At 43.9% G+C, this 72089-nt stretch overlaps 2 protein-coding genes across 5 annotated transcripts; one reads left to right on the forward strand and one right to left on the reverse strand.

The window, feature by feature from the left end:
• Positions 1 to 23937: 23937 nt before the first annotated feature.
• Positions 23938 to 25187, forward strand: LOC124679090 (uncharacterized protein At2g34160-like). The gene is made up of 5 exons (XM_047214915.1): positions 23938 to 24204; positions 24371 to 24419; positions 24523 to 24585; positions 24682 to 24746; positions 25095 to 25187. Exons 1-5 carry the CDS (start codon positions 23938 to 23940, stop codon positions 25185 to 25187), a joined length of 537 nt encoding a protein of 178 aa, XP_047070871.1.
• A 928-nt stretch (positions 25188 to 26115) lies between these two features.
• Positions 26116 to 38805, reverse strand: LOC124675594 (ubiquitin C-terminal hydrolase 12-like). Of its 4 annotated transcripts, none has more exons than XM_047211668.1 (32): positions 38761 to 38805; positions 38552 to 38621; positions 38264 to 38414; positions 37992 to 38149; positions 37348 to 37613; positions 37047 to 37265; positions 36872 to 36980; positions 36670 to 36785; positions 36254 to 36352; positions 34823 to 34932; positions 34470 to 34544; positions 33785 to 33863; positions 33146 to 33292; positions 32979 to 33059; positions 32759 to 32878; positions 32472 to 32594; positions 31672 to 31749; positions 31471 to 31559; positions 31283 to 31391; positions 30859 to 30927; positions 30664 to 30774; positions 30145 to 30200; positions 29881 to 30058; positions 29666 to 29767; positions 29517 to 29588; positions 29341 to 29406; positions 29092 to 29157; positions 28926 to 29009; positions 28700 to 28816; positions 27662 to 27736; positions 27499 to 27585; positions 26116 to 26729 (listed from the first exon to the last, which is right to left on the reverse strand). In XM_047211668.1, the coding sequence occupies exons 1-32, from the start codon at positions 38788 to 38790 to the stop codon at positions 26688 to 26690; spliced, it is 3354 nt and encodes a 1117-aa protein (XP_047067624.1). In that variant the 5' UTR covers positions 38791 to 38805; the 3' UTR covers positions 26116 to 26687. The 4 variants fall into 4 exon arrangements, with proteins under 4 accessions (XP_047067624.1, XP_047067622.1, XP_047067623.1 ...); XM_047211666.1 differs by having other exon boundaries at positions 38552 to 38624; XM_047211667.1 differs by having other exon boundaries at positions 28700 to 28813; positions 38552 to 38627.
• Positions 38806 to 72089: the final 33284 nt, after the last annotated feature.

The raw sequence follows: 72089 nt of genomic DNA on the forward strand, positions 1-72089 counted from the left end.
AACTAACCTATTATCGAGATGCCGAAGGGCCAGCTTGCTGTTTTCTCGTTGTTTTTGGTTCCGTAAAGGCTGTTCGGGCAATATTCTCGAAGTCGACGAAACGAAGACCCAACATCTTATTTTTCCCGGAACCTTCCAGTAAAGTCGAGGGGGACCAGAGGGGTGCCCTGGGGGCCCCACACATGTGGGCCACGCGGGCTCCACCCTGGCCGTGCCGGCCTAGTGTGAGGAGCCCCCGTGGCCCCTCCGACTCCGCCTCTTCGCCTATTTAAGCCGTCCCAACCTAAAAACGCGATACCAATTGACGAAACTCCAGAAAGACTCCAGGGGCGCCGCCACCATCGCGAAACTCCAATTCGGGGGACAGAATTCTCTGTTCCGGCACCCTGCCGGGACGGGGAAGTGCCCCCGGAAGCCATCTCCATCAACGCCACCGCCTCCATCATGCTCCGTGAGTAGTTCCCCCATGGACTACGGGTTCTAGCTGTAGCTAGTTGGTATTCTCTCCCCCATGTACTTCAATACAATGATCTCATGAGCTGCCTTACATGATTGAGATTCATCTCGATGTAATCGGTGTTGTGTTTGTCGGGATCCGATGGATTGTTACATTATGATTGTCTATCTACAAAGTTTATAAAGTTATTGTTGCTGCAATCTTGTTGTGTTTAATGCTTGTCACTAGGGCCCGAGTGGCATGATCTTAGATTTAAGCTCTATACTTATTGCTTAGATTGTATCTACAAGTTGTATGCACATGTCTATGTCCGGAACCAAAGGCCCCAAAGTGACAGAAATTGGGACAACTGGAGGGGAAGGCTTAGATATGAGGATCACATGTTTTCACGGAGTGTTAATGCTTTGCTCCGGTGCTCTATTAAAAGGAGTGCCTTAATTTCCAGTAGATTCCCTAGAGGCCCGGCTGCCACCGGCCGGTAGGACAAAAGATGTTGTACAAGTTTCTCATTGCGAGCACGTATGACTATATATGGAAAACATGCCTACATGATTAATGATCTTGATGTTCTGTCTTAATGCTATTTCAATCCTATCAATTGCCCAACTGTAATTTGTTCACCCAACACTTGTTATTGGAGAGTTACCACTAGTGTAGATAGCTGGGAACCCCGGTCCATCTTTCATCATCATATACTCGTTCTACATGTCATTGGAAGTAGTATCAACTATTTTCTGGTGCCATTGCTCTCATATTACTATTACTCCTGCTGTGTTACTGTTACTACTGCTCTCATATCACTGCTACTTTCACATCACCCCTGTTACTTGTGCTTTTCCAGGTGCAGCTGAATTGACAACTCAGTTGTTAAGGCTTATAAGTATTCTTTACCTCCCCTTGTGTCGAATCAATAAATTTGGGTTTTACTTCCCTCGAAGACTATTGCGATCCCCTATACTTGTGGGTTATCAATGGCACTTTCATTGTCACATAATAGAGGCACTTTGTCACAAATGACACCGTATTCCTTTAAAGTTTGCCTCATCCATAACAATTGAGTGCATCCACTTGCGGCGACAACATATTCGGCTTCGGCGGTGGAGAGAGATATACAATTTTTCTTCTTAGAAGACCAACACACCAAGGACCTACCAAGGAATTGGCAAGCCCCGGAAGTTGATTTCCTATCATCCTTGTCTCCCGCCCAATCCGCATCGGTGTATCCATTGAGAATAAAACTTGAGCCTTTGGGGTACCAAATACCATATCTTGGGGTATCAACCAAATACCGAAAGATTCTTTTGAGATCCATCATGTGGCTCTCCTTAGGAGAAGCTTGATACCTTGCACACACACCAACACTCAACACTATGTCCGGTCTAGATGCACAAAGGTAAAGCAAGGATCCAATCATGGAGCGATATACCTTTTGATCCACCTCTTTACCATTGGGATCAAGTGCAAGATGACATTTAGTAACCATAGGAGTGGCTACACCCTTCAACTCGGTCATCTTGAACCTCTTGAGCATGTCTTGGACATATTTTGCTTGGTTGATGAAGGTTCCTTCCCTCAATTGCTTGATCTCAAAACCAAGGAAGAACTTCATCTCTCCCATCATAGACATCTCGAACCTATCGGTCATAAGCTTTGAGAATTCATCATTGAAAGCTTTGTTAGTAGAGCCAAAGATAATATCATCAACATATAATTGGCAAACGAAAAGCTCCCCATTGACCCTCTTAGTAAAAAGAGTGGGATCGATTAGCCCAACATCAAACCCACGGTCTACCAATAATTCTTTAAGGTGCTCGTACCAAGCTCTAGGAGGTTATTTGAGACCATAAAGTGCTTTATCAAGCTTATAGACATGGTTAGGGAAGTTGAGATCCTCAAACCCCGGGGGTTGCTTAACATAAACCTCTTCATTCAAAGGACCATTAAGAAATGCACTTTTCACATCCATTTGTTGTAACTTAAAGTTATGATGCGATGCATAAGCAAGAAGGATACGGATGGACTCAAGGCGAGCCACGGGAGCATAGGTTTCTCCAAAGTCAATTCCCTCAACTTGAGAGAACCCTTGAGACACCAATCTTGCCTTGTTCCTCACAACATTTCCAAACTCATCTTGCTTGTTCTTGAAAATCCTTTTAGTGCATATAACATTGCGGCACCCCTTTGGCTTCTCTACTAAGGTCCATACTTTGTTGCGCTTGAAGTTGTTGAGTTCTTCGTGCATAGCTTCCAACCAATCCGAATCTTCAAGGGCTTCATATACTTTCTTGGGTTCCACTAAGGAGATATAAGCATGATGATTGCTAAAGTTAGCCAATTGCCTTCTTGTGGAAACTTTCGCCCTTACATCACCAAGGACCTTGTCATGAGTGTGTCCACGAAGTTCAAGGTTCCTATCTCTTCTTGCTAGACAACGGGCCTCGATCTCCTCCTTGGTTTTTCTTGGCCTTGGAGGTATCACTTGATCAACTTGATCATTTGGGTCCCCGTCTTGACCTTCAACTTGAGCTTCCTCAATTTCTTGAGAGTGCTCAACATCATGTACTTGATCTTGGAAATTATGAGGTGAATGACATGAATTGAATGGATCCTCATTGGAGCCATCATGAATGCTTGGTTGATCTTGTCCTTGATCTTGCACACAAGAGGGAGGGTCTTGTTCTTGTTCTTGGGTTGGTGCATCATTTGCTTCACTAGAAGGGGTTTGTTGATGTTGAGAAGATGAGGGCTCCACCGTGGTAGAGCATAGTTCTTCCCGAGACGCCACACCGTGTCCCTCAATGGGGCGGAAAAATCTCACACTCATTCTTACTATGGCATCTTGAGGCATTTCATCACCTGCACATACATCAACTTGCCCCACTTGGGAGCCATCATTTTCTTCGAACTTCACACTACAAGATTCGATGATAATCCCGGAGGATACATCAAAGATTCTATAAGTGTGAGATTCGGCACCGTAACCAACAAATATACCCTCCAAAGCTTTAGGAGAAAATTTAGATAAACGAACTCCTTTGATTTTGTAGAAACACTTACACCCGAACACCTTGAAGTGTGAGATATTAGGCTTGTTCCCGGTGAGTATTTCATATGGAGTCTTGTTCAAGCCCTTGCGGAGATAGAGCCGGTTAGAGGAGTGGCAAGCGGTGGAGATGGCTTTGGCCCAAAAGTTATAGCGGGATTTATACTCCGCCATCATAGATCTTGCCATATCCATAAGAGTCCGGTTCTTCCTCTCTGCAACACCATTTTGTTGAGGGGTGTAAGCAGCGGAATATTGATGTCGAATCCCCTCATCACTAAGAAAATCATTGAGTGTATAGTTCTTGAACTCGGAGCCGTTGTCACTTCTTATTGCCATAATGAGGAGGTTGTGTTGGCGTTGCACCTCGGTAGCAAAGTCAATGAATATTTGTTGAGTCTCATCTTTCGTCTTGAGAAAGTAGACCCAAGTGTATCTTGAGTAGTCATCAACAATCACCAAGCAATGTTTCTTCGCACCAAGACTTGCATGAGCGACGGGACCAAAGAGATCCACGTGAAGGAGCTCCAAGATCCTCTTGGAAGAGATGATAGTCTTGCTTGGATGCGGAGAGTCATGCATTTTGCCTTCAACACAAGCCCTACAAACACGATCTTTGGCAAAAGACACATTTTCCATTAGTGCCACAATATGGTTCCCCTTGTGAAGACTTTGCAAAGTTCTCATGTTGACATGGGCCAAGCGGCGATGCCACAACCAACCCACATCCGCCTTTTCGAATAGGCACATCGCACTTGCCGTGGTGTTCCCCGAAAAGTCCACCACATACAAGTTGTGTTCGCGATACCCAACGAAAGCGACTTTTAGATTCTTGCTCCACAAGAGGGCCACAATATCATTATCAATAAAGACGGCGAAACCCATCTTGCCAAGGGAGGAAATGGAAAGTAAATTGTAACCAAGGGTTTTGACAAGCATGACATCCACAAGAGTAATGTTGTGTGCAACCACAACCTTGCCAAAACCCAATACCTCGGATGTAGAATTATCGCCAAAGGAGACGGTGATATTGTTTATGTTAGGCCTCAACTCCTTGACGAGGTTCTTGCCGCCGGTCATATGACTTGTACATCCACTATCAAGTACCCATTTTGAACATCCGGCGGCATAGTCCTACATGAGATCAATTCTTGGATTTAGGTACCCATTTCTCAATGGGTCCTCTTTTGTTAGCAACAAGGGTCTTTGGGACCCAAATATACCAAGCAACATAACCATCATATGGGCCAACATATTTAGCATAAACATCACCATAATAATCTTTAAATAAAACATAGTGAGGGTTAGCAATTCCCGCATCATCATCATTTATGGTTTTTCCCTTGGAGGCTTCACCATTAGTGATGGCTTTCTTCTTCTCTTGTGCGGGCTTGGCCTTTTTCTTGTTTGCCTTCTTTGCCTTGGCATTATAACCAAGGCCCTCCTTCCCATTGTTTGATCTTTGCTTACTCAAAAGATCATCCAAGGAAAGTTTACTTTGGGGAGAGGAGGCCTTATGTCAACACCCGGATTTTTAAGTCCAGATGCCTGTTATGCCATACATCGCAATCCCAGGAATATTGTTGTTGCGAGACATAACAGTTGAATATCATAAGTCATCATTCATTACATACCATAAGTCTTACAATCTTGGATTCACATGATCCATATTACACGAATAGTTGATCTATCGATCAACGAACAAACACAAGTTCATAGTTCAACATAGCGGAAGCGTAAGATACAAGGACTCTCTAGTCCACAGGCCAACGCTTGACGTCGGAAGGCGCTTAGTTGTCGTAGGCGTCCTGCTGGTCATCTCCTTGTTCATCTTCATACTCTGGCCATTTGAATAGCCAGGGACAAAGCCGTGAGTACTTTAAGTACTCGCAAACTAATACTCAAGTAAGTGCTAGACATTCTAGTATGGTTTGCTAAGCTCTAGTTTATTTGCGTAAAGCTAGTTTTAGTTCACAAAGTTTGAGAAAAAGCTTATTCAAATGCTAACTAACTCAAGTGGGAACATTAGTGTCATTCCCACCATTCAAGTGGTGATTTCAATTCAATTCACCACAAGTCATTTCACCATCACCTTTCAACATCATTTTCAAAAATATGACATCGGAAACTGTATGGCCTTTCCAACCGTCCGTAACCGTGGACGCGGCTATTCGAATAGGTTTACACTCGCAGAGGTTGCACACTTGTGCCACAACATTTGATTTCATCCGTCGGGATTTCCCCGAATCATCGTAACACAAGTACGCGGATCATCAACCATAACCTTTCACTTACAAATCCTAGTATGAGCACCTCTCCCCATGAGCTTGGCCTCCCAATGAAGACCAACTGTCAACTCGGGAACCGCACAGTGGCTTGGGCCGGACATTCACCTCATTTCGCATCATATCATATCGTTTCTTTTGTGGTAGAGGCAGCTTTCGGCATAACCCCGATGACGCTTGTTTAGAGGGAACCCATACTAAGACACATAAACTTCCAGCTAAGCCCTACCCATAATCAGGTATTGTGGGGGTACTTGATAATTGGAAAGGTATCGCATTCAAACCAACATCATTGTTTTATCAAAAATCACCATCTTCTCTTGTTCATATTCACCTTCAAAAATCCTTCAATGGAATGCATCATCATTCCAAGGTTTCAAATTCGTTTCAAATTCACATTGTTCCCATCTAGAGTAGTCAAGTTTTTAATTCATTAGCACTAGCTCTAATCCATGAGGGGTGCTATCTTGCTTTGCTTGGAAGAGACTAACTCACTACTCTAGTAACCAACTTGTACTTTGACCAAAGTTAACTATAAAAGTAACTCATTTAGAAATCAAGTAAAAACTTGTAAAGTAAAAACTTGGGATGGGTTCATGTAAGAAAAGATAAGAAACATGGTGCCTTGCCCCAAGGGGGCTTTGCACTTTGCAAGAATATTAGCTTGCCTTGATAGTTCTCAAACTGTTCCTCCTCCTCCTCTTGGTAGTATCCTTCTTCTTCGGCGTACTCTCCGGTGCTACCGTCTAAATTTGAATACGAGTATAATTACTCACTAATTCAATGGCTACTCCATACATCACATATAATCACACAAACTACTCTATGCACACAAGTAAATTAACTAGAGTGCATGGGTTGTGGGGTTTAAAAGGAATTCACTTCTTTGTATTTTATATGTAAATGATAGTTTCCTTAGGGTTCTTGAGAAATAAATTCCTCTCATTGAAATCTTCTTAAGATTTAATTTCTCAAACAATTATACATGAAATGGGTATTGACCTAGGTCAACCATTCATCATCAGTATTTGAGAAAATGATTTAAATGAGGTAGGTCACCTCATACCATTTAAATACTACTACACATGATTTAAATCTCAAGCCATTCATATAAGAGAGTTTGGACCAGAGGTACAAACATCCCATGAATGCATGTGATACAAGTTTAAATGAAGTATAAGACTTCACACAATTTACTTTAATAGTTTTGGACAATATCAACTAGTTAAACTAGTCAAATTATCCATTCCATTAACTATGGCATGATCATGCAAAGTGACCACACCATTTTCTTGCAGAAACAATTAGTGTAAGTCAAAAGTGAGCTATTAGAGTTGGAATTAACTTAATATCTATTTTGGTTGATTTTTAAGAATTATTTGAATAGGGAAAAGTCCCTGTCTTGTTATTTTTATCATAATTATTCTACAAAGAATCTGACCATGGGGCCAGTGGCATGTTGTAGAGAATTTCAGTGGCTTTCTAACAACATAAAATTCACTGAATTTGGTTTAGCCAATTTGAATCTATTGAATTTCAAAGTTTGGGCAGTATTGGAAATTCATTTGAAATTAATTAAACCTAGGTTTGAATTAAAAGGGCCGGCGGGAAACGAAACGGGCCGAAAGGTTTAAAAACGGCCCGAGCCAGCCCAGCTACGGTCCAGTACCGCGCGGGCTGCCTGACAGGGTGGGGTCCACTCGTCAGCCTCTTTTAAAACCCGAAACGGTATGGGGCGACGTGGAGCGTAGGATTAGAGTCTAATCTAACGGCTCTAGTTCATCGTCCCGCCGGCGAGAGAGGGGTTCACCGGCGGCTCAGGTAGGGGGTCAGAGGGCTTACGGCGGCTCCAGCAAGGGTTGGCAGTGTGCTCGGGGTAGATGTGGACGACGGCGGTTCTCCTGGTACCGGCGGCGGAGCTCGAGGTGGTCGGGTTCGCCGTCGACTTCGGCAGGGCGTCCGCGGCGGCGAGCTCCCGATTGGCGCTTGCTCCGGTGTGCAATCGGGTGAACGGTGGGGTGGTTGAGTTGCAGTGAGAGGTGGGGAGTGAGCTGGTGTGGTTGGATTGCTCGAGGGAGGTCTCCTTTTATAGGCGAGGGAGGGTGCCGCGGGGCGGAGACGAAGTCGACATGCGCGCGGCGTCTCCGGCGGCCGGTCGAGCTAGGCGAGGGCGTGGTGGTGTTCCCCGGCGTCACGGTGGTCCTCGGGATGGCGACAGGTAGGGTAGGGGGCGGCTGGTTTGGTCGCCTCGCTTCCGCGTCTGTCGTGCCCGCGGCGGAGCAGGGTTGGCTTCTCCGGCGACGGCGGGTGCGGGTCGTGGTCGAGGGCGTGTCTGGCGACGTCCTGGTGGCGCGTGCGTGCTCAACGGCTAGTCAGGGGGGCCAGGGCGTGCTCGGGGTGGTGGCGCGGCACGTGTACTGTGCGTGTCCGCGTCGTGCACACGCGCGACGCGAGCGGCGTCCAGGGCGTGTGTGGGCGCGCGTCGTCCGGCCAATGTCGAGCTCCTCCTCGACCAGGGCTGTGCTAGGCGAGGCTAGGCAATGTGGTGGCGTGCTGTGGCGAGGGGGCCAGGGTTGGTAAGCAAGGGAGAGAGGGGGAGGCTCGGCATGGTGATGCCATGGCCGGCATGGCCATGCCATGCACTCTAGCTCCTCCTCCTTAGCTCCACTATGTGGCCTTGATGGTTTAAGGGGACCAGGGAACAAGGTAGTATAGCTTTGGTTTCAATTAGGTGAGGTAGATCACTATTTGCAATAGTTGCAAATAGTGCCCAATTTTGGAATTCACAAAAATGTCCAAATTTGAAATAATTCAAATGGTGAACCTTTTTGAAAAGTGAGGGTTGGGATAAGTTGTAATTGACCAGAGGTGATTTGAGGTGGTGGTGGAAAAGTTTGAATTCAAGAATTGCAAAAATTGACAAGTGTGAGATTGTTCCACTTGTTAAAATGTTGCAACTTTGGATGAGCATAGCTATTGATCAAGGATGAATTTGGCAGGGTGATCTTCACCAAAGTTGTTCACCTTGATGTTGACTTTGAAATGGTGCAAAGAGTTAGCAAGAATTGGTTTGGGAAAATTGAATGGCAAGGGCTCAAAGTGGTGATCAGACTATAAATTTCAGTTTTGACCACTATCATATGTGAGTGGGAATTGTCTTTGAATTTCATTTAAATTGTGAAACCTTGATTCCAAAAGTTGTAATAAGTGTTTAAAGACATTATTCAACTAATGGGGAAGACCAAATAGGTCTAGGGTCAAAGTTTATAAAAATGGCATAAGCCTTATGTGAGGGTTTTGTGACTTTCTAATTTTTATTTATTTTATTTTTCTTTGCTTCACTTTGACAAGGGTGAGGTTTATTTGGTGCTAGATTGAGTTGGATGAAAGGTTCAAACCATTTTGAGGCAATAGAAGTGGCTAGGTCAAGATTGGATAATTTGGCTAAGTGCCACATATGCCTCTATGCATATGTTGGATTTTCTTTTGTTTCTTACTTGAAAAGGGTTGGTAAGTGCTTTGTTAAGTGTGTGGAGGTATTTCAATTCATCTATTCAAAGTAGACAAAGCAAAGCTCATCATTTCTAAAAAGTAGCCATAGGCTTGCATATGCCTTTTTCTTAAATAAGATCTTTTCTTTTTATTTTATTTTTCAAAGATTGATGACAAGAGGGATGAGGTTTAGGGTTTAGTAAGTTTTGCAATGGTTCACCACCATTTATCAAAGTAAGAAAGGTAGAGTTTAAAATTTTACTCATTAGGGCCACATGCCCACATATGTCTTTTTCTTCTATTTTGGGTTTCTCAAAATAGATCCAAAAGATTTTGAGAAGGTTAGGGTTTAGGGTTTTTCTTATTTGATTTCTTTCTCTTCTATTTTATTGGGTTTGTGATCTTCACTTGATCACTTTAAGGTTTTTAGGGTTTATCACATAAGCATAACTACACTCATCATGGCAAAAACACAAGTAAAAGGTATGAGCACTAAACATAGCACTCTATGTAAGAAAAGTTTTTGTTGGTTCACATTTTTGGAAAAAGGAAATTCATTTTCTCTTTGTTTTGAAATTTGGGGTGTTACAAACCCTTCCCTTAAACAAATCTCGTCCCGAGATTTTAAGAAAAGTTAGGTTCCTAAGAGAGATTGGGTGATATGATTTAACAGGAAGACATACTTGGCATAGCCTCGAGGTGCTTCTTGGGCTTCAGTGGCGGTCATGTGGTAGTAGCGGCCGTTGTTGTTCTGGTTCTTTCTTGCGGCAAAGCGGCGTTGGTTCTGAGCAGGTGCAGCGGTGTTGCCGGCAATCTTGGCGAGTCTCTTGGGGCACTCATTGGAGTAATGCCCAACCACTCCACACTCATAACAAGTGATGGTTGACTTGTCCTTGGGGTTGAGGGGCACAAGTGTTGCTTCCGGCCTTTGGGCCGTTGTTGTTGTTGTTGTTGTTGTTGTTGTTCCCGTTGGTGTGGTTGTCGTTGGGGTTGATGGTGTTGTTGTGATTGTTGTTGTTGTTGTTTCCGGGCTTCGGGGGTCCTCCTTGGTTGTTGGTGTAGTTTGGGCGGTAATTCTGGGCAGGGGGCTTGTTGTATTTGGGAGTAAATCCTCCAGATGAGTTGTTGCGGTACTTCTGGGTATTGCCGGACCCATGCTGGTTCATCATCCGGCGTTTGCGGTTCTCGTTGGCTTGGTGAAGCTTCCCTTCCATCTGGATGGCGGAGTCCACCAGGGATTCTAAGTCAGCAAAGGGAATGTTGACCAGTACAGTCTGCATCTCGTCGTGGAGTCCGTTCAGGAATCTTTCCTTCCTCTTCTCATTGGTGTCGGTTTCGTCCGGGGCGTACCTTGACAGAGTAAGGAATCTGTCGCGGTATTCCACCACGTACATTCTCGCCTTGCTTGAGTTCGCGGAACTCGTCTCTCATCATCTTGATCAGTCCTTGGGGCACATGGTACTTGCTAAACTTCAGCTTGAAGTCTTCCCGAGTCATCATCTCGTCCAAAGCATTCATTGCGCGGACGCCGGTCCACCAGTGCTCGTGCAGGTCCTGACAGATAGTGGGTGGCGAACAGTACTTTCTCTGTGGCTTCAACTTGCGCAACTTCGAGGTTGTTCTCCATTGTCTGGAGCCACTCATCAGCATCGAGGGGCTCTTCGGTCTTGCTGAAAATAGGTGGGTTGGTGTTTTGAAAGTTCTTCGCTTTGACCCGGGGTGGTCGTGGTTTCCATGGCCATTGTTGTTCTGAGCAATCAGCCGCAGCGTGCAGCAATGTTGGCCTGGCGTTCAGCTCTCTCGGCTTCTCGGTCGGCCATCATCATCTCTAGCATCTGCATCATGGCGTCTTGGGTGGCGCTGCGGGTTGGTGGGGCCATCTGAGTATCGGAGGTGGATGATAAGGTAAGAGGGAAATTTCTATGGTTTGTTTGAGTTAAAGTTCAAGAAGTTTCAAAAGTTTAAAACTTGAAAATTTGAGTAGTGTTGAAGGGGTAAAACCAACAACACTTTTTCATTCATACCAAACATCACACATTACAAAGCTAACACACCGTTGGTTTTAAGAACCATTCATCGCTCTATGATACAAGGGGATCTTGATACAAACTCACACCTACACATGTGCTCAAGTGAAACTACTCGCTCACTATCCACCTCTATCGGGGTGTGGTTATCTTCCCCGGCTTCCGTAAACTCGTAGTCTTCCGCATCCGTGTCCTCAAAGTCCTCGCCATCACTCATGAAGGCTTCTTCTCCCCGAGGGTCTTCATCTTCCTCTTCCATCTCATTCAGCCGATCCTTTTGGGCCCCGACAGTGGCCTCCAAGGAGACTATCTTTGTGCGGAGGTGCGCAATGATAGCGTCCTTTTTGACACGCTGCCGGCGAAGTATCTTGCGCTCGTAGGCAAGGGTCCCGACGGTATCGGCCTTCCGCGCTAGGTGGGCGCGAATCTGATTGGCGTAGACGCGATAGTTGTCCAGCTCCTTCCGGGTGTCGTGTAGCATAGTATCCAGGTGCTCCACGTGATATTTCAGCTCCGGGTGGGGTGACAGTGCCTCGGGTCCTCCAATGGAGTCATGCCTTGCAAAATGAGCAAAGCGAGTCCCATAAAGCGCAGTCACATGCTGCCCACACAGACGGGCAAGTGCTTCCTCGCATGGCTCTAGCTAGTCCATCTAGCCGCTTGCTTTCCATGACAGAGAACTCGGATCCTCATAGAAATAGGAGACTCCTTCTTGCCTCTGAGATCCGCAGTGATAACCCACTTCAGTTTCCTTCCGGGCTGGTGGTCCATTTGAGTTCCAAGGAACTCCGGGTGCGGGCGTCCGAGATACTCAGACAAAGCGTCTAAGTCCTGCTCGAAGCGCATGTTGCCACCATTCCCCAACCGGTAAAACTTGGTGTTGTGGGGCAACGCCATCTGAAAGAGAATTGGATGAGTAAGTTAGAGGGTGCAAAGTGTGGCAAAATTTTAAGTTGATTCAAATAAGATAGAACATGATTCATCACATTTTGGCAAAGTCTTAAGACAAGAGTATAGTAAGTTTTTCACAAATATTTTCTTTCATTTGATTTCAAAATTAAATTTTTCAGAACGTCCATTCTAACTAAGGTCTTCTAAGGTCAAACAATGGCTCTGATACCAACTTGTCAACACCCGGATTTTTAAGTCCAGATGCCTGTTATGCCATACATCGCAATCCCAGGAATATTGTTGTTGCGAGACATAATAGTTGAATATCATAAGTCATCATTCATTACATACCATAAGTCTTACAATCTTGGATTCACATGATCCATATTACACGAATAGTTGATCTATCGATCAACGAACAAACACAAGTTCATAGTTCAACATAGCGGAAGCGTAAGATACAAGGACTCTCTAGTCCACAGGCCAACGCTTGACGTCGGAAGGCGCTTAGTTGTCGTAGGCGTCCCGCTGGTCATCTCCTTGTTCATCTTCATACTCTGGCCATTTGAATAGCCAGGGACAAAGCCGTGAGTACTTTAAGTACTCGCAAACTAATACTCAAGTAAGTGCTAGACATTCTAGTATGGTTTGCTAAGCTCTAGTTTATTTGCGTAAAGCTAGTTTTAGTTCACAAAGTTTGAGAAAAAGCTTATTCAAGTGCTAACTAACTCAAGTGGGAACATTAGTGTCATTCCCACCATTCAAGTGGTGATTTCAATTCAATTCACCACAAGTCATTTCACCATCACCTTTCAACATCATTTTCAAAAATATGACATCGGAAACTCGTATGGCCTTTCCAACCGTCCGTAACCGTGGACGCGGCTATTCGAATAGGTTTACACTCGCAGAGGTTGCACACTTGTGCCACAACATTTGATTTCATCCGTCGGGATTTCCCCGAATCATCGTAACACAAGTACGCGGATCATCAACCATAACCTTTCACTTACAAATCCTAGTATGAGCACCTCTCCCCATGAGCTTGGCCTCCCAAGTGAAGACCAACTGTCAACCGGGAACCGCACAGTGGCTTGGGCCGGACATTCACCTCATTTCGCATCATATCATATCGTTTCTTTTGTGGTAGAGGCAGCTTTCGGCATAACCCCGATGACGCTTGTTTAGAGGGAACCCATACTAAGACACATAAACTTCCAGCTAAGCCCTACCCATAATCAGGTATTGTGGGGGTACTTGATAATTGGAAAGGTATCGCATTCAAACCAACATCATTGTTTTATCAAAAATCACCATCTTCTCTTGTTCATATTCACCTTCAAAAATCCTTCAATGGAATGCATCATCATTCCAAGGTTTCAAATTCGTTTCAAATTCACATTGTTCCCATCTAGAGTAGTCAAGTTTTTAATTCATTAGCACTAGCTCTAATCCATGAGGGGTGCTATCTTGCTTTGCTTGGAAGAGACTAACTCACTACTCTAGTAACCAACTTGTACTTTGACCAAAGTTAACTATAAAAGTAACTCATTTAGAAATCAAGTAAAAACTTGTAAAGTAAAAACTTGGGATGGGTTCATGTAAGAAAAGATAAGAAACACGGTGCCTTGCCCCAAGGGGGCTTTGCACTTTGCAAGAATATTAGCTTGCCTTGATAGTTCTCAAACTGTTCCTCCTCCTCCTCTTGGTAGTATCCTTCTTCTTCGGCGTACTCTCCGGTGCTACCGTCTAAATTTGAATACGAGTATAATTACTCACTAATTCAATGGCTACTCCATACATCACATATAATCACACAAACTACTCTATGCACACAAGTAAATTAACTAGAGTGCATGGGTTGTGGGGTTTAAAAGGAATTCACTTCTTTGTATTTTATATGTAAATGATAGTTTCCTTAGGGTTCTTGAGAAATAAATTCCTCTCATTGAAATCTTCTTAAGATTTAATTTCTCAAACAATTATACATGAAATGGGTATTGACCTAGGTCAACCATTCATCATCAGTATTTGAGAAAATGATTTAAATGAGGTAGGTCACCTCATACCATTTAAATACTACTACACATGATTTAAATCTCAAGCCATTCATATAAGAGAGTTTGGACCAGAGGTACAAACATCCCATGAATGCATGTGATACAAGTTTAAATGAAGTATAAGACTTCACACAATTTACTTTAATAGTTTTGGACAATATCAACTAGTTAAACTAGTCAAATTATCCATTCCATTAACTATGGCATGATCATGCAAAGTGACCACACCATTTTCTTGCAGAAACAATTAGTGTAAGTCAAAAGTGAGCTATTAGAGTTGGAATTAACTTAATATCTATTTTGGTTGATTTTTAAGAATTATTTGAATAGGGAAAAGTCCCTGTCTTGTTATTTTTATCATAATTATTCTACAAAGAATCTGACCATGGGGCCAGTGGCATGTTGTAGAGAATTTCAGTGGCTTTCTAACAACATAAAATTCACTAAATTTGGTTTAGCCAATTTGAATCTATTGAATTTCAAAGTTTGTGCAGTATTCAAATTCATTTGAATTAATTAAACTAGGTTTGAATTAAAGGGGCCGGCGGGAAACGAAACTGGGCTGAAAGGTTTAAAAACGGCCCGAGCCAGCCCAGCTACGGTCCAGTACCGCGCGGGCTGCCTGACAGGGTGGGGTCCACTCGTCAGCCTCTTTTAAAACCCGAAACGGTATGGGGCGACGTGGAGCGTAGGATTAGAGTGCTAATCTAACGGCTCGTAGTTCATCGTCCCGCCGGCGAGAGAGGGTTCACCGGCGGCTCGGTAGGGGGTCGGAGGGCTTACGGCGGCTCCGGCAAGGGTTGGCAGTGTGCTCGGGGTAGATGTGGACGACGGCGGTTCTCCCGGTACCGGCGGCGGAGCTCGAGGTGGTCGGGTTCGCCGTCGAGTTCGCGGGGCTTCCGCGGCGGCGAGCTCCCGATTGGCCTTGCTCCGGTGTGAATCGGTGAACGGTGGGGTGGTTGAGTTGCGAGTGAGAGGTGGGGAGTGAGCTGGTGTGGTTGGATTGCTCGGGGGAGGTCTCCTTTTATAGGCGAGGGAGGGTGCCGCGGGGCGTGAGACGAAGTCGACATGCGCGCGGCGTCTCCGGCGAGCTGGTCGAGCTAGGCGAGGGTGTGGTGGTGTTCCTGGCGTCACGGTGGTCCTCTGGATGGCGACAGGTAGGGTAGGGGGCGGCTGGTTTGGTCGCCATCGCTTCCGCGTCCGTCGTGCCCGCGGCGGAGCGGGGTCTGGCTTCTCCGGCGGCGGCGGGCACGGGTCGTGGTCGAGGGCGTGTCCGGCGGCGTCCGTGGTGGCGCGTGCGTGCTCAACGGCTAGTCGAGCGGGGCCGTGGCGAGCTCGGGGTGGTGGCGCGGCGCGTGTGCCGTGCGTGTCCGCGTCGGGCACACGCGCGACGCGAGCGGCGTCCGGGCGTGTGTCGGGCGCGCGTCGTCCGGCCAATGTCGAGCTCCTCCTCGACCGGGGCTGTGCTAGGCGAGGCTAGGCAATGTGGTGGCGTGCTCGTGGCGAGGGGGCCGGGGTTGGTAAGCAAGGGAGAGAGGGGAGGCTCGGCATGGTGATGCCATGGCCGGCATGGCCATGCCATGCACTCTAGCTCCTCCTCCTTAGCTCCACTATGTGGCCTTGATGGTTTAAGGGGACCAGGGAACAAGGTAGTATAGCTTTGGTTTCAATTAGGTGAGGTAGATCACTATTTGCAATAGTTGCAAATAGTGCCCAATTTTGGAATTCACAAAAATGTCCAAATTTGAAATAATTCAAATGGTGAACCTTTTTGAAAAGTGAGGGTTGGGATAAGTTGTAATTGACCAGAGGTGATTTTAGGTGGTGGTGGAAAAGTTTGAATTCAAGAATTGCAAAAATTGACAAGTGTGAGATTGTTCCACTTGTTAAAATGTTGCAACTTTGGATGAGCATAGCTATTGATCAAGGATGAATTTGGCAGGGTGATCTTCACCAAAGTTGTTCACCTTGATGTTGACTTTGAAATGGTGCAAAGAGTTAGCAAGAATTGGTTTGAGAAAATTGAATGGCAAGGGCTCAAAGTGGTGATCAGACTATAAATTTCAGTTTTGACCACTATCATATGTGAGTGGGAATTGTCTTTGAATTTCATTTAAATTGTGAAACCTTGATTCCAAAAGTTGTAATAAGTGTTAAAGACATTATTCAACTAATGGGGAAGACCAAATAGGTCTAGGGTCAAAGTTTATAAAAATGGCATAAGCCTTATGTGAGGGTTTTGTGACTTTCTAATTTTTATTTATTTTATTTTTCTTTGCTTCACTTTGACAAGGGTGAGGTTTATTTGGTGCTAGATTGAGTTGGATGAAAGGTTCAAACCATTTTGAGGCAATAGAAGTGGCTAGGTCAAGATTGGATAATTTGGCTAAGTGCCACATATGCCTCTATGCATATGTTGGATTTTCTTTTGTTTCTTACTTGAAAAGGGTTGGTAAGTGCTTTGTTAAGTGTGTGGAGGTATTTCAATTCATCTATTCAAAGTAGACAAAGCAAAGCTCATCATTTCTAAAAAGTAGCCATAGGCTTGCATATGCCTTCTTCTTAACTAAGATCTTTTCTTTTTATTTTATTTTTCAACGATTGATGACAAGAGGGATGAGGTTTAGGGTTTAGTAAGTTTTGCAATGGTTCACCACCATTTATCAAAGTAAGAAAGGTAGAGTTTAAAAATTTACTCATTAGGGCCACATGCCCACATATGTCTTTTTCTTCTATTTTGGGTTTCTCAAAATAGATCCAAAAGATTTTGAGAAGGTTAGGGTTTAGGGTTTTTCTTATTTGATTTCTTTCTCTTCTATTTTATTGGGTTTGTGATCTTCACTTGATCACTTTAAGGTTTTTAGGGTTTATCACATAAGCATAACTACACTCATCATGGCAAAAACACAAGTAAAAGGTATGAGCACTAAACATAGCACTCCATGTAAGAAAAGTTTTTGTTGGTTCACATTTTTGGAAAAAGGAAATTCATTTTCTCTTTGTTTTGAAATTTGGGGTGTTACACCTTAGCAAGTTCATCCTTCAACCTAGCATTTTCCTCAATAATATTTGCATGATCACATGAAGGAGTAGAGGTGCTAGGTATGTCATATGAAGCGAGCCTAATTTGAAGTTGCTCATAAGACTTGGAGAGGAGAGAGTATTCACTCTTCAAGGCTTTGTGTGCCTTGTCTAGTTCATCTAGATCTTTCACAAGTTTCTCATGATCAACACCAAATTTGGCCTTTTCCTTTGAAAGCACTTTAGTCTTAGCTCTAGCAAGATCTCTAGCTTTAGTGAGCTTGTTAATTTTATCTTGAGGCTCTTCAAGATTTTCTAGCCTCTCTTCAAGAGAAGCTATAGTTTCTTGACTTTCCTCAAGAGCATTTTTAAGAGCATGTATTTCAAGAGAGTCTTGTCTCTCTATTTGGCATTTTTTCTCAAGAGTACCATTTAGTTGAGCTATACGAATCATGAGATTTGAAACATGCTTTTTAGTATTACCTTGTAGGTTAAGAATGAAATCATCAAACTCTAGCATTTCTTGTTTCACTTTTAGACTAGCAAGATCAACCCCTAGATCATTTGAAATGTTAGGCGTAGAGGGGTTAGGAGATGATACCTCGGAAGATTTAGCCATGAGGCAACTTTCTTCCTCCACATGAATGACCTCATTGGGAGATCCACTTGTTGATGAAGAGTTAGTGGAGAGGGAGGCAAGGGCAACCAAACCATTTGAGGTTGCATCTTCTTCATCATCAACATCATCATCTCCGGAGGTATACTTTTCTTGAGTTGATAGCTCAATTGATGTGTCCAAGGAGGACCTTGCCATGAAGCAATGTGCATTCTTGATTTGAGGATTCTCATTGGTTGAATCAAAGAGAGAGGAAGAGGGAATGTTGGTAGTGACAATGGCGGCCACTTCCTTTGAGCTTTCTTCTTCATCATCACTAGAACTTTCAACTTCATTGGAAGAATATTCTTCTTTAGTCACTAGCACAATCCTTGAGGGCCTTTTTCCCTTCTTGCTCTTATTGTAGAATTTCTTGTTTGGGGGCTTTGAATACTTGCCCTTTGAGTCTTTGCTCTTGTCCTTGGGGATGAGCCTTCCACCATGAGTCTCCCTATTCTCATAGGGGCACTCGGCAATGAAATGGCGCTTGTCATCACAATTGTAGCAAGATCTTGTCCTTGGGCCCGAACTTGTGAACCCCCTTGAGTTGTTTCTCTTGATGTTGTCTTCCTTGGCCTTGGATGGGTCAACCCAAAAGGTGTTAGCATGGAATGCCATGTGGTCATGGTAGCGGTGTTCCAAGTCTTCCGGATAGGACATACTCCAAGATGCCCTATAAGATTCTTGAGGAATCACTTCTTCCACGGAGTTGACCACCAAGGCAAGGTTGGACCCTTTTGACATCCCAAGAGCTCGATTGCGAGAATCATGAGAGTTTTGCTCAAGCACCTTGAGAGCTTGCATCTCGTGCACGACTTGTTGAGAAGTGAGAGAGGGATAGCATTCTCTACCGACAAGAGTCTTGGCATCAATGGGTTCAAACGGCATCGATCATGCAATCGATGTACTTATCCTTGATCCAAGAGTCATTGATGTGGGTGGCACCAACAATCCGGAAGGCATCGGCAACGGTGAGAAGTCTTCCATACATGACTTCATGATCTTCATCCGGTAGCCTCATGAATCCTTCGGCTTTATTCCGAAGAGCATTATACTTGTTCCTTCTCGTGCTCTCACTTCCAATGCAACTAGCGGCCAAACCATCCCAAGCTTCCTTGGCGGTGGTGAAATTCCGAACACGAGACAAATCCTTTGTCCCCACACTAGTTTGAATGATGTGCAAGGCGGTGTTGTTGAGTTGACTATCAACCGCTTCTCTTCTAGTCAACTTGTCGGGGTTGTAAGGCTTGAAGCCTTTCACGATGATTCTCCAAAGTTCATTGGAGGCACTGCGAACATGAGAGCTAAACTCAAATTGCCAAGTATCGAAATCATTAACGGAAAACTTGGGTGGGTCGCCCCGAATGTTTATATGAGGATGGGGAACCGGTATATCGGGAGATAGAAAAGGTGGAGGTACTCGATTGTAGCTCTCACCTCCACTAGTTCCCCTAGGAGATGCAATGGGAGATTTGATAGTGTTTAAGTTATCACCTTCCACGGGTTTGGTAGAGGAGGGTAATGCCGAAGCATCTCTCTCTTCTATCGCACCCGTGTCCTTAACCTCTACGATGGGAGCCTTGGGAGGGACCGGAGTCAAAAGCTCGGAAATCATCTTTTTCATGCTTTCCATTTGAGCTTCCATGGAGGACTTCAACGAATTGAAGTCATCCATGGAGACCATCTTAGCGGCCCCTTCCGGAGGCTCCTCGTCCGACATAATCTTAGGCGGTTAAGCCCGAAATAAGAGCCGAGGCTCTGATACCAATTGAAAGGATCGTATGCTGCACCTAGAGGGGGGGTGAATAGGTGCTAACCAATTTTTAGTTCTTTTTCAATTTAGGCTTGACACAAAGGTAAATTCTCTAGATATGCAACTAAGTGAATTTACCTATATGACAAGGTAATCAACTAAGCAAGATATAGCTACACAATATAAGAGATATAATAGGATAGAGGTAACCGAGAGTGTAGCACGCGGAGACACGGAGATGATTCTCGTAGTTCCCTTCCTTTGCAAGAAGGTACGTCTACGTTTGGAGGAGTGTGGTTGCTACGAAAGCCAAACCAACAGCCACGAAGGCCTAGCCCACTTCCACTAAGGGATTTCCTCGAGGCGAAAACCGGGCCTTTACAAGGTTCTTGGGGCACACATCCACAACCGAATTGGAGCCTCCCAAATCTGTAGCAATACAACAACAACACATCAACAACAATCAACTAGGGAACCAAAAGGAACACTAGCAAGAGGGCCCTCAAACAAATGAGGGGGAAATGTAAATCGCTTCGGTGAGGATGTAGATCGGTGTCTTCTCCTTCGAATCTCCAAAGATCAAGAGCTTTGGTTGGGGGAGGAAGGAGATCTTGCAAATCTTGTGTTCTTGAGGTGGCTCTAATGGTGGTGAAGACTTGGCAGATTTTTGTGCAATGATTGAGCAACTTGTCCCTTTGGAGAAGAGAGCTATTTATATGATTGGAGCTCTCAGATCTGACCGTTAGGACATTTTTCAGTAACACCGGAAGTTCCGGCCAGGAGGGCCGGAAGTTCCGGCTGGCACCGGAAGTACCGGCCAGGAGGGCCGGAACTTCCGCCAGGAAGATTCTGCGTCAGATGACCTGGTAAAAAAATATTGGGGCGGAACTAGGGCGGAACTTCCGGCGACCGGAAGTTCCGGCCAAGTTCCGGAATTGCGAGAAAACCTTACTGGACATACTGAGCCACAATTGCAACGTTTCCGGAACTTGCCCGGAAGTTGGGCGGAAGTTCCGCTGACCGGAACTTCCGGCCAACTGCACCGGAACTTCCGGTCAGCTTTCGAAACTTCAACTGAGAGGGGCGCTGAGGGTCTTCTGAGTGGAGAAACAGGGGCGGAACTTCCGCTGGTGGTAGCCGGAACTTCCGCTCCTGGGCGGAAGTACCGCAGGCAAAGGCCGGAACTTCCGCCCGAAGAGAAAAACCAGCAAAGCTTCAGTTTTGTCAGTCCAATTCATCAGTCATGTTTATACACAGAAATCTTGTACCTGTCTACATCAACACACATAAATATATACCTAGTGTTGACATCAAACACACAAAACCCAAAAGGGCGGGAAATGTTCTTTCAGACCTGACCACCATGAGCGAGGCGAAGAGAGCTTGGTTCGAGAAGAGGCAGAAGGAGATCCTAGAGCGCCCAAATTGAGTTGACAATCTCAATTTGTAATTTTTATATTTGTTCGAACTATGGCACATTTAATTTCTTCATCATGCAACATTTTATTTGTATGCTATTTGATATTATTCTATAATTGTTAGATATTATTCTATATTTGTTAGATATTATTTATAAGTATGTGTGGCCAGATGGCCTATTTCCCAAAGAAAAATACCAAATGGCCAAATGGGTGGCCGCTGCGTTGGGCGCACCGCGTGACCCAAACGGACGCGCGGACGCGGGGCTCCGTCCGGGCGTCCGCTCGGCTACCCAAACGGCCCAAAACGGACGGCCCAGCGCGTCCGTTTGGGTCGCCCCGTTGGAGATGCCCTTACTACTCTATGTTACTACCTCCATAGTGGGTAGTAACACATGTGTGGTGTCATGCAAAGCCATATTAATTAGGTCGTAGACTCATCTAGTCTTGGGAAATGTGATGTTATAGTAACATAGCTAGTTACCACAATGCTCTCTTTCCTCAATTAATAACATGACATATCATCAAAATGCTTAGTTGGCATTGCATGTAGTTCTATGTTACTACCTAAGTTACTTCCACTATGAGTAGTCTTAGGCTGGCCATAGTGTGTAGTATCATATAGTAGTATCATGTATATGATACTTTTCTATGATACTAGATCCATAATGCATAGTATCATGGACTACTATCATAGTTTTGCTATATTAATTGATTTGTAGAATCCCAATACAAATTTGTGTACAAGATTTATTTGATACTAACTTTTCTCGGCATGTGCACTATGATACAGTATCGACCTATGATACTCTAATCTCCTCTCTCGTCCATAATTACCTGCCACATCAGCATTTTTGGTGGGGCTAGGATGCATGATACTAGCTATGATACTAGCACTATGGCTAGCCTTATGCAAGAGCTAGCTCTAGCACGTGCTCCTAGGCAATGTGTGTGAATGAAAGGTGGACCATCCATAGAAAAAGTAGTACATTTTGTAGGCAACTATTGTACTTGTTGGCTAGTACATGTTAACTCTAGATGACATAACAGCTTGCTTATATCCAACAACCGGCTATACTATTAGAGTTGCTCTAAATATCCGAATCAAGGTCACCATACTGGTAAGCCATCAATTTCATCGTGGCACGGTATTTTCCGTTAGTAAATTAATGTTTGGTGAGGCGCACGTTTGACAGACTCAGATGGTAGCAGACAGAGAGTTTAGATAGGTTCAGGCCACATGAAGCAGCTACTATCAATTACTAATATAAATAGATGAAATATTATTCAGCAGAGTAGTATCAACTATAAATCAAAATCAGCTAGTATCAACTCCATGCCCGATTGGAAAACAAAGAAGAGTGCAGAACTGTTTGCACCTGCTCGACCGAGCAGCAGGGAGACATCGGAATAGTAGCTCCATGTCTATTTCATTGCCAAAAAGGTATCTGTCAATACAGTTCAGCTAAGGCATCAGGAACAAGACGACATTCTTCATCAACCTGCATGAAGTAATGCATTAATACAATGCAAAAGAGTGAAAGACAGGTTTATGGTCAATTTATTTCGTGCACAGAAAAGCTTACTTCTAGAAACCAGTCAATCAAGAATCAGGATAGACCTCATGCTTCGGTTTACATTCTTTCGAATTGTTGCTAGGAAATCGTTTGATGGTCTTTTCCTGGTCTGGTAAAAAAGATATAAAACCTGTTTTAACAACAAATGTATACGCATACAAGAAGTAAGCACTCAAGCATTTACTCAAGCAGGACGCCAAGGACTCTTGGACATGTGTAGAGAGATCAAGTCGGAGCAGACAAAACATCCGTTCTGACTGAATTTGGTTCAGTTCATTGAAAGGAGTGAGTCATCCCTTGAACTCGGAGGGTTGGGCATCCCCGACTTACACTAAGCTCCGCCCGTGGCTTGAACTACTGCTAGAATGAATACATGGATACCAAACGACGCTTGGCATGGAGAATTTTCAAGCAGAAATAGTTGCACAATCAGTACATGATCCTCAATTAACAAATATATCCCTTTATCAGTCCATTAAGTCTATTACATGAACTAGTGTATGAAACAATGGCAGCCAACACCGTCACACACAAACCATGGATATTTATTTAATACCCGGATCACCACTTATTTACCAAATGAGGAACAAAATAACACAAATAACGTGTATCGCTGTACTTTGCTTAGTGTCGCCTCATTGGTTGGAGTGTGTGTGTTGGTCTAGGGTGACTAATCTGTTGTATTGAGGAACCTTATTTGTATGGTGTTGTACTCTAGCTACCGTGTGTGGCTTTATTAAGTTAAAGCTGAGCCGTTGGCTTTAAGTTTTAAAAAAGGAAAACTTAAAACCTTAACTCGCACAGGAACACGGGCATTTCTTTCAATAAACTGACATAGGTGTGTGACAGTGTGAGAGATGAAAGATAGGTGTTGCCTGAACCCCGACGGTGCAAAACCATTGCTATATTTCAAGCAACTGTGTGAAACGTAGCACCTAGCAACTTGTCACTCTATGGAGAATTGGAGATACACTTTTTTTTTGAGAGAGAGAAGAATTGGAGATACTCTGTTTTCTCCACAAAACGGTGTATACGATGGCGGTGGAAACCCGGTCCAAATCGACGCGAGCATGCATAAGCGCCCGGAATAACCACCTAGGCAACCGCCACCTCCGGGCGACCGCGCGAAGGTGCGCAACCGCCGGCTCGACGCATCCAGTGCTACTTGTATGCATCACCATGGCCGGGGACCCACCCGCAGCCTCTCTCTCTCTTCCTCCAGACCGACGCACGTACACCACCAAGCGATCCAGCCACCATGCAGGCGGTGAGGCCGGCGGCGGAGGAGCAGACGGAGGCGGAGGCGCAGGAGGTGAGGGAGGTGGTGAGGGCGGCGCAGGAGGACGCGCCGGAGGAGAAGGAGGTGGCGATGGTGGGGGAGCAGAAGGCCGCCGAGGCCGAGGCCGATGAGGAAGTGGAAGCAGAGACGGAGGTCGAGGCCGAGGCCGGAGCGTCAGCCAAGAAGAACCGAATCCAGGTGTCCACCAACAAGAAGCCGCTCTACTTCTACGTCAACCTCGCCAAGGTAGGTCATACTACGTTTCATCCAAATCAATCAGTTCGTGACGAGGTTTTATTTGCATATGTTTCATCCATTTCTCGAAGATGGTATTGGAATTTCATGATTCCTTTGTTTAAAGGGTATCGAATTAGCATGCAATTTCTCTAATTTAAACTACTGCTGGCTGCAGAGGTACATGCAGAACTACGACGAGGTTGAACTCTCTGCTCTGGGGATGGGTAATCAATGCTTACTCACTCTCCTCACCTTTTTTACTGCTTGTTATCTTCCTTAATAAGTTCATGGTTAACGATATCTTGCTGAGCGAATTTCTTGTTGCAGCCATTGGCACCGTTGTGACTGTGTCGGAGATCCTCAAGAACAATGGTTTGGCCACTGAGAAGAGTAAGCAGCTTGTTTCTCCGGTCTACCATCTGAGTTATCAAACCTTTCCCCATATCACATTAGTAAATCACACATAAATTTGTCCATTCTGTTCAGAGATCCTGACATCAACGATCGGCACAAAAGATGAGTCGAAGGGGCGACTAGTCCGTAAAGCCAAGGCAAGATATCCTACTCCCTCTGTCCGTGAATAAGTTTTGCTTCTAGATTTGTCCTAAGTCAACCTTATTTGAATTTGACTAGCTTTATAGAAATGACTACAAACATATTGGACGTCAAATTTGTAGATTAAGAAACTAGATTTCAAGACACAAATCTAGTGTCATAAACGTAGCCACATTGTCTATAAAGTTAGCCAAATTTAAATAATTTAACTTAGGATAAAGCTAAAAGTACACTTATTCGCGGAGGAGGGAGTACTTTAATTTCGATGTCCCATGTGTGTCCTGACATCCCATTTGTGTCCTGAATCCACGCATGATTTTTTTACTGTTATTTCATTGTTTCAGATTGAGATCCTGCTGTGTAAATCAGAGAACTTCAACAGCATCATGTCCAGCAAAAAATCACCCAAGTCTGCCGACGACGAGATCAAGGTCTGATCATGTCCGGAAGAGGTCCACACACCCCATGCTTGTGACAGTGAGACACAGCACGAGATCTGATTCAGTAGTAGTTAGGGTACCTTAGTCTTTCTTAAGGAGGGATGGATCATATCTTTGTCAGTGCATCCCAGAAAGATGTGTTCCCCGTCTCCACTTAATCACTGCTCTAGTGTTCCAGCTGAAACCTGCAAAAATGCAACACCTTGCAATGCAACTAGGTGCGTCCGTATGAGATGATGATGAAATGTATTTAGAATTCCGGTCTTCAAAGTCTGGGGATAGTACTCTTAAGAGCACCTTAACTTTTAGTTTGCTGTAACTTTTGCTTATGTAATGAGGCATTTGCACATGCAGATCGGTACTATGATCAACGGGTGTAATGTTTTCAAAACCGTAGTTGCAAAATGCTGGTTCAAGGGTTTTCATGTTCCTTTATTCTTCTTCAGAAATAGCAAAAACTATATCTCAGGTCCAGTATCTTTAATGTCCACCCTAGCAAGTATCACTAATGCTGATACTAACAACACTAGTTTACATACTACTACTAACCACATAAATATGTCAAAACAGATGTTATCTTAACTCTAGTTCAGCACCATCGGACAAATATGTTTGTTCTATCGTACCTTTTTGAACAAGCAATACACTTCGTCAGCACTAGACTGAAAGCCATGAGGCAACACGACACAGTTGCACTTGCAGACAAGATATGGTTATTCAAAAGAAAGGTACCTTGAGCAATTCTCAGACTGAAATTTCAGAAGACAGAAACTGTACACGGTACCTTTATTAGCATTCACCTGATGATGAACCTGTACCTTTCAAGTTGCTGCTTACGCAGCCAAAAAGGCTACTGGATCATAAATGGTCTTAAAAATGAAGATATGGGTCAAAATAAATATTTGCTTCCCATTCTTCAAGGCGATAGAAAAATAGCACGTATGTAAAAGTATCATCAGCAGCTGCTAGGTTGAATTCAATGCCAGAAACACAGGTTGTGCTGAAACTCACTAGACTATACTATCTGCAGCAGCTATTGCCTTACATTTCTCAAGACACCAAAAAAAAAAAATCGAAACCAGCACCAGGCTTCATTACACAATCTATCCCATTATTCTGATGGGAGCGGCAAATAAAGCAACCAATCTCAGCTATAACCATGTATACATGCCCCTACAAAATCTTTTTCTTATGTACCAGCTTTGCACTACACAAATGAAGCAACATCTATCCTAGTGGGGGCTATCACACTCGGGACAACGAGATCAGCACGCTTGCTTCATTGACAGGAGCAAGCAAAGGAGAAAGCCTCAAAGAATATCCTTCCATCAACCACATCACCAACGGTGTCAACATGTAGCAAGTAATATAGGCCTCCGAACACAAATGGCCATATATTTGACCGTCATTTTCTTTTGTTGAGGTCACTTGGCCTCTTTGGAATGCTAGCTCCGATCAGGCCTTCATCCAGGGCTTGTAGCCCAGATGGAAGATTTCTCAATTATAAATCTTCACGGGCTTCTCATACGTGTGTCGGTTCTGCACAGCCCAAACCACCAAGCAAAGATAAGTCGGCAAAGTAGCTCGTGTAAATTCAAAAAATTGTCAGTCACCCTACCTTCTAAGTTCTAACTTTATCTATGCAAGGAGAAAATTACCCTCAGCCCACATTGTGTCCACATGCTCTCTTATTATGGACGTCACATAATAAAATAATATTCCTTATAAAATAATATTTACAAGTAGATTTTAAGTGCGTGCTTGAGCTCGTGTAACATGTGTGGCCCTTGTGCTATCAGCAGATTTTCCATCAATTAAGATGTCTTGTAAAAAGAGTAAATAATGAAGGCAGACTCAAGCACTAAGCATCATTCATCAAACCTATCAGTTTTGGCAATAGAAGGGGAAAATAGGAGAGCCACAAGTTTACTGGAGTAAGAACAGACTATAAAAACTTTGCAGGTAGATGTTTTAAGATATCACACAATAGCTTGCATGATACATCCAGGGATAAAAATGGATGAGCTATGGCCGTTTGCCGACGATTAACTACCCAACACCTATGGTGTGGCAGCCCATATACTGGTAAAAGAATATACAAGACCAGAAAGAGGCCGTTTCGTACTGATTCAAATTGTAACCTTAATGCCAGTGTAATATGAAATAAAAAAATTGGTTTAAAAAAACACCAAAATGGTATATAGACTGAAAATACCATCCTGTTTTGGTTATATATGCATGCTTCACAGAGAGAATCCGAAAACACGTCAACTGTCCTTGGTTTACATGATAAGCCAGCACTGCCTACCTGATTGGCTGTGTAAGACCTTTTTGGTGTAGTGTCAGTGTGCTCCAAGCCAAGGTATTGTTCCCAAGCTCCGTACACATCTCTCCTCTGTAAGATAAGAAGAAAAACATCATCATGTGAACACAGATCTAGACAGGCCTACATTCTGAAAACAAGTACTTGCCTGAAAACGTGCAGATACAACATCAATATCCTGGAGGTATTCTGGACGATTCATGGATATGAATGCAAGCTTCCACTGATCAATAAGTATTTGTGAGTGAGAAATACATGTTAGCAGAGGACAAGTTTATATTTGCTACAGAAATGGTACCATGCATGATGAGAGAGAGAGAGAGAGAGAGAGACGGTAGGTGGGGGAGGCAAGGATATGGTAATAATATGTGCACCTCCTCTTAATCAATCCCAAGTAAAAACTATAGTCAGGAAAGAACAACTGGGTGCGGCTCAATAACTTAACCTACGGACCAAGTTTCTCCTTTAAAAACAGATTATCTAGTGCTTATATTTCAGAGAATTTTATTTCAATTCCCTCGTCCCTAGTCTACCTGTGTTAATGTCCCCCCTTCAAGTGTCAGAGCCAAGAATTAGAGATAACGGCGACCATATATGCAACAATATTCAAATAAGTGGGATGTATCAAATCCTAGTAGCTATTTTATCCCTAATTGGCTAATCTACAAAGAAGAGTCATGGCCTGCAGTGAGTCAGTTTGGCTGACTAGTTCAGCAAAGTGTCCAGTGTATTAGTTTGTTAGATAATGTCATAATAGTACGAAAGAAGTGGTATTGGTAGTTGTATGTCCACAGTCCATAGCTGGTCCAGTAAATAAAGGACCTAGCGTATAATTTTGCATCGATCAATACACTAAAAATTTGGCCCAGGAGCTTTGAGCCTTGATAGTTGGATGAGGATGTTGAGCCCAGCCATACGTCTAATAGCGAACCATGTGACCCTCTAAGTTCCAACCCCAACTCCCCCATCTCCATCCATACACCCGGATCAACAACAGATAAGCACATGAAAACAAAGTTGGGATGGAACAATGCAGTGGAAAAAGGCATATTCGTACTTTGTGACAAGACACCAAAAACACTTCTGTATAATAAAAACCTAACCCATTTCAGTGTAAGACCCAATTCTTTTGCGGGCAAAACAGTCCATTCTAAATGTATTATTAGGATTTGTAAGTATGGATTACCTTGGCGAACTCTTCATCAGGAACCCGGAGTTTTTTCTGCACACGGTCCATTATCTCTGCAGCAGTCTCACCATCATGGATGACCAGCAAAAAAGGATCTCCGAAATTCTGAATCTGCTGTTGGTCATGACCGTATTCACAGATTATATTGGATAAGCAAATCAATAGCTACTTTTCCAAGAAATTCACCTTAGACTAGTACCTAACAAGGTAAAAAGTGTGGTACCTGGTTCTGATTAGGATCTTTCATGAAATGATAGACGTGAATCAACCGATCATGTGGAGCGAGATTCTTCTCCTCCTCTGGAATCTAATTAAATTGGTAGAAGCAATATAATGTAAGACAAATGACATCAAACATCATCAACCAAAACAGATCCAATGTCAAATACCTCCTCAGCACGTAACGTCCAGTACTGATCATTTATATTCTCTATCTTTTCTTGAAGTGGAAATATCTGCAGATACATACAAAATCTAAATTATTGTCGGTGATGCCAAATACAGTATATAGAATGCTAAATTTAAAGGGAGACAAACATCGAGAAAATCAAGGTCGGAAAGGTATGCGTGGATGTACATTAACATAAGCACTGTGCATAATGTGAACTATCACAATTTGCAAATAAACATGCACAAACCTTATAAATTTTGTGATAGAAAACTTCAAGCAAGCGGAGCTCAGCGTCAGGATTGGATAGTTCAACCTGTTGGGCATAAGATGAAGATTGTATACACTTACAGAACCAAGATAGAAGGGAATCTGAACAAAAGAAAAAACAGACTGAATAATCTGAAATGGTAAATGAGTGATCACCTTGGTTTTCAAGTCGGTGATCACATCACTGATGGTGCTATTTTTTGGAAGTCTGATGCTATGAATCACAACCTGGCAAATCGTGTGCATTAATGACATACTTCAGCAACAATGATGGAATAAGAACATATACCATGTAGCAGACAAACCTCGTCTTTTGTTGCATGGTGAAATGCAACTTTAAGTGTTTTCAAACACTGCAATTCTGGCAGTGGAATGTCGAGAACTTCATAATACAGTATGTCAGAAGTCTGTGAACGGAAGGATGAATATTAGTACAAATATGAACTATCGGGATCATGTTACATCTTTTAAATAAAAAAATGCTCCCAGTTGAATAAACAAAGGAAAGAACAAACTAAACCTGATTATAATGGACAAGCATATCCAATAGATGCTCTACTCCACGATATCTGATGGGCTGTGGTTTAGGTTGTTGAGAATAGCAATTGTGAGATGTAAGCCGGATTTTTGATGGATCGTCCAATCCAAGTTGACGTGCAACTCTCTCAACAACATCATCATAAGTATTAAGCTTCGACCTAAGTGAAGAAGACAATTATATCTTTGTAAGTTGACTAAAAAGAAATAATTAAGTATCAATTAAGAGTGATTTGCAATTCCTCACAATTCCAAACAAAACTCATCCTCCTTTGGTTTCTCCAGACAGCGGAAGTGCACGACCTATAGTACCAAGAAAAAGAAACTATTTATCACAGTACAGTACAGGCTTAGCTGCAAACAGAAATCAAAAGCTATGCATTGCATATATGTGACGTAATTAACAACAAACAAGGTAAGAATAAAGCACTCCTGTTTAGGTGCAAGGTGCACACCTAATGGAAAAATCATACTATAGCAAAATATCTAAGTAATAATTGTAGAGAGCCATGAAAACACCCTAAGATCTATACTCTATAGGTTCTCCAAAACTACTGTTCTGACTGTTTTGGTACCAGGAGTTGGAGGTTCCAGTTTACCATGAACACCAAACCCTTACCCAAGCAAATAAATGACTGTACAGAGATTAAAAAAAACACCATAGCGGATGCATGAGATAAATAGTTCATAATGCTACAGTAGAGTGGTACAAAACCGTGATCCAAGTTGAAAATACAACACTTGATGTGTATCTATCTGAGTATACCTGCCTATTATGAACATACTCCAAGAAAGAAGGAACATCTGGATAGCGCACTTGAGTATCACCATCTGGTACAGAAGGCTTTTGGAAACAGACTATGTCTCCATCTTCAAGCTACAACATGAAAAATGCGTGAAATTGATAGTCATCTTTTATAAACAGGCCTAAATAAAGTTTGTATCTGAAAGTTTCCCAAACCTGACTAGAACGGAAAGTAAGTTTCTTATCAATATGTTCACACATCACATTTGGCTCGAACTTAATTTCCTGCAGCATAACAATGCATAAACTCAGAACATTCATATTGGGAAGATCAGTACTATGAAGTGCATATTGTATGCTACATGAACATTAACCATCATGCAGGACTGAACAATTAACCACCTGCACAAAACTACATGAGTACAAGAGCACAACTTACGAAGCTTTGGGTGGTCAAGAGAAATAAAAGCATAGTCATAAAGAACTGAACAACCCCCGCCGGTGGCTTTTAAGGAATAGCCGGTCTCAAGCCCGGGTAAAGGAGGGTTGTGATAGGCTTGGCAAGCCAACGTAAAAAACAGCCATTCCTATGGATATGAAACCCAATGGTAGTCATAAAAAAACTGAATACTGCACTCACCTCATAGAGCTCAATTTCTTCATTTGTGGAAAATCCAGCCATTTCATTCAATATTGCCAGGATATCAGATGGCTTTCCCAAAGCCTTAACAAAAAGCCTACCAATAAAACTATATAACAAAAATGATGTCAGTGTCTAAGTCTACTGTATCAAAAAGAGGATGCTTGACACAAATTTATGAGATATACCGAAGCTCTTCCTTTTCAGGATTATAAAACTTGAAGAAGAGTAAAATATCTTCCTTGCTCTTCTCAGGAGGACGAATTGGGCGCAAATCCTACACATGTTAACAATAAGACACAGTCAAGCATCTCCAATTTAATGATACAATAGAGAGCAAATTATGTCCACAAAAGAAACATTGAACTGCAATCGGTATATAAGATTACCAATCCTAGTTCTACTTCTAGAAATAGCTTCAGCTCAGCGTTGTGTGCCTTGTTTGAGACCTCCCTAAGTTGCCCCACCTGTACAGTACAAGATAAGTAATAAGATGTAATAAATATTATGACAACAAATGAACACATAAGCAAAATAGAACAAAAAATAAAAAGGACAAAACACTATCCACCAACTTCAGCTTAAACAGACCTGAAGGCCCGTGCAAACAGCTCCAGCATAGGTGTTATTTTTATTTATTTTTGGCACTAGCATAGGTGTGAATTGTGGTAGGAGGAAAGTACAAAGAGCAGCAAAATAGGAGCAATACATCATAATATTTCCCCCTAAAAAATCATAACAAATTACTTCACTAACATCTAAGTTTATTAATTCAACTCAACTGATGGGTTATGAGATCAAATAGATGAAAGCTCCAGAATATATGTACCTGGAGGTATCCACAAACAGCTCTTACAAGTTCAAGAAGTATACAACTTTCCACTTATGCTTTCAATTTTCAAAAACCATTCCAAAAAAAAACTTTCCATTTAAATTACCATTCATTTGTAGCGTATGTGTACATGCAACTAATAGTCTAATACAACTATCAGATTAACTATTTCACATTCATATACCAGCAAAAGAGGCCAGGAAAATGAAGAGGGAAAGATCAAGCAAATATAACTTAAACTGAACCAATCAGGAGTTCAAGATGAGAACTCAAATAAAACCAACCGAATAGTTTTCCATTCATTAAAATACTTGAAAAGGTACAAATATGATCTTTCAAAAAAAGTTGACGACTCACTGATTGCGCTTCTTCATGAGGGGCTAGCGGACGATTGGGCCGGTATGTATGATTTTGCCTCTTAGCCCACAACCAGAAGCGCTGAGACTGTACAGGAATGCCATATTCCTTTGCAACTTCCTCCTATTAAAAGAGCACATTCGGCAATCAAAAGTTAATTCAAATGGAAGAGTAACTGATTGTAGATTGCAGAACAACGTAAAAAAAAAGACCATTTTCCAATCTTGAACTCTTGTTGAAGTTCACATTTAAACCTTGAACTCTGAGTTATGCTTTCCAAATATTACCTTGAATGAAGTAAAGGGCAACTGCTTCTGTATACGGAAGCTACGGACTTTTTCATGGTCCACCAGATCAAAATATATATTCTTCCCAATCTGCTCCTTCAAATCTTCATCTCGTGCAACCTAGGTTCATTTATTTATTTAATATTGCAAATAGAGCACTACTGAAAGGAGTGCAGCAGGAGAACTAACTGGTATGGCTGAGACTAATAATTGACCAGACCTTTATGATGGTGTAGAGGTGAGCTTCAGCCTTTTCCTTCTTCTTATGTTCTTTCTCTTCTTGTTCTTTCTTCAACCTTATCTGCAAAAGCACAGTTAAACTGATTCACTATCTGCAAAAGAAGTACAACATATTAAATAGGAAGAGAGGAGAATATAATGACTCACCCTCAAATGCTCAGCAATGTCCTTCTCATCAACATTACACATTATTTTCTCCTTGTCACTTTCACGAATATATACAAGCATGTAGGCATTTGAATACTTTGTGAACTTAAATGGGGTATTATTGAAACCAGGGTTAATTTGAGGCAACTGTTCCATCGAAAAGAAGAAAAACAGAGAGGAGGGTGTCATACATATAGTGATATAGAAGATGAGTGTAAATGTGAAATCAATACAATCAACAGGTTGTATACTGAATAAATACTCCCTCCATTTCTAGATATAAGCCATTTAGTTTTTTGAGAAAAAAAATCATAATATAAGGTGTATTACGTTGCACCACTTGGATGAACAATATTTTTAGGGATTTGATTACGTTTCCTTATCTTATGTGAAGTCCTTTATTACCTCACGTCAATTGTCTAGCGTTAATCCTGCCCAAACATGGTGTAATTTTCTCTCAATGTGTGTTCTTTCATTTTACTGCCAAAAACTATATGGCTTATATCTAGGAATGGAGGGAGTACTCCCTCCGGTCAGATTTAATCGACGCGGAGGGGTACCTGTTCATGCATGCACTTTGGGTGCAGGGGCGTCAATTAATTAGGCCCAGAGGTAGTAGTTGTTAAGCAAAAAACATACCTCTTCTTCACCCCCGTACTGCTCTTCAAGCGCCTTTTTAGTATCTTCTTTTGTTACTCGCTCGTCATCAAATTTATACCTGAATAGACACAACATGCAACCACAAAAAATCACCTCACGTAACATTTGCTGAATTGCTTTCAGGTCATCATGTGTATAGTAATCAGAGAGGAAACATTATGGTGTGCAAAAAAAATACAAATTGGTTTGGTATTGCAGCTGGTTAAACACGTTCTTATTGTGCAAGCAAGCTATTTAGCAGACTCCAAGCAAATATTTCTATCACAAATTCACAAGCCAATTACAGAATCAGGACAGACGGGGTAAATCCCCTTGACCCTGAGCTGTAAATTTCGAGAGAAGTTGGTGAACTTGGGGCCAATTCAAGACCACTGAACTTGGGGCCAATTAACAGAATGAATGGAGTAGAAGTGCTAGGATTAATGTTCTCAAAGATCTTCACATCATCATGATCCATTTATCGGCAAACACAGGATATTACGACCCAATTTATTTTATTATGAATAATATTACGAGGGCGCATGCTGCACACTCTGCCAATGTAATTACACTACCACTGTCTGGTGATGCACAGAAGCAGGAACAAAACAGTGCCCGAAAAGGTCCTCTCCTATGGTTTAAGTACTGAGATGCAAGGACAAAGAATTCAAAATATAAGACGCACCACTGGTCTGAGAGTGTAGGTCGTATGAAAGCATAGTAGTGACCGCCATGTACTCCTCCACTATGAACAAGAACACTGCATAAAAGCATATGACCAACATTAGCACCAACACAATACATATCACGTTTATCTGAGACTTATCATAATATTAATATTTATTCTCTTATGGAACAGTGACTAAGAAGAGAAAAGGTAAATTTCCAAAGTATCATTTCAAACTGGTTTGCACTGAAAAGTGTTGTCTTTATTTACATACAAGAGTCTTGTTCATGGATGTTGTCTCAAGTATTAACCATTCAGAGATATGACTGGACAACACAGAGTATACCAAAATGTCAGATATAACCAATTACCTGTGAAGAGTGTACAGGTTTCTGATACTTCTATCAGCATCTGGAGTAAGATATTTTCCATCATCCCTATCAAGATCAAGTTGTAGCGGGAACTCATAACGGTCATTAATCTACAGAAGTAGGTGTTACTTTGATTAGCAATTTAGAAGCATCTTTTCTAACACTTCTAGACGTGGAAATGAGAGAAACATTACTCTCAATGTTAATTGCAAGGGAAAGCAAAACAGAAACAACAGAGAACTGAATGTACAAAAACAGAGAACATTTAATCAGAGAGAACTCGTAATCAAAGGGAACAAAGGGAACAAAATGGGTAAACAACTCATCGGTAATTTCATACAGCCTGAAAGATAGTTTTCAGATTGCATGGATCTCACATTAAATGGATTTAAAATGATCAGCTCTTTGAGTTGATGTGGCTGTACTCGGGATAACAATTACATATTTAAATCTCCTTATATCATGTACATTTTGACAACTGTGTTTAGATGACCCCGTTGGCATGAGAAAAATGTCAAAACAAAACAACTACTTCATTTGAATATCTAGAAAGCAAGCATGAAAGAGCAAGCTGGATGTATTAGTGTGTTACAGCATATAGGTCATGCCATGCTAGGACTCAAGCTAGTAGATCCAGTTTCTACATTCGTCTTTGTCTATCCAAATCAGGAAATGCTCATACACAAGACTAGAGGATGAGGTGTGAACTGTGATGGTTACTTTGAACCAGAAAGATATCTAAGTATCTCTAAAATGCTTGCCGAAATAGCAGGGTACTCTACCAGCATCAACCTAAGTAAACCATCAGAATCATTTTTATACCAATGTGCATAGTTTTGAAGCAAAACAGTGGAGTGGTAAGGTGTGTTTAGCACTTGCCTACTTCCCTGAGCAACTACCTGATTGCGCAAAAAGAATGCTCATGACGATTCTAGCAAAGCTAGCACATTAAGCTTAGTTTGATGTAATTACAAAGTAGATGATCAATCTTAGCATTGCAGAAATAGGTTTGGTAGCCCCAAAATAGTGTAACAGGTGTCCTTGATTACTTGCGCAAAAATGGTCATGTTGCTCAAAACTTACTGTCAAGAAAGCACCTAATGCAAGTTCTAGAAACAATAGACATATCATTATGCCATTTTTGCCAATCTTTAAAGCAGGTAAACTAGTAAAAGCATAACAGAAGTCTGTAGATTGTAACAGGTCATGAAACAGAATCTCAAATCGGAACCATGTTCTGTGTTTCATCAGTCTAATACACAAATATCCATATTATATCCAAATGCACACCAACATTTTTATGAATAACAATTATTTGTACAGTATCTGCTTCAGAGAAGTCAATCCTCATAAAAATTGTCGCCCGCAAAAAGTAAGTTCTAGAAAAATTGCCGATTGAAAGGTGAAAGAGGGTTATAGCATAGCACCGACCTTAACCATTGTATCCCGCATGTAATCATATTCAAAACGCTTCAGTTGAAGTTGCAAAACAGGAGGGAAATCAAGAAAGAGAACACCCTTTTTTGCATCCTGGAAACAGATTGAGACTGGAGTTGAGGTGCCGAGCAAAAAACAGAAAGATCAGAGAAGTATAACTATTACACCAATTTCCTTCATTAACTAGAAAAGAATGGATCCATGGATGCAGGTGCAGCTTTCCTGAATCTTTGAGTAACAGGTAATCAACATTTTTGTTCTCCGAAATTACTTCTAAGTACCATGTGTATTAAGTTATTAACCAATGCAAGTAATTATAAACATAATATTTCCAATATTTACCAATAAAGATAATAAAATATAATAAGATTCATGTTCAAAACCATGATTAGACAATGAGTTGTGGGCACCTGTAAGCCATGTTGTTCCGCCTGATACTTGTTATCACCCTCTAGACGCTCCACTTCGACATATTTATCAAATGATGCATAAACATCACGACAACCTTTGACATCAAGTTGTAGATCTGCAAGGCCAAAACATAGGTAACTATTATACAATAGATAGATATAGCACATTCAATGCAAACACAATCCGAATGACAGGTCCTACCATAAAAGGACTCTTTTCTGTTAGATTTATAGTCAACATTAATGCACTCGATGTAATTAATGTGGTGGCCTTCAAATAGTTGTTCAATTGTTCCTTCCACAACAGTTCCCTGGGGAGAAAGAAAAATTAATAACAAATAACTAGCATAGAGACAATTTTTTTATATAACATTCACCTTCATCTTGTCTTCAAGTTTCTCGCAGAGAACTCTGTTGAGCTCCTGCACATCATGTTGCATGAAAGAATCATAAGTGTCCCATCCAAAAGATTTAGTCAACTCTTTCGTAGCTACGCTGTTGTCACTATACTGGAGCTTGTAAAAAAGGCTCTGCAGGGCTAAAGGAATACTCCCAGATGGCATGTCATTCTCAGTAGTTGGCATGTGATATACAGCCTAAGAGAAAATTTCAATTAATTAGTTCAAAATTCAGACACACAACAATGCATGTACGGTAGAACAAGGAAAAGTTTCACACCTTCCGGAAGTACGGTATATGGTACAGAGTTTGCAGAAGAGAGTTCATATAACAGGTAGCACCCTGATTCTTGAGACCAACATAACCTGTTTCCTTTTTTGAGTCGTATGTCCAATAGTCAACCATTTTGCGAACAGCAACCTCAGCCTCAACAACAACAGTATCATTCACAATATAGCCCCTACTTGGGTCATACAGCTCACTCAAAGGCATAAACGATGTAAAGCCCCAGTCACTCTCGCGTGCATTAAACTGATGTTGAGTATCTGCAAAACATGGGACCAGCGCACGGCCTCAACCAGGGAAATTTTACAGAAATATTGGAAAATTCAAATGTGAATGGAGCAGTGCTACAACAAAAGTTCACTAGCTGCACGCAGAAAAATAGCAAGACCAAGGAGTCTTTGGAAGCATGAGGCCACAATCAAGTTCATGCCAAGGAATAAAACTAATTGAAGGTTCAGGCTTCAAGCAACAGTAATGACCAAAGAAGTTGTAAAATAATAAACGAAAGGTTCTGGACAGAATCTTTGTTGCTAGCCTAGGCTGATGCTGGGCTTTTACGTTTGAGCTCCTCCTGTGAAGGTGAGAAATCCATCCCCTTGGAACTTGCATTACAACATTAATCCAAGAAAAAGCAATACCTTTCCGTGTGGTGAACTTCTGATGGATCTGGTTTACAATGGCCAAGCTGAAGTGAGCGTAGCGACTCCACCCATAGGGGAGGTTCCCCGAGTCGGCAACATCCAAGTACATGGAAAGGTTCTCGACATTATTTCCCTTGGGGAAAATGAGCACACGCCTACATCCAAAACAAACCAGCACGTCCATCATTACCTTGGGGCTTCCACATCCAACAACAAACTCCCACATTAGACTTCTTTTTTCACGGAGAATCAAAACCACCAAAACTCACCATTTAAATCCACCAACGACAAACACATCCGAGTAGTGCTTCTTGCCGTTGAGCCTGGTGAAGTTCTCGATCGTCCAGGTGAAGCGGGACGTCTGCGGGTCCTCGGGTGGCTGGCTCTCCGCCGTATTCGCAGGCTCCGTCTGGGCCACGACTAGCAGTAGCAACAAGAGCACCACCGACAACAAACAGGCGCGCAAGATCAGCAAAAGCTCGAAATGCAAAAGACCCATCAAGTCAGACAGAAACACAGACACAGAGGGGAGTAAATCGCGTGGCACTCAGTGTCACCTTCCATTGGCTGCGCGGCGTCGGCGGCGGGGAGCTCCTGGTGCGGCACGAGCATCTCTTCGTCCTCCTGCTGCTGCTGCGAAGGGCGCAGGGGTCAGATCCGGCGGTGCGCGTAAACCCGTGCAAAAAGATGAGACCTTTGATCGGGACGAAGCAGTGGGGCGCGAAGAGGCGGGGAGATCGGGCGAGTGGGGAGGTAGGGCACGTACCTCGAGAGGTGGAGGGGTCATCATAGTCATGGAGCCGTCGTCGCTGGCGGCGGTGGCCGAGGGTGAGGAAGCGATCCAGGGGAGGGTGGCTGGCCGCGCGCGACCAGGCGGCGGCGGCGGCGAACGGCGGAGTGCGTGAGGCGAGGCGGAGGAGGATTGCGAGAGGGTGCTAGCGTGGGGAAATGGAGACGGTGGGGATGGTCCGGTGTGGAGGGGCGCTTCGGGGATTTCCGGGGTCCAGCAGGGAGGAGATGACAATTTCTCACTTCTCACGTCATCCTCTCATGCACTTGGGCTTGAGCTCGATAGGCCTGCCTCTGCTAGAGCTCACCTCGGCAAAGTCTCCACAGATAGGTGAAACTGTGACAAAGGCCGAAGCAAATAGATTAGCAACTACTACTATCTTTGTTATCTTTAGTATATTAAATGGGAGTTGGTCGTTTGACACTCAACGCACTTTGGTGGTCGTCATTGAAAAGATCCTGACCATCCAATCTAATTTCGTTATCTCTGCTACGTCTGATCTAGTTCTAGAGCAAGTCAGCATTTACGCGCCATCATGGTATCATCAATCACGTCCAGGGAATTATGGAATTATAGTATGAGAAGATACCTTTCCAACTTTTGAGCTGCTACTCCTGTCCCAAGTGCTCACATCGTGGTACAAAATAATTAGGAACAATACCTTTCCTATTCCAAAAAGGAAATCTCACAATTATCGTCATAATCTCCTGCCCGATCGGATCTCGTCGTTCCCTCTTCGAAGACTCTCCACCTCGCCACTACCGCCGCCACTCCGCCCCGCCCGCGCTGGCGTGTGAGAGGATCCCGCCGGCACCTCCACACGGCGTTGCACGCAGTACCATTGCGCCTCCAACTTGTGGATGGGAAGGGTCGGAGGTGAGGTAGGAAAGGTATGGAACTCACCCCTCGCCCGTGGAGTTGAGAGCGAGTTGTCCCCACGCACGGTAGCTCTAGGCCATGCGCATCATCGTCGAGCACCAGTAGGAGAGAAAGGAAGGGGAGTTGAGAGCGAGCTCGATTGTTGGGGATTGGGGGCAACCAATTAACAGAGAGAGATCCTCTGTCACGAAGTTCTGTGTGTGCAACGCAGTTCGTCAATCTGGCATCATTGATTGACCAAGATGATGTCTGCTATTCTAACCTGATTGTATAGAGTCTGACACATCTTCATCCTCTCCGGTTCATTCGTTGGTCACTTAGGTTGATTGTTTGGACTTTTTGTTGTTGTCAAGAATTGGTTCCGAAATAATTAGAGTTTGAGAATCCTAATTATTTGTATTTGCAAGCTGGTCTGCAGCGATCTTAGTTCTTATCTTTGTCGACCACTGCAGGTAGCTGTCAACACCCGGATTTTTAAGTCCTGATGCCTATTATGCCATACATCGCAATCTCAGGAAGATTGTTTTTGAGAGACATAACAGTTGAATATCATAGAGTCATCATTCATTACAACACCATAGTAGTCATTACATAAAAAGGCTCACATGATCCAGTCTCATTACAACACTTGATCTAATGATCATTACACAAATACGTAGCAGAAGCGAAGTAGTAGTGGACTATCTATTCCACAGGCAACGCTTGACGTCAGGAGAAGCTCCTAGTTGTCGTAGACGTCCTGCTGGCCGTCATCTTCATACTGCTGTTCAGCTTCATAGTCCGGCCATTTGAATAGCCGGGGACACGGCCGTGAGTACTTTCAAGTACTCGCAAACTAATACTAGTGTAAGTACTAACAGTTCTAGTGAGAGGGTGCTAAGCTCTAGGTTTATTTGCATAAAGCCAATTTTAGTTCATAACCACTTTAGTAAAAGACTCCTCATATGCTAACTAACTCAAGTGGGAACATTAGTGTCATTCCCACAACTCCGTTGTGATTCAAAACAAAGTCTCATTTCAAATTCAAACCATAAGTCACGCTTTGGTAAAAGTTCTGATGACGGAACAGTATGGCCTTTCCAACTATCCATGACCGCGGACGCGGCTATTCGAATAGGTTTACACTCTGCAGAGGTTGCACACTTGTGCCACAACATTTGATTACATCTGTCAAGGATAACCTTGAATAATCATAACTCAGTATGCGGATCATCAATCATTAACCTTTCACTTACACCCCCTAGTATAGGCACCTCTCCACATGAGCTTGGCCTCCCGGTGATAGCCAACTGTTATCCCGGAACCGCACTGAGGCTTGGGTCGTACATTCACCTCATTTTACGTCATTTCACTTTCAACGGAGGCAGCCTCGGCATAACCTCTATGACGCTTGTTTAGAGGGAACCCATACTAAGACACATAAATTTCAGCTAAAGCCTTACCCATAATCAGGTATTGTGGGGTACTAAAGAATTGGAATGGTATCGCATCCGAACCTAATCATCAGTTTTCATCAAAGACACCATTTTATTCAAGTCACATTCACCTTTAAAATCTTTCAATAGAATGACTCATCATTCCAAGGTTTTCAAAATTCAAAAGTTTCACAAGTTCCCAGCTAGAGTAGTCATTTTTAATTTAGCACTAGCAACTAAGCATGAGGGGTGCTAACTAGCTTGTAGCTTTCTAGGATAACTTTGATACGCTTGTACTACTTCACAACTAGACTCAAGTCAACTATAAATGAAATCTTGTAAAGCAAAGTAAAGTTTTGAGAGATAAAACTGGGATTGTAAAGTGGAACACCAATTAATAGGGCAATGGTGCCTTGCTCAAGGAGAGCTTTGCACTAAGGTATCTTGCAAGAATATTAGCTTGCCTTGGTTGGTGTACTGATCAAAGTGGTCTTCTTCTTCCTGGAAGTAGACCTCCTCCTCCTGGTACTCCTCGGTACTAGCGTCTAAAATCGAATACGAGGTATACAATCACCACACAAATCTTAAGGCTAAACTAAGCACACACATGGTTCACACAAGCTATTCATTCATCATAACCCTAATCAAAAGGGGTTGCCTTGTGTGTTAAGAAAACTTGTAAGAGAGAAATAATTTCCTCTCATTGAATCTTTTTACAATTTAATTTCCTCAAATAATAATAAGGTATGAATTCATGTTGAACAAGGTCAACACTTCATATCTATTTTTTGGGAACAAAGATTTAAATAAGGTACTAACCTCATACAATTTAAATCTTACTCTTGCAACAATTTAATGTCTCTAAGTAATCCAACATGGGATGATATAGACTAAGTCAACACATCACTTTGAATTGCTTAGGACCATGATTTAAATGAGAGGGAACCTCTCATACTATTTGAGAAATCATTTTGGATAAGTTTAAATGGACTAGAAATGGCCACATAGCCACTATTTTGCTCTAGTCCATGATCATACAAACAACTATGTGATGTTTTTGCATAAACTTGTAGAATATGTGAAATGTGATTTATGAGAGTTGGAATCAACTCAACACTTAGGGTTGATTTTTAATAATTGTTTGAAGTTACAAAAGTCCCTGCCTTGTTATTTTTATCACATTAATTCTACAAACAATCTAAGTGTGAGACCAACGGGGTTGGATAGAGATTTTTACAAGCTTTCCAACAATACCAAATTCATCAAATTTGGCCCAGTGGATTTTAAACTATTCAAATTTGAAAATGGCATCTGTGAGCAATTTTGAATTAAACAGAAAATCGGATTTGAATTAAACGGGCCGGCGGGAAAACTAACTGGGCCCAAACCATTTAAACAGCGCAAAGGCCAGCCCACCACGCGTCCAGCACGCGTGGGCTGCCTGACAGGTAGGGGCCACTCGTCAGCGACGTGTAAACGCCGAAACGGTATGCTCCTATCTGCGCTGTAGGATTAGAACTGGATCGAACAGCGCACGGCTGTCGTCATCTCCGGCGAGAGGCGAGGCTACTGGCGGTGCAGGGAGGGGGTTGGCGAGCTCACCAGTGCTCCAGCAAGGGTTGGCGGCGTGCGCGAGGAGGTTGTCGACGACGGCGAGCTGCTTCGGCACCGGCGGCGTCTCCACGGGGCGGCGTCTATCTCCGGCGAGCTTCTACGGCGGAGCACGGGCAGTGAGGAAGCAATTGGTGGTCTACGGTGGGCAATGTTGAGCGAGCGAGTGGATGAGGAGGGTCGAGAGGAGAGGGGAATCTTGTGGTGTGCTTGGTTTGAGGAGGGAGGCCCTCCTTTTATAGCGGCGAGGCGAGGCCGAGGCTACGCGGAGGTGGCGACCATGGCGACGCGTCTACAGGGGAGTTGGGGCACTGGCGATGACGCGCGCGTGTTGGTGACGTCATGGCGGTCACGCCAGGCGTGATTGTGGTGAAAACGAGGCTGAGATGAGGACGGGCGCATGACGAAGGCGGTCAGTACTGCGGCGGAAGTCGCCGACGGTGTCGTCGTCTACAGGCATCGAGCGAGCCAATGGGCATGTCTGGCGCGTAGAGGGTGACGTGGGGAAGCTGGTGGCGAGCGGAGTGGTCAAACGGAGGACGGTGGTGACGAGGGGCTTCGACGCTCTAGCGCGTCCAGTGCGCGGCGTGCTCTAGCGCGTCGTGGACGTCACTGGGCGTCCTTGTTCTGGCGCGCATGGTGCTCCGTTTCGTCGAGCAAGGTGTCTAGCATACGTAGGAGAGTGAGAGGAGTTGCAGTGACATGATTTGGCACGTTAGATTTGCAGTAGAAATAAGAATGGCATGAGGAGAGGTGGACATGCCACGGCATGGCATAGTTTATGGTCAAATGATCTCGATGCATGTACCTCGGTTGTCTAGGAGGCTTGGCTTCGGTCCGGAGAGATGTAGGAGAGCGTCTTGGATGACCTAATGGCAAAGGGGTTTAGGCAACAACACGTTGGATATTAGCAGTGTCTAGGGTTGGCAGCAAGGTGCTCACCAAGTGCTCGATGAAATGGCCGCAAGAGAGGATTTTTCATATTTTGAGCTGAATTTTGGTGGGTTTGAATTGAATAAGATTTGGAGTAGAGTGGTGGTGGTGGTGGTCAAATTTGAGGTAGTTTGCAAAAATCCAAAATGCATATGATCTTAAATCTGCTTCAAAGTCTCCACTTTGCTTGATCATATATTTGAATCCATAAAGAGTTTGCAGGGGTGTGTTTGAGAAAAGTTGTAATCCTTGATGTTGTCTTGGATGAGGTGCAAAGAGTTGGAATTGTTTGGTTTAAGAATCTCTCAAAACATAGGCTCAAAGAGGGCATCATGCTAAAAATGGCAGATTTGACCATTAGTGCATGTGAGCCCATTTTGAATTCAAATTTGATTTGATTTGAGTTTCTTTGATTCCAAAAGTGTTTATAAGTGTTTAGTAACCATCTCCAACCAATGGTGCAAGCCAAAATGGTCTAGGTTGAAGAATTTGCAAAAATGGCCTAAACCATATGTGAGGGTTTTGTGATTTTCCAACTTTGATTCTTTTCTTTTGTTTTTGCTTTTCTTTGTGATCACAAGGGATCAAGGGTAAGGTTTTAGTACAGTTGGTAAGAGTTGCAAACACACAACATGGCAATGTCACACAAATGCATCCATACTATGCATAACACTATATGCACAAATAAAAGTTTTTGTTGGTTGCTAAATTTGGATTTTGGGAACCTCTATTCTCATTGATTTGAAATTTGAGATGTTACAAACCCTTCCCCCTTACAAAAGATCTCGTCCTGAGATCTTAAAGAAAAAACTAGGTACTAAAGAGATCGGGGAATTCCTTCTTCATATCTTCTTCTCGCTCCCAAGTGGCTTCTTCTTCGGTATGATTGCTCCATTGAATCTTCAGGAACTTGATACTTCTGGTGCGGGTGGTCCTGAAAGCTTCTTCAAGGATGCGAATAGGCACTTCGCGATACGTCAGGTCCTTGTTGATATCAACAGATCTGTGATCGATGTTCTTGAACACCTCCGTCTTCTCCGGCACTTCTAAGCACTTCCGAAGTAGTGATATGTGAAACACATTGTGCACAGCGGACATTTCTTCCGGTAGTTCAAGCTGATATGAAACTTCTCCTCGGCGACTCAGAACTTTGAAGGGTACGACATATCTGGGGGCGAGCTTTCCTCTGAGTTGGAATCTGCTGCATTCCTTTGAGGGGTGACACTTTGAGATACACAAAATCTCCGATGTCGAAGGTCATCTCTCGGCGTCTCTTGTCGGCGTAACTCTTCTGTCTTGACTGGGCGGTCTTGAGGTATTCACGGATCTTGTGAACCTTCTCTTCGGCTTCGCGGAGAATATCGGGGCCGAAGACTTGACTATCTCCGACTTCTGACCAGTTCAGAGGGGTACGGCACTTCCTTCCGTACAGGGCTTCAAAGGGGGCCATTTGTAAGCTGGCTTGATAACTGTTGTTGTATGCGAATTCTGCGTAAGGCAAGCAGTCTTCCCACTTGGATCCATACTCTAGCACACAGGCTCTCAACATATCTTCCGATATCCGGTTGACTCTCTCGGTCTGTCCGTCAGTCTGCGGGTGATAAGCTGTGCTGAAATTCAGCCGGGTTCCTAGTCCTTCATGCACTTTCTGCCATAATCTTGAGGTGAATTGAGATCCTCTATCAGACACTATAGACTTCGGGGTTCCGTGCAGGCTGACTATTCTGGAGATGTATAACTCAGCTAGCTTTGGGCCTTGGTATGTGGTTTTGACGGGGATGAAATGACCCACCTTGGTTAATCTATCGACCACTACCCAAATGGAATCATTTCCTCTACTTGATTTGGGTAATCCTGTGATAAAGTCCATTCCTACCGAGTCCCACTTCCATTCGGGAATCTGTAATGGCTGCAACAGTCCTGCGGGTCGCTGATGTTCTGCTTTGACTCACTGACAGATATCACACTTAGCGATGTAGCTTCCAATTTCTCGCTTCATTCCGTGCCACCAAAATTGTTCCTTCAGGTCTTGGTACATCTTGGTTCCTTCGGGGTGAATGGAATACAAGGTATCATGGGCTTCCTTCAGCATGACTTGCTTCAACTCTGAATCTGACGGCACACATAGGCGTCCGTTGTACCAGAACACTCCTCCTTCATCTTCGGTGAATCCCGGTGCTTTTCCTGCAGCTATTTGACTCTTGATTCCATCAATGCTGGCATTTCCCTTATGGGCTTCCTTGCTTTGACTCGTCAAAGTAGGCTGTAGCTCGATGCTTGCTAGAAATCCTTCACTAACTAGCTCTAGTCTAAATTGTTCAAACTCTTGATACAAACTAGGTTGTTCTATTGCGATCATGGAGTTCAACTGAATTGGTTGTCTACTCAGGGCATCCGCTACCACATTGGCCTTGCCGGGGTGGTAGTGAATTTCCATATCATAATCCTTGATCAACTCTATCCATCTGCGCTGCCTCATATTCAGCTCCTTCTGGGTGAAAATATACTTCAGGCTCTTGTGATCTGAATAGATCTCGCATCGATTACCCATGAGGTAATGATGCCAAACTTTCAAGGCTAAGACTACGGCTGCTAATTCCAAATCATGGGTGGGATAGTTATGCTCATGTTGCTTCAGTTGCCTTGACAGGTATGATATCACCTTGCCTTCTTGAATCAACACACATCCAAGACCAATCTTGGATGCGTCACAATAGACGTCAAATGGCTTCGTGATATCGGGCATGATCAAAATTGGGGCTGTGGTTAATCTGCGCTTGAGTTGCTGGAAACTCTCTTCACACTTGTCATTCCAGTCAAACTTCTTGTCCTTCTTCAACAATTGAGTCATCGGTCTAGCTATGATGGGAAATCCTTCAACAAACATGCCGTAATATCCCGCTAATCCGAAAAATGCACGGACTTCAGTCTGAGTGGTTGGGGCTTTCCATTCCTCAACGGTTTTGATCTTAGTGGGATCTACGGCAATTCCTCCTGCAGACAAGATGTGTCCCAGGAATCCTACTTACTTCAACCAAAACTCACATTTGCTGAACTTGGAATACAACTTGTGTTGCCTAAGGGTTTCTAGGATAACTTCCAAATGTTGCTCATGTTCTTCTTCGGATTTGGAGTAGATAAGGATGCCGTCGATGAAGACAACGACAAACTTATCCAAAAAGTTCATGAAGATCTTATTCATGAGATTCATGAAATAAGCGGGGGCATTGGTCAATCCAAATGACATGACATTGTACTTATACAATCCATATCTAGTGGTAAAGGCAGTCTTAGGAATATCCGTTGCACGAATCTTCGCTTGATGGTAACCGAGTCCTAAGATCAATCTTAGAGAACACTTTGGCACCGGTCAGCTGGTCAAACAGGTCTTCTATCTTTGGCAAGGGGTATTTGTTTTTGATGGTGACATCGTTAAGCTTACGGTAATCCGTACATAAACGAGTGGCACCGTCTTTCTTATCCACAAACAAAGCCGGGATCTCCAAGGCGACGCACTTGGTCGAATCAGACCTTTGTACAACATATCATCCAGTTGCTTCTTCAGTTCCACTAACTCTGCGGGGTTCATGCTATAGGCTCTCTGGGCTATAGGTCATGTTCCAGGGATTAACTCGATGATAAACTCAATATCCCGATCTGGGGGCATACCGGGTAGATCATCAGGAAACACATCGGGGTATCGACAAACGACCCTGATTTGATCCAGAGTTGGCTTGGCTAAACTCTGGTTGCAGGTGAATTTTCTGGGCAGCCTTTCAGATACATGTTCTACTAAAATTCCGGTGCTACTAGTCATGGTGATGGCCTTCTTGGCACAGTTAATCAATCCATGATGTTTCGACATCTAATCCATACCCAGTACTACTTCCAAACCTTTTGTTCCCAGAACAATCAAATTGGCATAAAAATCTATTTCATGGATTCTGATGGGTACATCTTTGCAAATTTTTCTAGCTTTTGTAGTTGAACCAGGTATTTGAACTATCATGACATGTTTCAAACTGATTGGTTGAATCTTACTAGTGCATGCAAAATCCTCGGTAATAAACGAATGCGATGCTCCGGAATCAAACAACACTCTTGCGGGTATTGAGTTAACAGAGAACATACCCAGCACTACATCTGGTGCTTCCTGGGCTTCCTCGGCGTTCATGTGGAAGAGGCGGCTTCCGCGGTTGTTCGGGTTGTTCGGGGTGAACTTCCTGCCGGTGGAGACACGGCGTTGCTGCTGAGCAGGGGCAGAGGCATTGGGGGTGGTCTTGGCGAGCTTCTTGGGGCACTCATTGGAGTAGTGTCCCACTATTCCGCATTCATAACAAATCACAGTCGACTTGTCCTTGGGGGCGATGGGGACAGCTTTGCTCCCAGTCCTTGGAGCGGTGCTGTTGTTGTTGTTGTTGTTGTTGTTGTTGTTGTTGGGGGCTCTCATCGGGGCGCGGTTGAAGTTGTTGTTGTTGTTGGCATGGTGGTTGTTGTTGTTGTGGCCTCCTGGCCTTGGGTGTCCTCCACTCCGTTTCTGAAAACCCGGACGTGACATCGGTCCATTGGGCTTGTTGTTTCTAGGGGCGAACCCTCCGCTTGAGCTGGGCGATACCTTGGGGTTTTGCTGGGCCCACTCTGATTCATCATGTGGCGCTTGCGGTTCTCGTTGGCTTGATGCAGTTTGCCCTCCATCTGGATGGCGGAATCCACCAGGGCTTCAAGGTCGGCAAAGGGGATGTTGACTAACACTGTTTGCATCTCGTCGTGCAGTCCGTTCAGGAACCTTTCCTTCCTCTTCTCAGTGGTGTCGGTCTCGTCCGGGGCGTACCTTGATAGGGTGAGAAACCTGTTGCGGTATTCTACCACAGACATTCTACCTTGCTTGAGTTCACGGAACTCATCCCTCATCTTCTTTATCAAACCCGGGGGCACGTGATACTTGCTGAACTTGAGCTTGAAGTCTGCCCAAGTCATGATCTCGTCCGGCGTTCATGGCACGGGTGCTGGTCCACCAAGCTCTTGCAGGTCCTGCTAAGTAATGGGTAGCAAATAAGACTTTTTCTGCGGCTTCAACTCCCGCAACTTCCAGATTGTTCTCCATGGTCTGGAGCCAGTCGTCGGCATCAAGGGGCTCTTTTGTCTTGCTGAACACAGGGGGATTGGTGTTTTGGAAATTCTTCAGCTTCGACCCTGGTTGATCATGGTTTCCATGGCCATGGTTGTTGTTAGCAAGCTGTTGAAGCGCTGCAATGTTGGCCTGTCGTTCAGCTCTTTCAGCCTCTCTATCTTCCAGCATGATCTTGATTTGCACCATGGCATCTTGATTTGCGCTACGGGTTGGAGGGGCCATCTGAACGTTGAGATAGATCATGAGATAAGAGGGAATTTCTATGGCTTGTTTTGAGTAAGTTTCAAAAGTTTAAAGCTTGAAAACTTGTCATGTTGAAAACAAACACACTTTCATTCATTGCAAACAACACACATTACAAGATAACACACTAATGGTTTTAAGAACCATTTCTCCAAGCTACGATACAAGGGACGGGATACAACTCACACCTACGAAAGTGAACAAGTGCAACTACTCATCATCTACATCTATCGGGATGTAGTCATCTTCTCCGGCATCCAGGAACTCGTAGTCCTCCACATCGGTGTTCTCATCCTCCTCGAAGTCGTCATCATCACTCGGAAGGCTCCTCCTCCCCGAATGTCTTCACCTTCTTCTTCCATCTCCCTCATCTGGTCCTCTTGGGCCTTGACAGTGGCCTCCAAGGATACTATCTTTGCGCGAAGGCGCGCAATGGTAGCATCCTTCTTGGCACGCTGCTGGTGGAGTGACTTGCGGTCCTTTGCAAGCATCTTGATGGCATCGGCATGCTGAGCCAGTGCGAGGTGAGTCTGGTTGGCGTAGGGGCGAGAGTTGTCCAGCTCCTTCTGAGTCTGGCACGGCATAAAGTCCAGGTGCTCGACGTGGTGCTTTAGCTCGGGGTGAGTGATACGCGTAAAGCACACGCCCGTTGGGAACCCCAAGTGGAAGGTGTGATGCGTACAGCAGCAAGTTTCCCTCAGTAAGAAACCAAGGTTTATCGAACCAGTAGGAGTCAAAGATCACGTGAAGGTCGTTGGTGGCGGAGTGTAGTGCGGCGCAACACCAGGGATTCCGGCGCCAACGTGGAACCTGCACAACACAATCAAAGTACTTTGCCCCAACGTAACAGTGAGGTTGTCAATCTCACCGGCTTGCTCGTAAACAAAGGATTAGATGTATAGTGTGGAAAATGATGTTTGTTTGCGAAGAACAGTAAAGAACAAGTTTGCGATAGATTGTATTTCAGATGTAAAGAATGAACCGGGGTCCACAGGTTCACTAGTGGTGTCTCTCCCATAAGATAAATAGCATGTTGGGTGAACAAATTACAGTTGGGCAATTGACAAATAAAGAAGGCATAACAATGCACATACATATATCACGATGACTACTATGAGATTTAATCAGGGCATTACGACAAAGTACATAGACCGCTATCCAGAGCATGCATCTATGCCTAAAAAGTCCACCTTCAGGTTATCATCCGAACCCCTTCCAAGCATTAAGTTGCAAACAACAGTACAGATTGCATTAAGTATGGTGCGTAATGTAATCAACACAAATATCCTTAGACAAAGCATTGATGTTTTATCCCTAGTGGCAACAGACACATCCACAACCTTAGAACTTTCTCATCATCGTCCCGCATTCAATGGAGGCATGAACCCACTATCGAGCATAAATACTCCCTCTTGGAGTTACAAGTATCAACTTGGCCGAGCCTCTACTAGCAACGGAGAGCATGCAAGAACATAAACAACACATATATGATAGATTGATAATCAACTTGACATAGTATTCCATATTCATCGGATCCCAACAAACACAACATGTAGCATTACAAATAGATGATCTTGATCATGATAGGCAGCTCACAAGATCTAACATGATGGCACAATGAGGAGAAGACAACCATCTAGCTACCGCTATGGACCCATAGTCCAGGGGTGAACTACTCACACATCAATCCGGAGGCGATCATGGTGATGAAGAGTCCTCCGGGAGATGATTCCCCTCTCCGGCAGGGTGCCGGAGGCGATCTCCCGAATCCCCCGAGATGGGATTGGCGGCGGCGGCGTCTCCGGAAGGTTTTCCGTATCGTGGCTCTCGCATGCTGGGGTTTTCGCGACGAAGGCTTTAAGTAGACGGAAGGGCGGAGTCGGGAGGGTCGACGGGGGCCCCACCCGCATAGGGCGGCGCGGGCCCCACCTGGGCCGCGCCGCCCTATGGTGGCGGCGCCTCGTCGCCCCACTTCGTTACTCCTTCCGGTCTTCCGGAAGCTTCGTGGAAAAATAGGACCCCGGGCGTTGATTTCGTCCAATTCCGAGAATATTTCCTTTGTAGGATTTCGAAACCAAAAACAAGCAGAAAACAAGAATCGGCTCTTCGGCATCTCGTCAATAGGTTAGTGCCGGAAAATACATAATAATGACATAAAGTGTGTATAAAACATGTGAGTATCATCATAAAAGTAGCATGGAACATAAGAAATTATAGATACGTTTGGGACGTATCAGTGGGATTGCAGGTCCATGGGTTCTCCAGCGGAGTTGCGCCTTGCGAGGTGAGCAAAGCGAGCTGACATAGGCATCCCCAATGGGCCTGCCGAAGATGGTACCCGGGGTTTACTGAAGGCCCATGACTCGAAGAATAAGAAGATTCGGAAGCCCAAGTTATTATTAAGGAAAGCTAGAGTTGTATTAGGAAATACTACTTGTAATCTTGCGGGACGGGTTGGAAACCCTCCCGGACTCTGTAACTTGTGTATTATGAATCCCTCAACTCCACCTCCTATATAAGGGGGAGTCGAGGGACAAAGATAGCATCGATTCATTGTTTCACGCAACCCTAGTTTTTACGTCGTCCAGTACTTTCCGGCTGAAACCTTCGAGATCTACTTGCCCTCTACTTACGACTAAAACCCTAGTCTACAATACGTAGGCATTGATAAGTTAATCCCTTGTCAATTGGCGCCGTCTGTGGGAATTAGAGGTGTCAAGGATCTGATCTCGATGGCACATTCAAGATCGTCGACTTCATCAACTGGAAGCAACGCAATGGACAGAGGTAAACAGATCGAAACTGGTCTAGTTGATTTTGTTCCTCACCCGCCCTCCCGTTTGGATGCATATGTGTATCTGGAGGAGCCCATGGAGATGACGTTCGGAAAGTTCCACTTCCGCGTCGAGAAAGAAGGAGCGTATCGTCTCGAAATTCCGATCTCGTCGGGATTATCAGCGGTCGATCCCGATTTTTCGAGTTCAGCATCATCAATCGAGTCAGACGACGAGGAAACTTCGTCGCCACGCTTCATCAGCACCATGGCAAGTGAAAAACTCGCCAAGATCTTCAGCGACATGTCTTTCGAGTCATCTGCGGACTCCGATATAAGCGATGACTCGAGTAACATCGACAGTTTCAACTTCATCGATAAATCTACTATTGTTGGAGAGGTCTTCACCAATCTCTATGATGGTGTCACCAAATCCGACAAAGTTCAAAATCCAAAATATCATCAGATCTATGCAATTGGAGAACCAAGCCGGCCAGAACCGGCGACGTTAGAGGCTTTCGACGATGCGGGAAATCCGTATGTCGATCCTGCAGATCGCACGCGAGGTTTGGGAACAAAATATATCGGACCTAGAACACGACGAGATGGTGCGATTTCCGCAAGAAGCATGGGATCGAGTCGCAAGAGCTATTGATGGTACATAACCAATGACCATTACCGCAACACTCGAGGAGTTACAAGCGTATCAATATAGGCTTGCACGCTACCGGAGAGAGCTCGAGAAGCGTAGAAATACGAGTTGGACAGAAGAAGCGGAGGCAGCTTCCGCATCAAGCGGGCGAAGGGCGAGCTAAGCCAAAATTCAGGAACTTCGGGAGATAGTCATAGAGAAGCTCGCAAGGAGAGCAAGATCTCGGCTGCAAAATATACCTGAAGCGAGAGAGAAAATTTAGTTCAAAACCTCGACATGTCTTTTATGTTCAATCGACACGAGGGGGAACATTATTCCCAAAACACCGGAAGCGGGATATATGGCAACGCAAGCTTTCATCCTAGCGTCCAAGCCACCTCCCGGAGATCCAAGAGAAGCGTTGTATAACATGGCCATGGCAGGGTGTGGAGCCATGGGAGCAGCATTCGCAACTACACCTCTCGAAGGATCAGCAAGGCAAAATAGTCCACGACCCACTGCAGCAGCACCAGGTCCCGAAAGAACAAGTGGAGCAAGAGACACAGCAGCACAAACACGGGTGGACAGAGCACGACAAAATAGAAGGGAACATCGGCATTCCCCAGAGATAGATGACGAGGATATGTGTGGGCTACCGTGCTTCAGAAGAAGGGTCCGGAAAACTCGAGTTCCTTCAGGGTTTAAGTTACCCGATAATTTCAAAAAATTCGATGGCCTGCAAGTTCCCGAGGATTGGCTAGTCGATTACCTCGAGACGGTGAAACTGATAGGTGGAACCAGAGCAACAGCCATGCAGAGCATTCAAGTATACCTAAGTGGAGCCGCAAGATCTTGGATAAAGAAGCTTCCTCCAGGTTCCATCGACAGCTGGGACAGTTTTGAGGATGTGTTCGTCAAGAATTTCCGATCCACCTGCAAAAAACCTGCATCACTAGAAGAGTTGAGATCATGTCGACAAAAGCATGATGAGTCAATGAGGAAATACATCCAGAGGTGAAACATTATCAAAAACTCGGCAGAGAACATATCTGACGAGAGAGCAATAGATGTGTTCGTGGCAGGAATTCGACGAGGAAATTTTGTCGAGGACTTAGGGAGAACAAACCCAAGGACAATATCAGCATTAATGGAGATAGCAAACAGATGGGTGGATGGAGAAGATGTTGTTCACAATAAGCGACATAGGTCACCAGAAGAGGACCGCAGTCGAAACTTCCAAAATAGACGACAATTCTCTCGGCAGTTTTCGAGTTATGACGCTCCTGGCCAAATATCGGCTGGTTTCCGAGGAAATACTGGGGGAAATAGTCGAGATGATTATCAAAGGAGTAGCGAGCAGCGAGGCGACAATAGAGATGATTCTCGGAATAACATGCAAAATAGTGGACCAAGGTTTCAGAGACCTTTCGTATCGCCCGAGGATATGATGAACGGGCCATGTCTGATGCATTTCTATCTCGACAATAATGGGAAGAGGCAGTCAGGACATCTGCAGAAGGACTGTCGAAATTTTCAAGCAATGTTGAGGGTCGCAGGGCTAGCCAATGCTCAAGCAACAAATAGAAACCCCCAAGGGCCCAGGAGTGAGATCCACTTGCCACCTCCTCCTGCAATTACGAACGAAAATTGGCACCAACTCAGAATAGCGGCAGCACCACACCCACCTCCATATGTTGATCCTAACTCTAACGGAGCGGTCTCAATGATTCAGAAGGCTAGGCCGTCCAATAGGGCTCGTAAAGTAATCTCGCGACAAGTGTTCATGGCAGAGAAGATGCCTCCACCAACGATTGAGTACCTAAATTGGTCGGGACAGGACATTGGCTTCACCATAGCAGATCACCCGCAGCAAGTTCCTCGACCAGGGCAGTCAGGACTTATTTTGCCAGCAGTGATCGTAGGATTCGACGTATCTCGAGTATTCATAGATGGAGGGAGCAGCCTAAACCTTATGTATGCAGATACACTAAGGAAGATGAACATATCCCTGGCGAACTTAAAACCAACCGACACACGTTTCCATGGAATCACGCCAGAGAAACCAAGTTATCCGTTGGGGAAGATCAATCTTGACGTTCAGTTTGGGACCCGAGAAAACTACAGGATCGAAAGGCTGGAGTTTGAAGTCGTGGATTTCCCGTCGCAATATCACGCTTTGTTGGGACGACCAGCATATGCCAGGTTTATGGCGGTACCACACTACACGTACTTGTTATGGAGGTTGCCAGGACCTAAGGGACCAATCACAGTCAAAGGAAGTTTTGCATTAGCTGATAAATGCGACAAGGATTTTCATCGACTGTCAGAAACTTTCGGGATGCAAGCAGAATATATGGCGTCAAGGATTACAACTGATTATGATGTGTTGCCAGATGTAGGAAGGCCTCTCAGGGAGCCAACCTTTAACACTACAAAAGATTCCAAGGAGGTGCAGATTCACCCGACAGATCCAAAGAAAACAACATTCATTGCAACAGACATGGACCTCGCATAGGAAAGCGCGCTCGTAAAGTTCCTCCGTGAGCACTGGAAAATCTTCGAATGGTGTCCAACTGACATGCCAGGACTACCCAGGGAACTTGCCGAGCACCACCTAAACTTGGATCCATTAGCGAGACCAATCAAACAACCTTTGCGGCGTTTTTCGGAACCAAACCGCAAAGCCATGCTGTCAGAGATAGATCGACTCAGAGAGGCTGGTTTTATCAAAGAGCTACATACAGAGGCCACGTGGGTAGCTAACCCAGTTCTGGTCCCGAAGAAAAACACGAAAGTCCTTCGCATGTGTGTCGACTTTACGTGTCTCAATAAACACTGTCCAAAGGATCACTTTCCCCTCCCAAGGATCGATCAAATCATCGACTCCACGGCAGGATGTGAACGTCTTTCCTTCCTGGACGCATATTCTGGTTATAACCAGATTAGATTGAAAGAAGATGATGAAGTCAAAACAGCGTTCATAACACCTTATGGCGTATTTTGTTACAAAACAATGCCTTTTGGTCTAAAAAACGCGGGAGCAACGTATCAGCGGATGATCCAGAAGTTCTTGGCAACACAGATTGGGAAAAACGTATAAGTATACATTGACGATGTCGTCATAACATCAAAAAAGGGGACAACTTTGATCGAGGATTTAAAGAAAACTTTCGATAACCTTGACAAGTTTTGCCTCAAACTGAATCCGACGAAGTGTTCTTTCGGCGTCCCTGCAGGAGAACTTCTCGGGTTCCTAGTCTCAGCAAGAGGAATCGATGCTAATCCAGAAAAAATTCAAGCTATTGTAACAATGAGGAAGCCAACAAAGTTAAAAGTAATACAACAATTAACTGGGCGAGTCGCAGCTTTAAGCAGATTCGTCGCCAGGCTGGGAGAAAAGGCGTTACCGTTTTACGCTTTGATTAAGCAAGGAGAGAAGTTTCAGTGGAACGAGGAAGCAGACAGAGCTTTCGAGGATCTCAAACGCACAATCTCGACACCACCAATCTTGGTGGTGCCTAAGGAGAAGGAACCCCTCTTTCTATACATTGCAGCCACACCCCAGGTGGTCAGCACAGCACTCGTAGTCGAAAGAGAGGAAGAAGGAAAACTTCATGGAGTACAGAGGCCAGTACATTTCATTAGTGAAGTATTATCGCCTTCAAAACAGCGGTACCCGCAGTACCAGAAGCTAGCATATGGAGTGTTTATAACAGCAAGAAAGTTGCGGCACTATTTTTCGGCACATCCGATAATAGTGGTCAACGAGGCGCCTTTATCCAATATATTAAACAACCCAGAAGCTACGGGTCGTGTCTCCCTTTGGGGAATAGTGCTTTCCCCTCGGTACATCACGTACGAGAAAAGAAAAGCAATAAAGTCGCAAATTTTACCGGACTTCATCGCAGAGTGGATGGAGTTACAAAATACGGGACCCCCAGATCTATCGAGAACCTAGACTATGAACTTCGACGGGTCCAAGAGATTAGAGGGAGCTGGAGCAGGCGTGATATTAGTATCACCTGAAGGCGACAAATTGAAGTATGTCTTACGGATGACGTTTCCAAACGCGTCTAACAATGAGGCAGAATACAAAGTTCTCATACACGGGATGAAGATGGTGAAAGCTTGTGGCGCAACCCGACTAAAAATCTTTGGCGACTCACAATTGGTGGCTCAGCAGGTCATGAATCAATGTGATGCAGTCAATGAAAGTATGATAGCATACAAGGAAGTGTATAACGAGCTGGAGAAGCTGTTTGATGGATGCGAGGTAAATCACATCAGCAGGCTAAGTAATGATGAAGCCGACGTTCTTGCAAACATTGGGTCGCAGTGTCTCGCGATTCCACCAGGTGTGTTTTGGGAGGAAATAGCTGAGCGATCTACAAAGTCAAAGAAACCAAAGAAGAAGGAGAAAGATGAGAAACCCTCGGGGGCTACAAAGGCAGCATTGGAAGAAGAAGAGGAACAGGACCTAGTAATGATGGTGCAAATTCCATGGATGCAGGCGTACATATCATACATCCTAAGGAAAGAAATATCCGACGATCCAGTTGAAGCAAGGCGAGTTATTAGACGATCTAAAGCCTTTACTGTGGTCAAAGGGGAGTTATACCAGCGAAGTATTTTGGGAGTGCTGCAAAGGTGCGTCACACCCGAAGAAGGAAGGATAATCTTGAAGGATGTACACGAAGGAATATGCGGTCATCATGCAAGCAGCCGAGCTATAGCAGCCAAGGTTTTCAGAGCAGGATTTTATTGGTTGACAGCAATCGAAGATGCGAAAGAAATCGTTCGTACTTGCGACGCGTGCCAAAGATTTGCCGCAAAACCTCACTCTCCGGCAGCAGAATTGATGCCAATACCATTATCTTGGCCCTTTGCTCAGTGGGGTCTCGACATGGTGGGGAATTTACACAAGGCCTCGCCAGGAGGATACGAGTATATGCTCGTCGCTGTCGACAAATTCACCAAGTGGACAGAAGCAAAGCCGATAAATTCACCAGACGGAGCGTCGGCAATCAAGTTTGTGAAAAGCATTGTCTTTCGGTTTGGAGTACCTCATAGCATTGTCACGGACAATGGCAGTAATTTCACATCCAAGGAATTCAAGGCATACTGTGCAGAGGTGGGCATCAAATTGCACTTCGCGTCAGTTGCGCACCCGCAGACCAACGGTCAAGTCGAGAAAGCCAATGGTATCATCTGCAACGGTATTAAGAAGCGCTTGTTAGGACCATTGGAAAAAGCTCGACATACTTGGTCAGAGGAGTTGCCGAGTGTGTTGTGGAGTATCCGAACAACACCAAATACAGCGACACAGGAGACTCCGTTTTTTCTGGTCCATGGAGCTGAGGCAGTACTGCCGATAGAAATAGAGCATGATTCTCCAAGAGTCATTGAATACGATGAAGAAGCTTCCAGAAAAGCATTGGAAGACGATGTCGATGCACTTGACGAAGCTCGAGACGAAGTATTATCACGGGTTACTAAGTACCAGCAAGACTTGAAAAACTACCACAGTCGACGTTTGCGACCAAGATCCTTTCAGGTCGGCGACTTAGTTCTACGGCTCAATCAAAAAAGCCATGAAAAACTCGAGTCGCCGTGGCTTGGCCCTTACATCGTTACAGAAGTAATCGAAGGAGGAGCATACAGGATAAAGGACAAGAAGTCAGGAGTTGCCGAACAAAATCCTTGGAATGTGGCGCAACTCAGGCGTTTTTACGCCTAGAGTCGAAATATAGTCCTCCTTGTAAAAATACAATGTACTGAAATGCCCGCGAGTTTTCAGACGCACTCTTTTCCTTTTTCAGGGCACCGAGTGGGGCTGAAAAAGGTTTTTAATGAGGCGGACTCGCGGTGCTGCAATATAATAAAGATAGTGGAGATATACATTTTTTTTTCGACAGGCTCGGGGGCTTGCGCCCAGAAGTTACAATATATATATAAATTACCGAAAATATTTCGCCTTGGTGCAAAGCACCTCGCAAAATAAATGACGATACAAAATAGTGATCAACAAAAAAGGCTCGGGGGCTAATACCCGCAAATATAGTATACTCAATATAATTTATTTGCCTTGGTTCAACCTCGCATACACAATAAAGAAAATCGCCACCGAAACACTCGGGGGCTAGGGGAAAGAAACAAAAAAAATATACATGTCTATCTGGCAACATAGATACAGCAAGTTACAATTTTCTTTCGGCAATATAAGCTATTTACTGAAAAATAATTCAGTCATGGCCTACAATGTCGTCAATATTTACTATATCTTCTTCGGCAGAGGCACCCAGAAAATTAGCGTAATGGCCATCTGCAAAAAAGTCGGCATCCATCCGAAGAAGGTCATTAATTATCTCTTCAGCTACTGGGGTAACCACTTCATCGATTCTCTCGATACCTCTTCGTCGTTGCCTTAGCTTGGTATGGACAGTTTCCACCACCTTTGTCATATTAAGTTTGGAGTGGCAGATTTGAAGCATAATAAGGGCAACTCTGGCGCCAGCTACCAGTTGAGCTCTCACAAAACCATGGATCTTGTGCGAGTCCTTAAACTTTTTCATAAGCTCAGGAAGGGTTTTCGGTTGAACATTCCGAGGAAACATAGAATTGTAAATCATAGATAAAGTTTTGGTACAAAACTCAAGAAATTCACGAACTTGGCATGAGCGGTCCTGGAATCTGACAATCTGTCGGGTATGATTGCGTGTAATACACACGTCCGTTGGGAACCCCAAGAGGAAGGTGTGATGCGCACAGCAGCAAGTTTTCCCTCAGTAAGAAACCAAGGTTATCGAACCAGTAGGAGTCAAGGAACACGTGAAGGTTGTTGGTGGCGGAGTGTAGTGCGGCGCAACACCAGGGATTCCGGTGCCAACGTGGAACCTCACAACACAATCAAAGTACTTTGCCCCAACGTAACAGTGAGGTTGTCAATCTCACCGGCTTGCTGTAAACAAAGGATTAGATGTATAGTGTGGATGGTGATGATTGTTTGCGAAGAACAGTAAAGAGCAAGGTATTGCAGTAGATTGTATTTCAGATGTAAAGAATGGACCGGGGTCCACAGTTCACTAGTGGTGTCTCTCCCATAAGATAAATAGCATGTTGGGTGAACAAATTACAGTTGGGCAATTGACAAATAAAGAAGGCATAACAATGCACATACATATATCATGATGAGTACTATGAGATTTAATCAGGGCATTACGACAAAGTACATAGACCGCTATCCACAGCATGCATCTATGCCTAAAAAGTCCACCTTCAGGTTATCATCCGAACCCCTTCCAGTATTAAGTTGCAAACAACAAACAATTGCATTAACTATGGTGCGTAATGTAATCAACACAAATATCCTTAGACAAAGCATCGATGTTTTATCCCTAGTGGCAACAGCACATCCACAACCTTAGAATTATCTGTCACTGTCCCAGATTTACTGGAGGCATGAACCCACTATCGAGCATAAATACTCCCTCTTGGAGTCACAAGTATCAACTTGGCCAGAGCCTCTACTAGCAACGGAGAGCATGCAAGAACATAAATAACATATATGATAGATTGATAATCAACTTGACATAGTATTCAATATTCACCGGATCCCAACAAACACAACATGTAGGATTACAAATAGATGATCTTGATCATGATAGGCAGCTCACAAGATCTAACATGATAGCACAATGAGGAGAAGACAACCATCTAGCTACCGCTATGGACCCATAGTCCAGGGGTGGACTACTCACACATCGATCCGGAGGCGATCATGGCGATGAAGAGACCTCCGGGAGATGATTCCCCTCTCCGACAGGGTGCCGGAGGCGATCTCCTGAATCCCTCGAGATGGGATTGGCGGCGGCGGCGTCTCAGTAAGGTTTTCCATATCGTGGCTCTCGGTACTGGGGGTTTCGCGACGAAGGCTTTAAGTAGGCGGAAGGGCAGGTCAAGGGGCGTCACGGGGGCCCCACACGCTAGGGCCGCGCGGGCCCCCTGTAGGCCACGCCGCCCTAGTGTGGCGGCGCCCCGTGGCCCCACTTCGTAACTCCTCCGGTTTTCTGGAAGCTTCGTGGAAAAATAGAACCCTGGGCGTTGATTTCGTCCAATTCCGAGAATAATTCCTTACTAGGATGTCTGAAACCAAAAACAGCAGAAAATAGCAACTGGCTCTTCGGCATCTCGTCAATAGGTTAGTGCCGGAAAATGCATAATAATGACATATAATGTGTATAAAACATGTGAGTATCATCATAAAAGTAGCATGGAACATAAGAAATTATAGATACGTTTGGGACGTATCAAGCATCCCCAAGCTTAGTTCCTACTCGCTCTCGAGTAGGTAAACGATAACAAAGATAATTTCTGAAGTGATATGCTATCATAATCTTGATCATGCTATTGTAAGCATATTAGATGAATGCAGCGATTCGAAGCAATGATGAAGATAATGAGTAAACAAATGAATCATATAGCAAAGACTTTTCATGAATAATACTTTCAAGACAAGCATCAATAAGACTTGCATAAGAGTTACTCATAAAGCAATAAATTCAAAGTAAAGGCATTTAAGCAACACAAAGGAAGATATAAGTTTCAGCGGTTGCTTTCAACTTCAACATATATATCTCATGGATAATTGTCAAAACAAAGTAATATAACAAGTGCAATAAGTAAACATGTAAGAATCAATGCACACAGTTTATACAAGTGTTTGCTTCTGGGATAGAAAGAATAGGCAAACTGACTCAACAATAAAGTAGAAGAAAGGCCCTTCGCAGAGGGAAGCATGGATTACTATATTTGTGCTAGAGCTTTTCATTTTGAAAACAAGAAACAATTTTGTCAACGGTAGTAATAAATCATATGTGTTATGTGTAAGATATCTTATAAGTTGCAAGCCTCATGCATAGTATACCAATAGTGCTTGCACCTTGTCCTAATTAGCTTGGATTAACATGGATTATCATTGCATAGCATATGTTTCAACCAAGTTTTACGAATGGGTACCTCTATGCCGCCTGTACAAAGGTCTAAGGAGAAAGCTCGCATTGGATTTCTCGCTTTTGATTATTCTCAACTTAGACATCCATACCGGGACAACATAGACAACAGATAATGGACTCCTCTTTAATGCATAAGCATTCAACAACAGTTAATATTCTCATAAGAGATTGAGGATTAATTGTCCAAACTGAAACTTCCACCATGAATCATGGCTTTAGTTAGCGGCCCAATGTTCTTCTCTAACGAGTATGCATACTCAAACCATTTGATCATGAAAATCGCCCTTACTTCGGACAAGACGAACATGCATAGCAACTCACATGATATTCAACAAAGGTAAAAGAGTTGATGGCGTCCCCAGAAACATGGTTACCGCTCAACAAGCAACTTATTAAGAAATAAGACACATAAGTACATGTTCTTCACCACAATAGTTTTTAAGGCTATTTTCCCATGAGTTATGTATTGTAAAGGCAAAGAATAGAATTTTAAAGGTAGCACTCAAGTAATGTACTTTGGAATGGCAGAGAAATACCATGTGGTAGGTAGGTATGGTGGACACAAATGGCATGGTTATTGGCTCAAGGATTTGGATGCACGAGAAGAATTCCTCTCAATACAAGGCTAGGCTAGCAAGGTTGTTTAAAGCAAACTCAAGTATAAAAGGTGCAGCAAAGCTCACATATGAACATATTGTAACTATTATAAGACTTTATATTGTCTCCTTGTTGTTCAAACACCTCAACCAGAAAATATCTAGACTCTAGAGATCAATCATGCAAACCAAATTTTAACAAGCTCTATGTAGTTCTTCATTAATGGGTGCAAGGTACATGATGCAAGAGCTTAAACATGATCTATATGAGCACAACAATTGCCAAGTATCACATTATTCAAGACATTATACCATTTACCACATGCGGTATTTTCCGTTTCCAACCATATAATAATGAATGAAGTAGTTCAACTTTCGCAATGAACATTAAAGATAAAGCTAAGAACATATGTGTTCATACGAAACAGCGGAGCGTGTCTCTCTCCCAAACAAAGAATGCTAGGATCCGAATTTATTCAAACAAAAACAAAAATGAAAACAAACAGACGCTCCAAGTAAAGCACATAAGATGTGACGGAACAAAAATATAGTTTCACTAGAGGTGACCTGATAAGTTGTCGATGAAGAAGGGATGCCTTAGGCATCCCCAAGCTTAGACGCTTGGGTCTTCTTAAAATATGTAGGGATGAACCACGGGGGCATCCCCAAGCTTAGACTTTTCACTCTTCTTGATCATATTGTATCATCCTCCTCTCTTGACCCTTGAAAACTTCCTCCACACCAAACTCAAAACAAACTCATTAGAGGGTCAGTGCATAATTCATATATTCAGAGGTGACATAATCATTCTTAACACTTCGGACATTGCACAAAGCTACTGAAAGTTAATGGAACAAAGAAATCCATCAAACATAGCAAAACAGGCAATGCGAAATAAAAGGCAGAATCTGTCAAAACAGAACAGTCCGTAAAGACGAATTTTTTAGAGGCACCAGACTTGATCAGATGAAAATGCCCAAATTGAATGAAAGTTGCGTACATATCTGAGGATCACGCACGTAAATTGGCAGATTTGTATAAATTTTCTACAGAGACTACTGCTCAAATTCGTGACAGCAAGAAATCTGTTCCCGCGCAGTAATCCAAATCTAGTATTGACTTTACTATCAAAGACTTTACTTGGCACAACAATGCAATAAAATAAATATAAGGAGAGGTTGCTACAGTAGTAACAACTTCCAAGACTCAAATATAAAATAAAGTGTAGAAGTAAAATAATGGGTTGTCTCCCATAAGCGCTTTCTTTAACGCCTTTCAGCTAGGCGCGTAAAGTGTGTATCAAGTATTGTCAAGAGACGAAGCATCAACATCAATAGGTATCTTGGATGCTCCCCATCCGTAGTGGTGCTAAGGGCTTTGTCAATTTTAGGCCTATAATAGCTTTTTGGCTTAGGCACTTTAGAGGCATACATGAATTTTTGCTCCTTACCCACATAAGCTTTCTCCTTAAACTTAAGAGAAGAAAATGTTGAACCCAAGGTTCCCATAGCTTCTTCAAGTTCGCTAATCCTATGGGTTCGATTATCATGAGTAGCACAAGTTTCTAAAACAGCAATTCTCTCATTAATTCCACCTAGAGATTTATCAAGTTTATCAGTGCTATTAAGTAATATTCCCAATTTAGTCTCAATACTTGGAAGATCTTTCTCTATGGCTTCCAACTTTCTCATAACATCTTCAAGAGAGATTTCAATTTTAGCTTCATTAACAGGTGGTATTCCACTAGACTCTCAATAATGCAACTAGCTTCTAAAGCAGGAGTGCCTAGGAAATTACCTCCCGCAAGAGCATCAACAACATACCTATTCCAGCTAGAGATACCAACATAAAAGTTCCTAAGTAGTATAATAGTGGAGTGTTTCTTAATGCACCTATGATGAGCATCTCTAATTCTATACCAAGCATCTTTAAAACTTTCTCCCCCTTGTTGCTTAAAGGAACGAACTTCAACTTCCGGATTACTCATTTTTAGCAGTAGTAAATAAAGCAAACTAAATAAACTAAATGCAAGTAACTAATTTTTTGTGTTTTTGATATAGAGAGCAAGACAGTAAATAAAGTAAAGCTAGCAACTAATTTTTTTGTGTTTTTGATATAAGAGCAAACAAAGCAGTAAATAAAATAAAGTAAAGCAAGACAAAAACAAAGTAAAGAGATTGGATGTGGGAGACTCCCTTGCAGCCGTGTCTTGATCTCCCCAGCAACGGCGCCGTAAAAGAGCTTGATTGCGTGTAATACACACGTCCGTTGGGAACCCCAAGAGGAAGGTGTGATGCGCACAAAGCAAGCAAGTTTTCCCTCGCAAGAAACCAAGGTTATCAAACCAGTAAGAGTCAAGGAACACGTGAAGGTTGTTGGTGGCGGAGTGTAGTGCGGCGCAACACCAGGGATTCCGGCGCCAACGCGGAACCTGCACAACACAATCAAAGTACTTTGCCCCAACGTAACATTGAGGTTGTCAATCTCACCGGCTTGCTGTAAACAAAGGATTAGATGTATAGTGTGGATGGTGATGATTGTTTGCGAAGAACTGTAAAGAGCAAGTATTGCAGTAGATTGTATTTCAGATGTAAAGAATGGACCGGGGTCCACAGTTCACTAGTGGTGTCTCTCCCATAAGATAAATAGCATGTTGGGTGAACAAATTACAGTTGGGCAATTGACAAATAAAGAAGGCATAACAATGCACATACATATATCATGATGAGTACTATGAGATTTAATCAGTGGCATTACGACAAAGTACATAGACCGCTATCCAACGATGCATCTATGCCTAAAAAGTCCACCTTCAGGTTATCATCCGAACCCCTTCCAGTATTAAGTTGCAAACAACAAACAATTGCATTAACTATGGTGCGTAATGTAATCAACACAAATATCCTTAGACAAAGCATCGATGTTTTATCCCTAGTGGCAACAAGACATCCACAACCTTAGAATTGTCTCGTCACTCGTCCCGCATTTACTGGAGGCATGAACCCACTATCGAGCATAAATACTCCCTCTTGGAGTCACAAGTATCAACTTGGCCAGAGCCTCTACTAGCAACGGAGAGCATGCAAGAACATAAATAACATATATGATAGATTGATAATCAACTTGACATAGTATTCAATATTCACCGGATCCCAACAAACACAACATGTAGGATTACAAATAGATGATCTTGATCATGATAGGCAGCTCACAAGATCTAACATGATAGCACAATGAGGAGAAGACAACCATCTAGCTACTGCTATGGACCCATAGTCCAGGGGTGGACTACTCACACATCGATCCGGAGGCGATCATGGCGATGAAGAGACCTCCGGGAGATGATTCCCCTCTCCGGCAGGGTGCCGGAGGCGATCTCTTGAATCCCCCGAGATGGGATTGGCGGCGGCGGCGTCTCAGTAAGGTTTTCCGTATCGTGGCTCTCGGTACTGTGGGTTTCGCGACGAAGGCTTTAAGTAGGCGGAAGGGCAGGTCAAGGGGCGTCACGGGGGCCCCACACGCTAGGGCCGCGCGGGCCCCCTGTAGGCCGCGCCGCCCTAGTGTGGCGGCGCCCCGTGGCCCCACTTCGTAACTCCTCCGGTTTTCTGGAAGCTTCGTGGAAAAATAGGACCCTCGGCGTTGATTTCGTCCAATTCCGAGAATATTTCCTTACTAGGATTTCTGAAACCAAAAACAGCAGAAAACAACAACTGGCTCTTCGGCATCTCGTCAATAGGTTAGTGCCGGAAAATGCATAATAATGACATATAATGTGTATAAAACATGTGAGTATCATCATAAAAGTAGCATGGAACATAAGAAATTATAGATACGTTTGGGACGTATCAGGGTACGTTTCGGGGTGGCCCAGAAAAGGACGCCATGGTCAAGTCCCAGGTTAATAAGGAAATTCGATCTTGTGTCAACTCTTTGATCTTCGGCATCAGCATCCAAAAAGGGACCTATTTGGCGACAGTATACCAGTTAGAGGCAGAAAACAGGCAGAGAAAAGAGGAAGGTTCTGTCTGAGAAACATACCCGCCATCTCCAAGCTTGCTTCGGTCATCAACTGAAGCATGGTGTTCTCTCGGGAGGTAGCCTGCGTAGCTTCTGCGACAGCAGTCTTTTGTGAAGCTATAGCTTCCTGAGCTTGCTGTATTGCAACTTTCTCCATCTCAGATGATTTTCGAGACTGTTCCATTATCAAAAGAGCCTGCTTTTTCATAGACTGCAGTTGTTGTTGAAGCTCGTACAAATCTTCATTCTGAATAGCACTCGACGAACCTCTAGTACATTCGACAGCAGGGGACCTTTTCAAGTGCGTCGTGGCAGGCAAAGCAGTCGAGGAATGAGGCTCAACGGTATAGTTGTCGAAAATCAACTGAAGAGAAATATTTCAATATCAGTAACTCGGAAACATAGTTTTTCATTAATAAGGGCAGGTATTTACATTGCTATTACAAAAGAAGAGTTCCTAGCGAACTAATGGGGTAGTTGTCGCCAAAGCTACTATGGTGATAGCATCAAAAGAGAGAAAACAAAAGAGAAGGCAAGGTGATATACTTGACCTCCGGCTTCGATGAACTAGGAGCAGGAGTTGTTTTGCATCCGAGGTAGGCGAGGATTTTCTTTGAATTTGGCTTGGCAGCCTTAATCAACGACTGCCACCTCTTCGTTTCCATCTCCTTCGTGTCGCCAACTCTCGCCCAGTCGACATCTTGTTGGCTGTCAGTGACCAAGGCGATAGTGCCTTCAACGCCAACTTTCAAACCTTCTTGGCAAAGTTTGAGCCCAAGATCTTCTTGAGAATTGAAGCATTTGGCGAGAGCAGCAAAAGGCGTGGGTTCTTCCTTCTTCGGGAAGAAGTAAGGAAAAAGCCGCGACAGACCTGATCTGGCATCGGCAAGACCTTCACGCGCTTCATCTCCATGGATATCAAGGAGGGAAAGAGCGTCGAGAAGGTGATCACCTTCAGGATTCTCCAGCTCATAATCTTGCTGCATTTTCCCTAAGTGAGTCAAAAGAAGCTTGTCAGAGAAAAGCGAGCCAAGAAGAATTTGATGATACGAAGAAATAGAAGAGATATGAGTACTTACTCACAAAACATCGACTCTGCGATTCCACGCGAGTGAGGATTTCTTTTTCGCGAGTAGACTGTTGGGCTATATTATTGCTCAAAGAAGTTTCCGCGTCATGAAGTCTTTTTCGAAGATCTTCGACAGCGGCAGCATCTGCTTCAGCTTTCTTGCGAGCTTCTTCGCTTTTCTCTAACTTGTTAGCAAGAGCGTCAGTGCGTTTGTTGGCTTCCGCAACAGTCTCTGGCAAAATAAACGATAGTAAAATATCACCACAAAAAGAATGAAAGAGTATGTTCAGCAGAAGAGGCAGGGAAAAAAAGTACCTTCGAGCTTGGAGGCATAATCACGGTACCCGATTAATTGGGTACCGAGGCGGAAAAATTCCTTCATCAAAGGCTGAAGGGAAGACCATCGAAAACAGGGATCAATATAGTAAGAAAAAAGCTCGACAGCACCAAGCAAAAACCAGAGGGGAGTCCAAAGCAATGAAATGTTCAGAGTATAAAAAAAGAGAAGAAGAGATAACTTACATCATCCATTAAAGGAGTCGTGGAACTACCAGTTAGCAAGGTAGGCTCTTTGCCTGGCTCGACCCTAGCCCTCTTTGGAGAAGGGGCACGGGGGCTTGCAACTGGTGTTGGATGCTCGATGTTTTGCTGAGGAGGCGAGGTTTCTTCCCCATCTGGTTGAGCTTCAGAGACAACTAAAGTACGCGACGTACTCGTTCGAGCAGCCGCGTCAATAGGTGGATTTTCATCCTCGTCACCACTACAATAAAATGGCGACAATATAAGAAACAACATAGACAAACTATCGAGATCAAACAAAAAAGAGAAGCAAGGACTTACGAGCTGACAAGGGCATCTAAGTAAGGGTTGAAAGTCATCCTTTCTTCAGTAGGAACAACTTCTTCGGCAGGAGAGGCGCCGGCTTTGGAGGTGCCAGAATCGGCAATTTCGTCCCTTTTTCTCTTGTTGCTTGGAGAAACAGCGGAGGGAAGAGAGTGTGCCGATTCGCTAGCCTCAGAATCGACTTCTTTTTCAGAGGAAGCCACAGATTTTTGAAAACCCGCGACTTCACTCTCAGGGCGAGAAGTACCCTGGTTGTCGTCGGTGACAACAGTCCGTTCTTCGACTTCTCCACCTTCAGGAAGGGGAGGAAGAGGCGACGCAGTTTTATGGCCCTGACAAGATAGAAAGAGTATCGACATGAATTTTTATCAATAATAGCAGACGAAGAAATGGCAGTACAAAAAGAGAAAAGAAGAAACTGGATGAACAAGCAGATGGTAAAATAAATTACCTGCGGGAGCACGTTGGTGGCGATGTATGGTGTCACACGACAAGATGATGGGACGGTGTCTTTCTTGCTCAGCGACGAGATCTTCCGGACAAGTTTTTGTAAGTCCTTGACCGGTAAATCTATCGACAGGCGATCCACATCCTTATCGCTAGAATACATCCAAAGGGGGTTTTTGCGAGCTTGCAAAGGTTGCACTCTAATCCTAAGGAAGTACGCGGTGATTTGGACACCCGATAATTCTCGACCACGCGTATTCTGAAGCTCACGGATGCGTGTCATCAGAGCCTCTGTCGCCGTTTTTTCTTCGTCGGTAGCCTCTGCATCCCAGGATCGGCGGCGACAGATTTTTTCGTTGCCATCGAAAGGGGGAATGTTGTGTTCCGCCGAGTCGAGGCTTTCTTCGTGGATGTACAACCATTTTTTGCGCCACCCTTGAACTGAGTCAAGGAATTTGACATCGAAATATTCGACGTCAGGGCGGACGCAGATAACAACGCCACCTATGTTATAGGCGACATTGGGGGAGCCATTGCGGCGGAGAAGAAAGATGCGTTTCCAGAGAGCCCAGTTCGGTTGGACCCCAAGGAAAGATTCGCAAAGAGTGATAAAAATTGAGATGTGCATGATGGAGTTGGGGGTGAGATGGTGAAGTTGCAATCCATATACAAAGAGCAACCCCCGCAGAAAATCGTGAATGGGGGGGGGAAGGCCTCGGATGAGGTGGTCGACGAAACTGACCCGGTACTCGATTGGAGGAGATGGATAGCTCTCCTCGCTGGGGAAGCGCAGCGACTCCTTCTTCTTGTTGATCCCAAGTTCCTTCAGCAAGTTGATGTCTTGGGCAGAGATTTTGGATCTCTCCCACTCGGTGTTCCCCAGATCTTCTGCCGCCATCTTCGATTCTGGAGTGTTGTGCCTAGTGAGCCGCGCGCGCGGTGGCATCAACAATAGTGTGGGAGAAAGGTGCGAGCGTGGTTGAGCTCAAGAAGTGATGGGCGCAATGGAGGATTTTTCGCAGAGGAAAGCAGAGGTGCGGCGCGAGCGAAAGTGCGAACGGAGGAAGACGATGACCTTAAGTAGGGGTGCGGCGAATCGACGCACCGTTGGATGGGAAAATTATGGGATGGATGATGTACACGTGGATAAGGGGTAACAACGTAATTTAAGTATGAAGGAACGGAACAGGAGCTACAGTGCGTGCGCCAGGAAAAGTGGAGACGTGTGTCCCCCACTTGCACGACGTGTCAACTTGATAAGGATTTTGGGCCCGCAAGGCAGAGAGAGCAGTACTCGCGTCTTCCTGATACAGTGGTCGTGGCTATCGTCAGTGATGATGTCACCTTGCCAAAAGGAAAAATCTCGGCTATGACGATTAATGAAATTGGCGGCAGACAAAGACTATTGGTAAATTCGAGAAGCCTTTGATCAAATACAAGTTTTTGCTCAAATGCTCGGGGGCTACTTTGGAAAAAAGAAAAATTCGGGTATGACAAAATAGAAATGGCGAGAGCCTATGACCAAATGCAAGCATTTGTTCATAGCCTCGGGGGCTACTCCCATCGGGAGCGCTGGTCGCGCACCCGATAGATATGAAAAGTTCGAGAAAGAATGACAATATAGCGACATGAGGTATTAAAGTGTTGAGCCTACAACCAAGCACTAGTCCTTGGCTGTAGCCTCGGGGGCTACTCCCATCGGGAACGCTGTTCGCGTGCCCGATGAAATTATAAAAAAAAAAGAAAAAAAAAGAGAGAAGTGAGCATATTTCGAGTTATACAAATAACTCTGCATATACTCCCATCGGGAAGGCAAGATAAGTCTTCCGTTGACTCAATAAAATGTGCTATTCCAGCAGCCGAAAAAGCACTCGACAATATATTCTCAGAGCGCCAAAGTCGCGAATAATCTCTGAATGCCGCAAAACTTTGCGAAGGTAAGACCCTGCATCCGTTCGAGCGGCGTGGCACCGTCTCTGACGTCGGTTTGCTACTTTTTTCCGTATCAACAGATACGAAAAAAAATCCTAACGGACGCGTTAGGTACCCGATAAAATATGACTGGGACTCGACAGAATGGTAAGACCTTAAGCGGCACCTGTCGAACTTTACACCAGTATCCCGAGATCATGTCCAGGGACGTGATCTTGAAGTAGGTTTTTGCGGATTGCCACTAGAGCAGTTAACTAGTACCTGATCCGTCAGATGAACTAGCCCCAACTACCATCATCCCTGTACAATATATAATTGCATATCCAAAGATATGTGATAAATTCTACATAATTATTGAATGATTAAAGTTGGAGATTTTCCCTGATTCTTCGATTCAAGCAAAATCTCGGGGGCTACTGACATAGGCATCCCCAATGGGCCTGCCGAAGATGGTACCCGGGGTTTATCGAAGGCCCATGACTCGAAGAATAAGAAGATTCGGAAGCCCAAGTTATTATTAAAGAAAGCTAGAGTTGTATTAGGAAGTACTACTTGTAATCTTGCGGGACGGGTTGGAAACCCTCCTGGACTCTGTAACATGTGTATTACGAATCCCTCGGCTCCGCCTCCTATATAAGGGGGAGTCGAGGGACAAAGAGAGGATCGATTCATTGTTCCACGCTGATACGTCTCAAACGTATCTATAATTTCTTATGTTCCATGCTACTTTATTGATGATACTCACATGTTTTATACACATTATATGTCATTATTATGCATTTTCCGGCACTAACCTATTGACGAGATGCCAAAGAGCCAGTTGCTGTTTTCTACCGTTTTTGGTTTCAGAAATCCTAGTAAGGAAATATTCTCGGAATTGGACGAAATCAACGCCCAGGGTCCTATTTTTCCACGAAGCTTCCAGAAGTCTGAAGAGGAAACGAAATGGGGCCACGGGGCGACGACACGCCAGGGCGGCGCGGCCTGGGCCCTGGCCACGAGGCCCTAGCGTGTGGGGCCCCCGTGACGCCCCTTGACCTGCCCTTCCGCCTACTTAAAGCCTTCGTCGCGAAACCCCCAGTACCGAGAGCCACGATACGGAAAACCTTACTGAGACGCCGCCGCCGCCAATCCCATCTCGGGGGATTCGGGAGATCGCCTCCGGCACCCTGCCGGAGAGGGGAATCATCTCCCGGAGGTCTCTTCATCGCCATGATCGCCTCCGGATCGATGTGTGAGTAGTCCACCCCTGGACTATGGGTCCATAGCAGTAGCTAGATGGTTGTCTTCTCCTCATTGTGCTATCATGTTAGATCTTGTGAGCTGCCTATCATGATCAAGATCATCTATTTGTAATGCTACATGTTGTGTTTGTTGGGATCCGATGAATATTGAATACTATGTCAAGTTGATTATCAATCTATCATATATGTTATTTATGTTCTTGCATGCTCTCCGTTGCTAGTAGAGGCTCGGCCAAGTTGATACTTGTGACTCCAAGAGGGAGTATTTATGCTCGATAGTGGGTTCATGCCTCCATTAAATGCTGGGACGAGTGATGAGAAAGTTCTAAGGTTGTGGATGTGTTGTTGCCACTAGGGATAAAACATCGATGCTTTGTCTAAGGACATTTGTGTTGATTACATTACGCACCATACTTAATGCAATTGTCTGTTGTTTGCAACTTAATACTGGAAGGGGTTCGGATGATAACTCGAAGGTGGACTTTTTAGGCATAGATGCATGCTTGGATAGCGGTCTATGTACTTTGTCG

This window comes from Lolium rigidum, chromosome 7 (genome assembly GCF_022539505.1).
Source record: "Lolium rigidum isolate FL_2022 chromosome 7, APGP_CSIRO_Lrig_0.1, whole genome shotgun sequence".
NCBI classification, from domain to species: Eukaryota; Viridiplantae; Streptophyta; class Magnoliopsida; order Poales; family Poaceae; genus Lolium; species Lolium rigidum.

Coding starts and splice junctions, on each gene's coding strand:
- LOC124679090 (XM_047214915.1), top strand. CDS start 23,938: ATGCAGGCGGTGAGGCCGGCGGCGGAGGAGCAGACGGAGGCGGAGGCG. Junction 24,420..24,522: donor ACTCTCTGCTCTGGGGATGG/GTAATCAATGCT, acceptor TTCTTGTTGCAG/CCATTGGCACCGTTGTGACT. Junction 24,586..24,681: donor TGGTTTGGCCACTGAGAAGA/GTAAGCAGCTTG, acceptor CATTCTGTTCAG/AGATCCTGACATCAACGATC.
- LOC124675594 (XM_047211665.1), bottom strand. CDS start 38,790: ATGACTATGATGACCCCTCCACCTCTCGAG. Junction 37,266..37,347: donor ATATACCGTACTTCCGGAAG/GTGTGAAACTTT, acceptor ATTTTCTCTTAG/GCTGTATATCACATGCCAAC. Junction 26,730..27,498: donor GGTCTTACACAGCCAATCAG/GTAGGCAGTGCT, acceptor TGGGCTGTGCAG/AACCGACACACGTATGAGAA.